The 72,089-nt window shown below is 42.2% G+C and overlaps 3 protein-coding genes and 1 non-coding gene across 5 annotated transcripts; 3 read left to right on the top strand and 1 right to left on the bottom strand.

Annotated features, from left to right (window-relative positions):
• Window positions 1-3,578: 3,578 nt before the first annotated feature.
• LOC133905142 (probable aspartyl aminopeptidase) lies at window positions 3,579-7,934 on the top strand. Its single transcript, XM_062346851.1, has 11 exons — window positions 3,579-3,775; window positions 3,894-4,032; window positions 4,155-4,233; window positions 4,437-4,639; window positions 5,610-5,682; window positions 5,853-5,939; window positions 6,055-6,210; window positions 6,782-6,958; window positions 7,110-7,184; window positions 7,262-7,402; window positions 7,511-7,934. The coding sequence occupies exons 1-11, from the start codon at window positions 3,691-3,693 to the stop codon at window positions 7,730-7,732; spliced, it is 1,437 nt and encodes a 478-aa protein (XP_062202835.1). The 5' UTR covers window positions 3,579-3,690; the 3' UTR covers window positions 7,733-7,934.
• A 702-nt stretch (window positions 7,935-8,636) lies between these two features.
• LOC133904976 (adenylate kinase 4-like) lies at window positions 8,637-17,194 on the bottom strand. Its single transcript, XM_062346651.1, has 6 exons — window positions 16,969-17,194; window positions 10,866-11,011; window positions 10,661-10,780; window positions 10,375-10,542; window positions 9,466-9,555; window positions 8,637-8,993 (listed from the first exon to the last, which is right to left on the bottom strand). The coding sequence occupies exons 1-6, from the start codon at window positions 17,069-17,071 to the stop codon at window positions 8,895-8,897; spliced, it is 726 nt and encodes a 241-aa protein (XP_062202635.1). The 5' UTR covers window positions 17,072-17,194; the 3' UTR covers window positions 8,637-8,894.
• Window positions 17,195-55,902: 38,708 nt separating this feature from the next.
• On the top strand, window positions 55,903-62,880 carry LOC133904900 (uncharacterized). Of its 2 annotated transcripts, none has more exons than XM_062346543.1 (9): window positions 55,903-56,228; window positions 57,314-58,165; window positions 58,679-59,445; window positions 59,582-59,861; window positions 59,946-60,167; window positions 61,021-61,194; window positions 61,305-61,493; window positions 61,632-61,745; window positions 62,319-62,880. In XM_062346543.1, exons 2-9 carry the CDS (start codon window positions 57,467-57,469, stop codon window positions 62,604-62,606), a joined length of 2,733 nt encoding a protein of 910 aa, XP_062202527.1. In that variant the 5' UTR covers window positions 55,903-56,228; window positions 57,314-57,466; the 3' UTR covers window positions 62,607-62,880. The 2 variants fall into 2 exon arrangements, with proteins under 2 accessions (XP_062202527.1, XP_062202526.1); XM_062346542.1 differs by having other exon boundaries at window positions 55,904-56,228; window positions 62,307-62,879.
• Window positions 62,881-64,365: 1,485 nt separating this feature from the next.
• On the top strand, window positions 64,366-64,446 carry TRNAL-CAG (transfer RNA leucine (anticodon CAG)). Its single transcript has one exon. It is a non-coding gene; the product is annotated as a tRNA-Leu (tRNA).
• The last annotated feature ends 7,643 nt before the right edge of the window (window positions 64,447-72,089 follow it).

The raw sequence follows: 72,089 nt of genomic DNA, 5'->3' as shown, positions 1-72,089 counted from the left end.
GCAACCTCAGGTGCCTCTTACAAGCTCTCTCACTCACATCACAGGCGCATGAGTCAAATGAACGTGATGACTTATGATACTTGGCTCATCCTTATCCTATTTGGATATGTGGTAGTACGGAGAAGTCCTTAAGTCAACAGTGCCAACAAATGGTGCTTAAACGATACAAGCGGTCTACAACATTCAGATCCCTATCCTGACCTACCCCTAACATCTCCCACATCTCGTCTCAATCTCACAACTCATCATCCCAACATCATTTTCATTGTAAAAATAATTAAGCTATAGCTCATGAATGATGGATGATCCACCGCTCGACTTCTACCAGTGACCTATGTATAGCTAAGTATTTCACGTTCATTTTAAGTTAGACATTAACATGGTTATACCCTGATTATAAGGATAGAGATCACCAATAACAAGATAGGGATAAATTCAATAAGATAGGTGCTACCCGATTTTCCAACATCAACTAGCTAAACATGCATATACGATACATAGCAATATCTAACAAAATTGACCAATAATTCACCAAAATATAGGAGAAGTATGCATTGATGCTTGCCTTGGTGCTCAACTTCACAAACAATATCAACCACAATTTTGCTTCAAGAAAACTCGTCACTATCCGGTTCGTCGATCACTAAAAGAGGGAAAATGCATCGCAATAAGCATGACAAAATGCCATAAAGTATGCTTTATGATCCATGATCATGAACAAGATGCAATGCGACATATCATGAAAATATTTGTAAAAGAACGTTAAAACGATTGGGCTAGAAGAGATTTAAACATCATATGGGATAAACTAAGTTCATTGGGTTCTGGGTGTTTGGTGGCCAGATCGTGAGGGTCGGGCAGAGAGGAATTTGGTACTGAGAAGCCATGGCAGTCAGACCGGACCCATGGTGGTCAGACCAGCCAAGTGGCAATCTAACTACTGATTATGGAGTCTGATTCCAAAAAATAGGCAACCAAGTCCAACCTGCTGGTCAGACTGCTGGGCCTTACCGGTAGAACCTTGGTGAGGTCAAAGGCTCCAGCGATTCCTTCAGCAAAGAGAGGTACCAAAACATTCCACAAGACTAAAGGAGTTCATATTTTGTGGTTTGTGCGACATGCACAGGGACAAAAGCTTGGGGCCCCATGGATGGACATCCATGGCTTGGTGGAACTCAGTCTTATGGCTCTGGGGAGTGGGGAGACTAGGGGAAAAGGGGGAAAGGGGTTGGGGAGCTTCACCTTGGTGTGGGAAAGTTTCTAGAGGGTTGACCTACTTTGGGGAAGCTCCGATGTGGAGATCGACTCCAGGGTGCTCCAACCGACCTAGAGGTGAAAGAAAGGCTTGGGGCTTGCTCCGGCGAGGGGGATGCATGGGGATGAGCTCGGGGATGATGTGGGGGGACTAATGGCTGACCTCCTCCTTTAATATTTGACTTCCATTGAGCTTGAGGTGAAGGAATGGTAGGGGAACTCTCATCTCTCTCTCTCTCTCTCTCTCTCTCTCTCGGGTGGGGAAAAAATGAATAAGTGAGTGAGGGAGAGAGAAGAGAGGCGGTCAATTGGGTTTTAAGTGAGGGTTCTGAATCCTGGCGATCAGACCGCGGATAGGCCCGTTTAGATCGCGAGCTAGGCCCACACGCAGAAAGTTCTCCCTCCTTTTTCTCTTTTCTACCAATTCTTTTCCCTTCCTTCCTAAATGGTTTTGGGCTATCTAAACTACTTCAAAACAGTTCCCCACTCATAGGTATAAGGTGAAAACATCGAGTTGCTTAATGACGTAACATTTTCAAAATGTTTTGAATACTCAAAACAAAAGCCAAAAACATTAAACATGATGTCATGATGCATATGCGTGCTTTATGACTAGGTTAGGGTTTTTGTGGTGTGACACTGACCTCTTCTCACGATTTCCTGGGTGATCGTCTTGACCAACAAACTTGGAAGTCGACTGATCATTGATTGTCTTTGGGGATCGATTAATCTTCGGTAACTCATTCAGTCTGGCATAGATGTTAGGGCCAAAGTTACTGTAGGACCCGAGATCTAAATCAATCATGTCGGGAGACGTGATATCTTCTAACATCTAATGATCTGCTCGTATCCCCATGGATGGCACCATCTGTTGAAGATTTGTACACTACTGCCTATTATTTGTAATGTAAAAATAGGGAAACATGCTTGGTCATCGAAGAGTATCGCAAAGAGAGACACAAATTTATACATGTTCAGGCTCCGAGTGAATAATAGCCCTATGTCCTATCCTGCCTTAATTATTCTCAAGATCACAAGTACAAGGGGAGTTGTGTGTGGATCCAAACAGACTTCTATGTGTTCCTACTACTAACGCCTAAGTCGGATGAGAGTTGATTCTACCATGGATCTTCAATGGGTGTTGGTGTTCTACCTGACTAGACTTGCTTTTGGGACTCGCAACTTTGGAGATCTGAAGGCGTGAGTTGCTTATGAGACTTGTGCTCTTATCGATTGGCGTATCTTGGACATGTCCCTCTCTCATCCTTTTATAGTTGGGGGGACTCAGGCATGACCTACCTGAACTCGTCCGGGTGTTATCTTTTTGAATTGTTAGACTCCCAGATATATAGGAATCCTTTCCCAAATAGAGAATAGCTTCCGTATTTGATACAATTACCTTCCTTATACTTCATCTCTGTATCCTACTCTATGGCGGCTACGACTAACACTGAATCCAGTAGAATACGCATGATTATCATACACCCCTTATATTATATATATATATGATATTTATAGAATATATAATAATAATTATATATCCTTGTCACAACCTTTGTTCTTACTAGAGTGGCACACCTTGGCAAAAACAGCAGGTGACTACAGAAAAGTATAAAATGGTTACACCTTACTAGATTTATCCTCTATATCATTGATAATTTGCTAACCGAGCCAACTACATCACTCAAATACAAATTGAATCTCTTTGAAACAACCTATTAATATTAACATTAGAAAATAAGCCAAAAAAACCAGTAAACAAATATTTCAACCTCCATTTGACCTCCAGATGTGTATTGCTTCAAAGTGATATCATGATCCAAATCGCAGCAATTAATCAAAGCACAATCATGATAAACTAAAGCTCTGGAATATCAGTGACCAATGATGGCTCCTCTTATATCAACCTCCCCAACCACACCTTTAAAACTAATTAGTCATAAACTAAGATCTGACTAGAAATCATGTAGTACTCCATGACAGACGGAATCAATTAACTTGGAACTAATCAGACCAAATCCATATAAGGGCACAAATGTTTCAAACAACTAAATCCACATATCCAAATCGCACATCAGGAATGATGAGATGAGACAAACTACGGAGAACAAGATCCCTTGACTTCACCATTGGTCGGTGAAAGAGCTGTGAACCGTTAAATTTAAAGTAGACGAATCAAAATATGATGTATAATAATGCTATAGAACCACCGATGCTATAATAATGCTATGGTGCTTCTACTACAGTATTACAGTCATATCACTATTTATCCACCCATGTTTTACTGTTCTTTCGTGACTTTTATCGCGCTAAAGTTAGAGGAATTGGTTAGGCACGGCTGGACGCTCCCAACACAACACCATACACCACCATCAGGCAACACCAATCATTTACACTTCCGTCTTTAGTTCACCTGCCGCATCGCCGCCGCCGCCCATGGCCTCCGCCGGCAGCGTCGCCCCCGTCGTCTCCGACCTCGTCGACTACCTCAACGCGTCGCCCACAGCCTTCCACGCCGTCGGTACGCGCCCCTCTCGCCTCTTCCTCCCCCCCCCCCCCCCTTTTTTTTCTTTTTCTCTTATCTTCCTTGGTCGACGCGAACTGGACTGAACCGCTTGCCTGTTCCTCCGTGGGAGAAGACGAGGCGAAGCGGCAGCTGAAGGCGGCGGGGTTCGCGCAGCTCTCGGAGCGGGAGGAGTGGGCGGGGCTGGAGCCCGGCCGCAAGTACTTCTTCACCCGCAACCACTCCACCATCGTCGCCTTCGCCATCGGCGCCAAGTGAGTCAGCTAGATCCACTCTCTGTCTTTTTTCTTCTTAACTTTGGTTCTTGGGGTCTTGTGGGTGCGTCTTTTAGTTGTTTGTCATGTGGATCATTGGCTAATGTGTTGATTTTTCGCAGGTACGTTGCCGGTAATGGGTTCCACATCATCGGTGCGCATACTGACAGTCCATGCCTCAAGCTCAAGCCCGTCTCCAAGGTTTAAAGTTCGAAACTCTTATTTATTGATTTCAGAGTAAATTGTCTCCTGTCTTTCATTGTTGAGTGCTTGCATAATATTATATATCTATATGCCAGTGATTTATGTAAATCGGATGTATATGTTTGTTATTTGTATTAGGTGGTAGTTGATGTGATATATTTTGATCAGTTAGTGATGGAATCTTGCTTCTTGTTTTGCAGGTAACCAAGGGAGGCTATGTGGAGGTTGGGGTCCAAACATATGGCGGTGGCTTGTGGTACACATGGTTCGACCGTGATCTTACTATTGCTGGTAGGGTGATTGTACGGGAGAAGAGGGAAGGCATGGTCTCTTATGCACATAAGCTTGTGCGGGTGCAAGAACCCATCATGAGAATCCCTACTTTGGCTATTCATCTTGACAGGTTGGTGTTAGTGTATTACTATTTGCTTTTATATATCTCATTCTGCTAAGCCTATGTTAGGTTTCCCCTATATTGAGTTTTCAGTGGTTATATTATTTACAAGGTAATATAAAGTTGTAACAAATTTCATGTACCATCCGCTTTCATAATGGTAGGTTGGGAACAGGTTTTAGAGTCAGTCAGATTGTAGGACTTGATGTCTACTTTACATTTTTTTATGTCCATTCAGTTTCTTCCTATAACTCATGTATTTCATGTTCCATCAAAAAGGTAAAGATGAACAACTTTGCAGAAATAAAATCCTTACACCACGATATGGCTAAAGGAAAGTCTAGCTATTGCAATTTGCATGTTTAAACTGAAACAGGGCATGCATTATCATCTCTTTAGACAAGCTACAGCCTCTGGTAGGCAACTAGTTCATGTCCAGACTGCGGCATCCTATGTGGTTGCAGAACCTGTTGGGCCCATTTAGGGTGTTCATCTAGTGTTGAAAGCATATTTCAGTCTGTACTTTTGTTTGAAAAGCTTGCTCTTGCTATTGTTTTGACATGGCATACATACTGGACTGACATTTTTTAAATATTACTTTGACCTTTTTTGGCCCTATGTATCTTGTAAGTGACATAGGCACATAGCTAGGCGTTAAGCTATTTACATGTAAAGACAATGCTAGCAGTAGATTAAAACATTAATTTTTCCCCTTATGTATCTATTATGTAAAAACCTGTATTATTGGTCATATTGATGCAAAGGGAAGTCTCAAATCTGTATATATGTATCTCTCTATATCTGATTAGTTCATTATTTTATCATGCCATGTGACAACCAGCGCTTCTGAAAACCATAGTATTATTATGCAGTCGCTTGCGATAACACAGCATATCTTACAGGATGTAACCTCTGTTGACGGTGTGGTCTGTTACTGGAACACTAAGTAGTTTTCATTCATCTTTTACATTATGTACAGGACTATCTCCTCAGAAGGTCTCAAGATTAACAATCAGAATCATCTTGTCCCAGTGCTGGCTACATCTGTCAAGGTGAGTTGAATAGTTTGTAAGAAGAGACTGTATCATCTAATTGACTAGTAAATATGAATGTTTGTTGGTGAAAAGACAACATTTGTTTAACCTCTGAAGGAATAGTTCATAGGAAGATACCTTTTGGAGTTGAAGTTAAGTCCTGACTCAAAGCATCATTTTTTTTGCAGAATGAAGTGCAGAAATTAGTTGGAGAAAATGGCCCAAAGGAGTCATCGGAGAATAAGAACACGAAGCACCATCCATTATTATTGCAGGTACTTTTTGGGAATTGTGGTGATTCCATTGAACTAAAGGTTCTCACATATTAAATAATTATCAACAACCCTTGGTTTCTGAACTTTTTTTTGCTAATTTTATTCTTTGTTGCAGTTGATTGCTAAAGAGGCTAATTGTGAGCCTGATGAGATATGTGACTTTGAATTGCAACTGTGTGATACTCAACCAAGTGTTGTAGCAGGTGCCATGAAAGAATTCATCTTTTCAGGAAGGCTTGACAATCTTTGCATGTCATTTTGTTCATTGAAGGTTTGTCTTACTATTTCATTTTACTTACAGCTACCACATTTACAAATTTGACCATTTGAAGCTACTAATGATCCTTTCACGTGACCTCTTAGTGTCATTGTTCCATTTGCGTAAAATTTGTCAAACTTAGAGCAAAGTAAAATTTGGAGGAGGATGATACCTTTGACATTGTTGAATATGAATGGTTGTAGCCCATGCCTCCACATCAACTCATACTACCACCTTTCATTCTTTTTTATTTTTGAAAGAAAGTTCTCACCTTTCATCCATAACTTGTTTGACTACACAATCCTCTCACGTAAAGAATAGTAACCGTGAATGTTATAAAATGGGTTTGCATGGTTTATAAGGCTTGAATACTTTTACATACTGAGCAACGCCCTCATTTTGGTTAAATATCCTCTCTGCGAGATTATTGTTCCGTATCATTTATATGATCTTGATGATTCTACTATCAAGTCTTCTTGAAGTCCATAACACAAGAACATTCTCTTTTTAATAATAAATTACTAATTGGTGTCATATTTTGCAATACAATCACCATATAATAATTTGTCCAATACTATTTCAGGCCCTGATCGACTCAACTTTTGATGAACATTCTCTTGATAATGAATCTGGTGTGCGAATGGTAGCTCTGTTTGACCATGAGGAAGTTGGATCTGATTCGGCTCAGGGAGCTGGTTCACCTGCCATGTTGGATGCTTTATCAAGAATCACAGGATCTTTGAACTTTTCAAATTCGAAGGTTCTAACTAATAATCTTCATCTTGGCAAAGTTGTTATTCTCTATTTCAGTGGGCCATGGAATCTGCTTTGTCATTTGCCTCATTATTTCATGACCCCATTTTTTCTGCTAGCAATGCATGGTGTAATGACAGATTGCTTTTATCTTTTAGTTGCTAGAAAAGGCTATCCAGAGGAGCTTCCTGGTGTCTGCAGACATGGCACATGCTTTACACCCCAATTATATGGTAAGAATTATCTAATATTTACACATATGCATCAAGATTTAATTACAACTATTAATCATATGTGATTTATTTTTCAGGACAAGCATGAGGAGAACCACCAACCAAAATTGCATGGAGGACTTGTAATTAAGCATAACGCTAATCAACGTTATGCTACAAATGCTGTGACTGCATTTATTTTCCGAGAAATTGCTGAGAGACATCAATTACCTGTTCAGGTTAGTTGCTATAGAAAGGGCTCATATACAATAATTGTTAATTACTAATGGTTGCAAACTAATCAAATTGCCTTCAACATATGATTCATTCATTGACTATTTTTGCAGGATTTTGTTGTTCGCAATGACATGGGTTGTGGTTCAACAATTGGCCCAATACTTGCTAGTGGTGTTGGAATTCGTACAGTTGATATCGGAGCGCCGCAGTTATCAATGCACAGCATCAGAGAAATGTGCGCTGTTGATGACATTAACTACTCATATGAACATTTTAAGGCATATTTTGAAGAATTCACTGAATTAGATAGCAAGGTCAAGGTGGATTGCTAAGGTGGTGAAACATAATAGGTTAGCTTTGTTGCAAGTTGTATTGTTGACCCAGCTAATAGAAAATCGATGAATAAGAGTTGAAGATGATGTTTATTGAGAAATGTTGAAGATGATGTTTATTTCGTTGCAAGTTGGTGCCGATTTATGTTTATTTTGGACATCTCGTGTTCTAAATGAAATCTATTTATCTCACACGTGTTTTGATGTGTTTGTGGGTCTCTTATTTATAATCTAGTTAATTATTCGATTACTGTCATGTGGCAAGATTCAGACCTCTAATTCATATCTTATTCCAATACCTTCTTTAAAAAAAACTAACATAGTTTTAGCGGGAAGAGGCAAACTTATCATGTAAATTTAATATCTAATGATGGAGTTGTTAAATGATGTGACACTTTTTGGAGATCCCTTTTGTAGTTAATTATATTAGAAGTTGCAGATTAGATAATCTTTTTCAAAAGAAAATTGAAATGAGAATTTCAAAATGAGGTCACCTTGAGTCGCGCTCGCAAAAATGGGTTGACTTGAGTGCAGGAATTTTAAATGAAACAAAATAATATATGTAGAATTGGTACGAGTAACAATTTGCATGTTATCCTATTCACAAATCATGGATACAACTCTAGCGTCAAGTTCACATAATCCTATTCACAAATCGTGGGTGCAGCTCTAGCGTCAAGTTCACATGATCGCAGGATAAACATACAACTGGAAACATTTATGCGGCCTCATTTATAGCGTTTATAATCACAGGATAAACATACAACTTGAAACAATTATGTGGCTTCATTTGTAGCGTTTAACATCTTTCTCAATATAATCGTGGGAATAAGGTAGAACTAGAATAAGGAAAGACCTCTAATTCATAACGATTGCCACAATCGACGTAAGAACTGGAATAAGGTGCCGAGGAAAATTTTAGCAAGGATGAATTGCTGTAATCATCTTAGTGTTGGTACAAAAAAATAAACTTTCCTCATTCGAAACAGAAATTATTCAAACAGTTCCTGAGCTTGTCAAAGCTTTGATAAAATGGTGCACTCGCACAAATGAAAAATTGAGAACGAAAACCGCAGAATGTAGGCGGCGGTATAAACTTCAAGGAAACCCAGACAAGGAATTTTGGTACATGTCATGGTTAAGCTGAAGAGCAGATACTTCATCATGAGAGGGCTTTCTGCACCTCAGTAGTCACTTCCTTGGGTGCTTTCTCCGCATGCAGATTAGCCACTAATCCCTTCTTCGAGTAGTAGTCAATCACCTGAAGGAGGCCAATTGTTCCAAAGTTATGAATAAGATTGATTGATCACCAACTTCTTTTATCGGTTCCATAGAACAAACACAATCAACTCGCAACCACATAATTCAGAACTGTGAACAAAAGTGGAGGAATTGAGTTCATCATAACTCAGAAAGACATATGTGGCAACACAATATACATGGATGGGCATCAAAATTAGCAATTGGTCCTACCAAATCATCAAAATTATTTTATGCAGCACTATAACATAGCTGACAATACAAAATATGTTAAAGGAGGAAAATATCAATCAAGAAATGGGTGATCAGCAAAATTTACTCCTAGACAATAAGTCAATAACACCAAAGTTTAGAAGGAAAAATACACTAACACAAGTTAAGAAATCTAAATTAGGTTTTCAAGATATTTTTTCGAACAAAAAATTTCTTCTGAAGAATATAGAGGGGCATAGTGCATTCAAGGAATAACATACAGGTTCAGTTTGTCTGTGGAAGGCTTCAAGCCTTGACTTCAAGACCTCAGCTGTGTCATCTCTCCTTTGAATCAATGGTTCTCCGGTGACCTTAGTGAAAAGAAAAAAAGGAAAAGAAAAGCAGCCAGACGACAATAACTCACATATTGCCAAATGCCAATTGTAAAGATATTCAGTATAAGAAGAATTAAAAATCACAGCTGCACAAATATTTTCTGGACAATTACTTCCATACTGCAAATTGAAAACGTATCTGGTATCAGAAAAAGTTAAAATCACATCAAAGTTGCACAACATTTTCTGGACAAACCGTATAAGCTCTAGGCAAACAAAGGTGTAACAAATCCATTGAATACAATCATACGTAGAAGTGCTTGCAATAATGCATCATCTGTTCTTGCTACAAAAAACATGTCAATATCTACAGAAATTTATCTATGTATGGGCATTTTCCATCAGGAGTGTGATGCGTAAACAGCAAACTTTGACAAGCAGGATGTCAGGATGCAGAAAGGAGGTACTACATGTACAGAATTGGCATCCATATAAAACAATATACACATTCAGCGGTTTAAATGAACCAAAACCATCATTCAAGCAAAATTACCAGCAGTCACAAACAGAACGTGCCCTAACAAGATTCAGCGTGCCATAATTGTACCGATCACTTATTGTAATTTATCTGACAGAATTGGGCTCTGCGACAATCTAAATCTTTAATGGAGCATGCAAGTTATACCAACTGAGAATAGCTGATTGGAAAGCAAGCTGAAGAATGGTATAGAGCAAAAAATTGAAGTATTGAACTGGTCCACACAAAAGCTAGTACAAACAACAAGAGTGCTGTACAAATAAGATCATGCAAATATAACATAAGCAGCCATACTAAGTGCTCTCTATTTTACTTACATCATCTACTGCTGGAGCCTTTGGAGGTGCAAATTTTGCATGGTATGTCCGACCACTGGCTGGGTGGATCCAACGACCAGTAATCCGTTCTTCCAATATAGCATCATCAATTGCAAAGTTCAACACCTTGTCAACATTAGCACCTTGCTTTGCCAGCATCTCGTCAAGCTGCACCAGATGTTTTACCAATCAATGAGGAGGAAAGACTAAACACCTAAATCAGAACTATAAAATCAATCATTCATCAAATATAGACAGTTTGATTCATATTGATCAAGGATCTGACCTTCTGCGCCTGAGCAACAGTTCTAGGGAAACCATCAAGAATGAAACCTTTTTGGCATGAAGGTTTCTTCATGGCTTCATCAATAATTCCCACAACTAAGTCATCGGAAACAAGCTCTCCCTAAAGAAATGGAAGTCAACATACAGTGGAATGCCTTTTCTGCTGGCTAGTAGTTTGCTATTTTGTTATGACATGCAAACACTACCTTATCCATAGCTTCTTTAGCTTTGATCCCCAGAGGAGTCTTAGCAGCCACAGCAGCCCTCAGCATATCACCTGTAGCTAAATGGCACAGGCAATATTCATCCTTAATAAGGGGCGATTGGGTTCCCTTTCCGGAGCCAGGTGGACCTACACAAATTGGTAAAAGAGATGTCAAATGGTCCAAACCAGGTGCACTCGAGAATATAAATAGTCAAAATTTCGCATTAAAATTTTTAAAGAGACTGAGAAAATGAAAGATGCATTAAGCTATGTTGTGGTTGTTGTTCTCCACAAATGTAGTGTGACCCACCTATTCCTACACGATCCTACACCCTTTTGTCCTGGACTACCAGAATAATATGTCAAATTAAACAACATATAGTAGCTATAAAGACCTAAACCAGGGTGTTAGAATACCATTAACAAGAGCAGTATCACATGCATGAAAAGGAACAAGGTCATCATGTAAAGCTAGACACCTTAAGAGCAGACATTGTCTACATTTCCTTAATGCAATCCATGATGTAAATGCAGATCAGTACCAAAAAAAAAACTTACATCTTCCCCTGATGTTGACAGCTTCACAATTTTTTTGACTATGATGAATACTCAAAGGACCCAACGAAACGTAAACCAAACCAAAAAAAAGGGCAGATCATCCATAGCTTCCTCTCTATTGGATAATATCTGTTGACTTGTTCAGGTTTAGTAGATCATGCACATGTACTGCACACACCACGATCTTGCGCATGCAGCGGATCTCCTCCTTTGCCGTAGGACAGTTGAGTTTAGCGTGTGCAACCTACACTGCTCATGTACATGTATGTATGCCTATTTAGGCTCTCTGAAACCGTAATACAAAAGCGTCGCATTCTATCAATCTTCATGGTAATCAGAGCGCAACGATTCTGAGCCTCTCCCTCTAATCTCGTTTTTTTTTTCTTCGCCATGAGCGACACTACCACCGACGTCCATTCCTCCACCATGGCCGCGCTCACTAGCGCGTCTGCCGCCGCAATCGTTTCTGCGGCTGTCTCTGCCGCCGCATCTGCTGCAGCGGCGTCCTCCTCCTTCTCTAACTCTACTCAGGGCGTCAACATCAAAGGGTTGATTCCCATCTCCCTTGATATGCAGTCCACCTGCTACCGGCGTTGGAAGACTCTCTTCCGCATCGTCCTCGGGCGCTTCGACCTCTGCTCGCACATCGACTCCGACGATCGGCGCTCCGACGATCCGGCATGGGTGCAGGCCGACCTCACCGTCGTCATGTGGCTTCACGCCACCCTCAGCGACGACCTCATGGACATGGTCATGACGGAGCAGCCGACCGCGCGCAACGTCTGGACGAAGATTGAGGGCTTCTTCAACGCCAACAAGCCCAGCCACACTGTCCACCTAGAGGCGGAGCTCCACGGCCTTGAACAAGGTGATTTATCTGTTTCATCTTACTGCCACAAGCTCAAAACCATCGCCAACGCCCTCGCCGACTGCGACGAGCCCGTCGGTGATCACGCCCTCGTCCACCAGTTGATTCGCGGCCTTGACAAGCGCTTCACCACGTTGAAGACGTTGCTTCCGGCCCTCCCCCAGTTCCCAACTTTCATGGAGGCGCGTGATCATCTGCTTCGGGAGGAGCGCTCGCAAACCAAGTCCACGCCGTCACCGTCCACCGAGTCTGCCCTCGTCGCCACTGCTACGTCGTCTGGTTCCACCGACTCGTCAGCTGCCGGCGCGCGCCACGACGCCGGCGGCCGTGGCAACTCCAACACCTCATCACGCGGCGGCCAGGGTGGCGGTCGCGGCAACGGCGGCCGTGGCGGCCGTGGCCGTGGACGCGGTGGCGGCCGCCAACCTTACACCAACGGCCGCGGCAACCAGTCTTCCCTGCCGGCCTGGATCCCATACTACCCGCAGTGGGGGGGCGCCGCCTGGAATGCTCCTGGTACTCCCTGGCGCGCGCCTTGGACCGGCGCCACAGGCCCTGGCGTTCTTGGCCCACGACCTCCCACCGGCGTCGGTCAGGCCTACCCCGTCTTCACTCCACCGACGACCATGACTGCACCTCTCAGCGCGCCTGCGTGGGACACGAGCGGACTCATTACTGCCCTTCATGCTGCTTCCCTTCAACAGCCGTCCTCCAATGGTGATTGGTTCATGGACACCGGAGCAAGCTCTCACATGACCGGCGACCAAGGTAACTTGCCCATATATTGTCCTTCATCACCGCATAATTCTTCTCATGTTATTGTTGGCAACGGATCTACTCTCCCTATTCTCGGCACAGGAAACACATCTCTCACTACACCATCCACACATTTTCTCCTACACAATGTCTTGCATACACCTCATCTCATCAATAATCTTATTTCAGTGCGCAAATTTACCAAAGATAATGCTTGCTCTGTTGAATTTGACCCTAATGGTTTTTCTGTTAAGGATCTTCTCACCAAGAAAACTCTCATGAGATCCAGTAGCCATGGCGAGCTCTACCCCCTACGATCACATTTGGCTCTTGGTCAGGTGGCTCTCACGGCGCATACTTCTTCGGTCGCACTGTGGCATCGGCGGCTTGGGCATCCAAGTCCTCAATCTCTACAACATTTAGTTTCCACCTTTCATATTCCTTGTAACAATAAGAGAGAATCATCTTCTATATGTGATGCTTGTCAGAAGGGACGCCATGTGCGGATTCCTTTCTCCACCTCCCATTCTGTTACTTTCTTTCCTTTTCAACTAATACACTGCGATCTCTGGACATCTCCTATTGCAAGCTTTACTGGTTACAAATATTATCTTGTTGTGCTTGATGATTTCTCTCATTACATATGGACTTTTCCCTTGCGCAGTAAATCAGATGCCACGCCTACACTCATCAACTTCTATGCTTACGTTCTTAATCAGTTTCATCTCTCCATCCAATGCATACAGTGTGATAATGGAAAAGAATTTGACAATACAAGCCTCCGCACCTTTCTCTCCTCCCATGGCATCACTTTTCGTTTATCCTGTCCCTATACTTCTCCACAAAATGGCAAGGCCGAGCGCTCTCTTCGCACCATCAATGATGTCCTCCGCACTCTCCTTTTTCAGGCACATCTACCACCAAAATTTTGGGTCGAATCCCTCCACACTGCCACTTATCTTCTCAACAGGCGGCCTTGCAAGCCTCTACATCTCCAAACACCATATGAACGATTGTTTCAGCAACCACCTCACTATTCCCATCTACGCACCTTTGGATGTTTATGTTATCCCAATCTCCTACCTCAAACCTCTCACAAACTTGCACTCCGGTCCACCCCTTGCATCTTTCTAGGATACCCTCCTGATCACAAAGGGTACAAGTGCTTGGATATCAAATCACGCAAAATAATCTTGTCTCGCCATGTCACATTTGATGAAACATGCTTCCCTTTCGCCTAGGCGCCATCTCCTTCTCTTGCCGAAGACGATCTAGCTCGCTCACCGTCCGCCACATCGTACCCCGGGATCCACGCAAATCTCCAACCAACCAACCTCCCACTGCCACCACGCCAAACCTGCATCAACCAATCTCCTGCGCCATCGTCGTTTTCTCCTGCGCCACCCTCGCCTACTATAGCACCCGATCCCCCACAGCGCTCTGCGCAACCAGCCACCTCTGTGCCCCGCTATATGCACCATACACAATCATCTCATCATCATATGCAAACCAGATCCAAGCATGGCATTGTTGTTCCTAAAAAGCATTTCAATCTTTCCGCCTCTACACACGCCATCTCTCCCATCCCTTCCTCTTACCACTCTGCTCTTCAAGATCCGCATTGGCACAATGCTATGATTGATGAATATAATGCCTTGATGAAAAACAATACTTGGAGTCTTGTACCTAGGCCTGCAGGTGTCAACGTCAACACCGGGAAATGGATTTTTCCACACAAATACAATGCAGATGGATCCCTTGCTCGCTATAAGGCTTGGTGGGTGGTTCGGGGATTCAATCAACAACAAGGTGTGGACTACGGAGAGACTTTTAGCCCGGTTATAAAGCCGGCTACCGTACACGTCGTGCTGAGCATTGCTACTGCGTCTTCATGGCCCATCCATCAATTGGATGTCAAAAATGCGTTCCTTCATGGTAACCTCTCTGAAACTGTGTATTGCACCCAACCTTCTGGTTTCTTAGATGCTAGTCATCCTAGTCATGTCTGCAAACTTAACAAATCCCTCTACGGCCTCAAACAAGCTCCAAGAACATGGTTCTTGCGTTTCACATCCTACCTCTCCACACTTGGTTTTCATGCATCTAAAGCTGACTCCTCTCTGTTCATCCTTCATACACCAACAGCCACAGCATACTTACTTCTTTATGTAGATGACATTATACTCACTGCCAATTCCACAGCCCTTCTCCATTCAATAATTTCTAAATTACGTGCTGAATTCTCCATGTCCGATCTTGGCCCTCTTGAACATTTCCTAGGAATTCATGTCACTCGTACTCCTTCTGGTTTGTTCCTTTCCCAAGAACAGTATGCTCAGGAAGTGTTGGAGCGTGCACACATGGCCTCATGTAACCCTTGTCTCACTCCAGTAGACACCAAACCAAAGCTATCTGCTTCTGTTGGATCACCGGTTGCTGATCCTACTGAATTTCGTAGTCTGGCCGGTGCATTACAATATCTTACCCTCACACGGCCCGACATAAGTTATGCTGTGCAACAAATTTGCTTGTTTATGCATGCTCCCAAGGAACCACACCTCCAGATGCTGAAACGGGTTTTACGTTATGTCAAAGGCACCATTCACTATGGTTTGCAGCTCCATCGCTCACCATCACAAGACATAGTTGCCTACTCAGATGCTGATTGGGCCGGTTGCCCTGACACCCGTCGATCGACTTCCGGCTACTGTGTTTACTATGGTGACAATCTCGTGGCATGGTCTTCCAAGCGACAACCTACGATCTCACGTTCTAGCGCCGAGGCTGAGTACAGAGGTGTGGCGAATGCAGTTTCAGAGTCTTGCTGGCTACGACATCTTCTTTCCGAGTTACATCGACCACCTCGCCGGGCCACAGTGGTCTATTGTGACAATGTAAGTGCCATGTACATGTCATCCAATCCAGTTCAACACCAGCGTACAAAGCATGTGGAGATCGATTTGCATTTTGTTCGCGACCGTGTTTCTTTTGGGGAAGTAAAAGTTCTGCATGTGCCGTCTCAAGTTCAGTTCGCTGATATATTCACCAAAGGATTACCATCCGCACTCTTCACTGACTTCAGATACAGCCTGAATGTTCAACCACGTCCAGGCTGAGGGGGGCTATTGGATAATATCTGTTGACTTGTTCAGGTTTAGTAGATCATGCACATGTACTGCACACACCACGATCTTGCGCATGCAGCGGATCTCCTCCTTTGTCGTAGGACAGTTGAGTTTAGCGTGTGCAAGCTGCACCGCTCATGTACATGTATGTATGCCTATTTAGGCTCTCTGAAACCGTAATACAAAAGCGTCGCATTCTATCAATCTTCACTCTCAGAGTAGCATTTCTTTTGAAGTCTATATCTTTAGTTATATGCACGAAGGTGCACCCTTTTCTTATCATCATTAACAAAAGGCTTCCACATCCAACCAAACCGACTCTCGAAATCAGGGTTTCCATATATATGTGGCAAATTCCACAACTCTTTCAATCACTAGGACAACCAAAAAGGCTTCTTTTGATAGAAAACACATATATACGCAGGTAACTACCTACCTTTCAACCAACAAAACCGAACAGCAAAAGGGCCTCAGCCACCTGAAATTCCAACTTCATCGACCAGTGCGTAATTCCTCTTTGCTATTTGACATAGGACGCCGTTTCGTCTTCTAAGAAATCCCCAACCAATTCATTTACCGCAAGCAACATGCATAAATAAGCACAATTTGTTCTCGGCAAACGCAAGGGAGAAAAAGAACCAAGCTTTTTCACAGGGAATGAGACGACTCTCCGCGGATCTACAGCAAGAACGGCAGCGTGGCGCAACCTTCCCCTCCCAGTGATACAAGGAAGCGCGTGGGCGTGGATCCAACGACCGCCGGCGAGGAGGGGGAGGGGAAGGGAGGGTTCTTGGTACCGATGAGGATGAGGCGCTTGTCGGGCTTGGAGCTGCACTTCATCCGGCGGAGCAGCTCGTGCATCAGATCCAACGACGGTACGTCCTCCAGGTTCGCCGCCATCTCCGCCGCCGCAGCAGGAGAAGCTCAACTCGCGTGCTCGCGGTGCAGCAGCGGCTCGCGGTGTGTCGCTGGCTGCCTCGCTCGGCTGGGTCGGGTCGGGGTTTTGTTGGGCTTTTCGTTGTCCTTTCTGGTGACGTGGGGCCGACCAGAAATTTCTGCCGTATACTTTTTGTATATCTTCGGTTTGCTTTTTACGGAAAAAGAAAACATGCTTCTTCTTTTTTAAGTACAAACACACAGACACTCTCTAACCATCTCAACCCGGGGTGGGTGGGGGCGCTGCAACTCATGCCCCCACCAACGGACTCGAACCCGGATGGAGATTTTTAACGAACGGGAGCTCTTACCACCGAGGTTAGGAGCCGTTCGCAAAATAAATCGTGCTTCTACCAGGTGGTGGGTACAGATTCAGGAAACAGGGAAAAAAGGGGTAAATTTGGGGAGGCAAATAAAGTATGAGTTTTTTGTTTAGTACAGTAAGCGTACACGTGAAATTCACGTTAGTATAAAAATAGATTCGAACACGTGAAATTCTCGTTAGTATAAAAATAGATTCGTTCGGTAATTTTGCAACATGAACCAAAAATTTTCACAAGAATATCCTAACTAATTATGCCTTTTGAAACTATATTTTTTTATACGCTTAAAAAATTCCGTGCAACTTAAGAGATGTCTTCAGATTTATTCACGTTATACTTCAGCAGATGTATGAAAAACTGCTTCATACTACATCCGTAGACATGATTTGATTTATGGTCACTCTATGTCAGTTTCCCAATGGATTGGTTGGAATAGAGGTAGGTAAGGCTGGTGTAGGGGGCATCATTATATGATTAGGCTGAAAAACATGGTTGTGGCATGGATCATGGTGTAGGTGGATATGGATTCAGGAAAACTGAAAAAAAAAAGCGTGCACGTGATATTCATTTGAATATAAAAATAAATTTGGTAATGTTGCAACGCGAATCAAAAAATGCCAGGAGAATGTCTGAACTAATTATCTATTTTGAAACTATATAGTTCCTGATACGTTTAAAAAATTCTCGTACGAGGTATGTCTTCAGAATTATTCGCGTTATGCTTCAATAGGTGTATGAAAAACTACTTCATCAGTGCGTAGAGACTTGGCGCCATGCTACATCTCGTAGACACGATTCCCACCATGCTACTTCAATAGGTGATTTGGAACACAGATGCAGGATTTGGGAGCCGGGTGCCGTTAGATTAGATGGCAAGGCATTAAATGGGGTGTTGGTTGATCTTAGTACATAAAACGGGGTGGGCTTAGAAAGAAATAATTCATGTTTTTAATATTAGTGTAGATATGACCTTTTAATTTTCGATGTCGCATCCTTGTTAGAGGTATCACTTTGGAAGTCCCTCTTCCTATTAAGCAGCCCGACATAGGCTCAAAAGTTTCGATGAGGTTACTGCTTCTTTGGAGTTTCACGTTGTGTTCCGATGGACGGCTGACACGCATAGGGAAGAGTGTGTTGAGGTGAAGTCAGAGCTGTTGCATCGATTCTGACAGAGCTCGGCAACGATAACATGAGGCGAGGCTCTTTCTCATGATGTCAGTGGTGGCCCTGGGCAAGAATGAGGCAGCGGTTGAGGTCGGCTGTGGGACAGAGCTGCTGTGCTGCTAGTGCCACGAACTAGACAATGATGATATGCGCTGGACTTCATAGTTTTTATAGCTGTGTTTAGTCATTTGGGGTTTGTTCACCGGTTTTCTCTCTAATTAAATCATGTAATTGTATGATTTTCGGATTTGATTTCCCTCATAAACTAGATCAATTCTCTTTTTCTAATATAAAATCGACAAAGCCCATACAGCCATTTAAAAAAAATCACATATAGATCAAAAACCACAACTTAGCGTGATGGTCCTTGTTGTTGCTTGTCAGCCTTTAATTTGGTATACTCTCCTAGGCCTTATCTCACTACCGCACTCCACTGTCTTAAAGTCCAATTAGTTTTGAGTAGGGTGAAAACAAATCAAATTTAGGCGGATAATGCTATTACCATATATGCATCCAATTTTTTTTATCGGATTCAGAGTTGGGAGCAGATATTATAGATATAAATTCGAATATGGATCATTTCAAAGTTAGAGTCAGACCATAAATGGAATAAAATAATTAGATATTACTCACGTACATGGTTGTGTAAACAACAGGTAGCATCATAGCCATCATGTCTATTGGTGTTTAGACTACGTAGGTTTCGTCTCTATTCAGAAGCCATCCATCATCTTCACTGAGATAAACTTTCGTGAGTATGTAGATTCACATACATAACTATAATCTCTATCATCAGTCACCATCACTTTTTTAAGAAGCAATGAAAGTATAAAGGAGCCCAAACAAATCTAGCATCTAAGCAAGTAGATATAAAACAAGATATACATACCACATAGTTCGGTTACAAGAAAAAGAAATCGAGAGCTATTTCTATTCCTTCAAAAAAAAAAAACAAGAGGCATGCACACTAGCACATAAAAATACTACAAATTTTATCAAATGAGCATAATATAGCAGGCAATAGTTAGTACTATAATTCAAAATATTACATTGCATAGATATATAGAATCTATACTCTATTTCATAGATAGTATTGGTTTGGGCCAAAGATAATGGACCTAATAAAATACAAATAATCCAATTTTTATAATCCATATCCGCCAGATTTTTTAATACCATACTTGTATCTCCCTATATATATATATGAAACTATTCATATCCACATTCGTATCTATACGGATTTCTATAAACACTAGTATGTATCCATATCTGAACGGATCGGCTGTTTCGCTTCACCCTAGCCCCGGTGGTCTAAATATGTAGGTACCTTGATCATCTAACAATTTTTTTAGCTATATACACTTATTATTAAAATATTAAGTCCACCACTATTTTTCGATGACCATGGTGTCAAGGGTCTGGAACGGGAGAGAAGGAATGTTCGTGATGATGGATCCGAGTTTACTTGTTCGTCTACCCCAACTAAGGTGTGGAGAGAGAGGAAAGAGAGACATAGGGCTCAAGTTCCACAAGGGTATAAAAATGATTTCTATGGGAAACTAAACTTGAGGTGGTTCGGTTGTCTTATTCTTTTTTCCTCCAATGAATTAGACTAAAGGCTTTTGGCTCTGCTTTATTGAAAGCAAACGAACTAGTCTACTGGGATTACCAGCTTACAAGTTTTCGCAATTTTACATCACGAGCCAAGATGGTCACCTGACACATTTTGCAAAGTATATAACGTGAAATAGTCCCTTCACTTCTCTACCAAGCCTAACTCTAAACCCCAAAAGTTAAGACCATCATTACAAGTATAAAGGTAGCCAAAATATACCGGCAAAAGATTCACAAAACACTTTCTATTTATTCATCCAATGCCCGCCGGCAAAATAGCGTCAGTTTGTCTTTGACTTCGAGTAAACCTTAGGCTAACTCCAACCGAGTCGGCAAATCCGATTTTTCCTGTGCTACAGTACTTTGCGACTCTACTGTAGCAATTGCAACGTACTCAACAAAACCGGTTTCCGGTTGCATAGTAATGCGGTGGCGGCAAAGGAGGAGAGAGGGGCGGCTTGTTCATCGACATGGCCGGTGGACTTGCGCACGAGCATCAGCAACGAGCAGCCTCCCTGACCTGTCCCAGATGACTGGCCCCGGCGCGAGCCCATGCGGGTCGACGATGTCGTCAGCCGCGGGCGCCCCGCCGCCGTACCAGGCGCCGATTGCCTCAAGAACCTGCGGCCCAACGCGAAACGTGATCCTTGCCGACGGGGAGTGGGTCACCGACGAAGGTGGGGATCTCGTCCATGAGGCCGTCCGGCTTGCCGGAGTGCAGCACGCGGGTGAATCCTCCCATGGCCTCGCCCCCCGGCCACGCCTGCAACGGCAGTAGCGGCCACCAGGACGGCAGCGATGACGAGGAGTTCGACTTCCTCCCCTCCGCCTCCGCCCCCACCGCGGCACCCGCCATGGGAACAGCCGCCGCCTTGAGCTGTGCCGGCCTTGCCCCATGCTGGCGGCAGGCGCCATCACCGCTGACAGGTTGCTGCCGGGCGCCACCATGAAGACGGCCGGCGAGGAGGCCGCCGGATCTGCGTTTCCCCCGTGGGAAGAACCGGCCTGCCGCCGCCATGGGAACAACCGCCGCCTTGAGCTATGCTAGCCTTGCCTCGTGCCGGCAGCAGGCGCCATCATGGCCAGACTGAGCGCCATCCTCCGCGCTGCCAGACCGAGCGCCGCGCCATCCTCTGCGTTTCCCCCGTGGGAAGGAAGGAAGGGGGCGGTTGTTGGATGAGTGGATGATGAGGGAGAGGTGTGGCCGGTATCCGAAAAAAAATATAGGAGAGAAGATAGGGTTAATGTATAGAGTATCTGTTGGAGATGATTGGAAAAAATAGTTCTGTAATAGTGATAGTGGATACTGCAATAGTGTTATAAAGTACGAAATTTTACGGTAGCTATTGGAGATAGTATTAGATAAGACTAGTGCTACAGCATTATACAGAACTGCTTACCTGGTCTAGTACATTCCACACAGTACTCCTGTAAGCAGTACTTGTACTACAGTGCTTTAATGTAAATCTCTATACTCATCTTATAAATTACTGTCCATGATACTGTTCCTCGGTGCATTTGCTTCATCCATTTCCGATTTTGGCTTGGCCACTGGCTTTGTATGTGTTGATGTGGCAGCATCCAGTTGGTTATATTAATGGTTCAATTCTTTTATATGTAAGGTTCAAACAATTATATCTCCTAATTCATATAACTGATTTACAAACCGTTTGCACTATCGTGTTCCTTACAATTAAATCAACAATTCAAGACCTAATTTGACTATATTTTGATGACAAGGCTCCACTTGTCATACTCACAATTTTGATAAATTTTGGCATGGCCACTCTCCAAACACGATTTTCCAATCCAAGATTTTGGCACTGTCTAATTTTAGCTTGGTCACTAACTAAACACCATAAATTAAACCAAAATTTTTTATATAGCCCTAACATTGACCATGACCAAATTTTAGTCAGGCTTTTTAGATCTAGAACCAAACATAGCCTTAATCTTTTTCACCAGTTATTCCACTTGAGCCAGCTTCCATGGTAGCATGAACATAGGAGTCTGTGTACCAGTACCGTCTGTGGAGAAGAAACACTTTGGTTTTTTAAAACCAAATCATTGCGGGATAGCCAGACGGTCCAACAAAGAGCACATGGCAGGATGATCGATAATCTTCTTATTTAATTTAGACCATACTCAACAGATTTCTTCACGACCTAGAATCCTTTCACAAAGGGATTTTCGTTCCTTTCAACGTTCCAACGATTTTTTTTTACGGTTTCCTTCACAAAAGAATTTCTAAGATTATTCGCTCCAGAACGAGATTCTATCTTCTTTCCTTTTATAAATTTCTTTGAAAAAAAAGCTATTAAAGATGAAAAAAATAAAGAAAATAGGAACAGAAAGATAATCATAAAGGGAAAATGGATAATCTTATGGCCACTCTGTCATTTTCCAATGAATTTGGTTGGAATAGAGGTAGGTAAGGCTGGTGCAGGTGGGCATCATTGTATGATTTGGCTGAAAAACATGGATGTGCCCTGGATCATGATGTGAATTTTGTTTTCCCAACAGTAGGTGGCCGACATAATAAATATGAGTGATCGGACTACCAACCGTGGTAGCGGCGCCGTGACTCATGTTGCCATTGTTCAGCAATATTCACAAATTCCATTTGAGTTTGCATTTAAATTTAAATAATATCAAGAAACATATTAAGACAAGCTCGCCCACGGACAGTTTGTATGTCCATAACTACCATATAATTCGATCGATTGTACTTTGATGTTGTACTTTGTTCGTAAATATGATATACTAGTCTAATTAGCACGCCTACGACGTGCCTGTTTTTTATTTTTTTTATGGAGCACGATACAAGAAGACTAAAAAAATTAGGTTCACAAATTTTGTATATTTCAATATTTATTTATGAAATTATTAATGTTAAACATATTTAATTAATTATAGAGAAAATAATAGTACTTTTATACATGCACATAGTTTTAACATGTAGGTGAAAGTAATACTAACCTAAAAAAATTTGTTTCATATTTTTTTGAGTTTTAGATATTTTTCTTTGCATTTTAGATTTTTTTTTAGCTGATTTATTAATATAACTAATATTCATTTTGACATTTTTTAGAATTTCTCAAAAAAAATTACATATGTATGTGTATACATATATACATATGTATACATGCATATACATACTCAGCCTACTGCTACAGTAGCAACAGTAGCAGAGGCCTGAGAGCTTGAGAATTCTTCCACCGTTAGTATATTGATATTGATAAGGATTCCTCCTCTTCCTAGCTGGTGAAACCCAAGCTCAACAAAAAGCTGTTACCACCAACTCCAAGGTTTAGTGGCCACCTAATCGGCTTACAAGACCGGACAAAGAAATTAAGGTTATGTTGGTTTGCTGCTTTGGCTGCTATCAGAATTCAGAATAAACAGTATTCTAAAGAAGTGATTTCTGAAGAAATCAGAAGTCTACTTCTGATAAAAATAAATTAAAGCTGAGAAGCTCATTGAAAGACATTTTTTTAGAAACTATATGCTGAGAAGATAAAAATTTATTATAGAAACTAATATCTATTTCAAAAATAACTTTTTAGACAAACTAAAAACACAACTTTTAAAAAAACCAAAAAATAAAAACTCAAATAAATAGACCCTAACTTCAAACATTTCCTACGGTCTCTACAAGAGAGGCTATGTGGCTTTCTCATCATAGTTGTTGTGACCCGAAGCAATAGTGTTTGCCTCCTCAAAGTGTCTGTTGCCTTTTAAAATTTTATTCTTGTGATTTGTGATCCGTAGCATTAGAGTAATATTGGGTACGGTGTTATTTGTTTACTTTTATTTTGGGCAATGGAAGCCTCATTTTCTGATGCTAATTTGAGCGTCCGTTGTCATCGTGTTAGGCCGTCTCTAGCGAAGACCTTACCGAACACTACAGTCATCGATATTGTCTCCGAGCGCCCGTAAATTCGCTCCAGCGGAATCGGCAAACACTGCTACAGTATTGTGAACATGAATCTCGGAGGAGGGGTGATCGGCAAATTTGCGGGTGTGATAGAGGCTCACAATACTGTTCACATAAAATGGCACGTGGTCCGGAAGAAAAGTAAAGTAATAGAAGGTAGATAATAGAATAATTATTGAAGATGAAAAAATAGAAGATATTATATTAGTACTATAAAGATAAATTTTTAAAATATCTACTTAGAAATAAGCTTAACCGATGAAACCCAAAGTTCACCAAACAGCTGTTACTAACAACCCCAAGGTTTGGTGGCCACCTAATCGGCCTACATTTCTATGCAAGTGCCTTGTGCCGGGCAAAGCCATCAACACCAAACAAATTTTCCTTCTGCCTCCACAAGAAAATTTAAATGGCACTTTGAGATATTGGTATTAGTTGGTCTCAAATTAAAAAAAAAGTCATTCCACCACTTAAAACCGAGAGTTTTGTTTGAATTATTGAAGAGTTATACTGTTTCTTGTAATATCCTTGTGCTTAAAACATGCCTTAATAATCATTTGCAAAACCAGATTAATAATGTTTGGTTGGGTGCTAAGTGTTAGATCCTAATAATGAGAATTAGCCTTTACCATGAATACCAAAACACATTACAGCAGAAACGTGAGACTGGCCGGCATTTGGGAATGCCTTTGGGTGCTATGTGGCGGCTCGAAGCAGAGGTGTGTCGTAGGTGCAGCAGTCATGGCCAAAGTAGCCGGCCGTGCAGGAGCTGTTGATGGCGATGGCGTTGGTGATAGCGGTCTTCACCCCCATTGTCGGTGCCCCTCTGATCATCTTAGGGTTTGATAGTCTAGGCACCACACCAACCTCACAGCCTCCCCCTCATCTATATAGGCATATCACGAAGTGGGATCGCAACCAAAATATCGGTTATGCTTCCGATCAAAGCACGTACGTGTGGGACGTAGTCCCTCTTAGGACTCAGTCTCCAGTTGACTCGTGATAGGAGCTGAGATCATACCAACATTTCCCCCTGATCATAAGGCTAACATTATGAGTCTACTCTCAATGAAAAAGCACACCAAGGCAAAGCATTACAGCGGCTAATGAAATATCACTGAAACCCAAATACCTATAGTATACTACTTCATCTTAAAATAGAAATTCATTAGGTTTAATGGGAGTTGGTTTGCTTTATGGTCATCTTATCCAGAATTATAGACTTTCCAATAACCCCATACTAGCAACATAATCATGAAAAATATAAGATGGTAAGCCTTTAGTGAGCGGCGCCGCAAGCATTGACTCATTTCTTATATGCTTGACACTGATGGGTTGATTCTGGATTCTATCTTTCACAACATAATATTTAATGTCGATGTGTTTGGCAGTACCAATCGACTTATTACTCGCATAGAAAACTGAGCATAATATAAGTGGTTTCATAATGTTGTCTTACATTCTTAATTCAGGGATAATATAAGTTCTTTAGTCATACAGTCTGCCCAGTAACCTCATAACATGCTACAAACTCAGTTTGCATCGTTGACGATGTCGTAAATATCTGTTTTGAGTTTTTCACGAGATATCTCCTCTAGCGAGGGTGGGGATAAAACATATAATGGATTTCCTTAGTATCCGCACACCTTGCAAACAAATTCTTAAACATGAGCATGTAGTGCATAGTACCTTGTGAATAGTGAAGGACTTTCTTAACAGTTGTCCAGTGGTCTAATCCTGAATTTGACTGATATATGCCAAGTATCCTGGTTATGAAAACTAAAAACAGGGCGTGTTCATAATGCTTCTGAAAGCTAAAGTATAAGGAACCAACTTCATATGATCAATTTTATAATGGTTACTCAAACATTACATATCAAAATGTCCCAAACTTATTGCCCTTAACAGTAGGAGCAGACGAGGCAAAGCACTTATGTATATTGTATTTCTTCAGCACTCTATTCATGTATGTCTTTGGACCTATCTCGGTGAACATCAATACAAGGAACGTAAAAGCTTCACCAAGATCCTTCTTACAACTAAGATGGTGAATTTTCCCCTTCTAAACTTTACTTAAATGCAATTGTTAATATCCTAATGATTTGAACTAAAATGAAAAGAATCATTAGTTGAGTTTTATTATGGTCAATCCCTTCTCTTTGATCATTTCTTTGAACCTTTCGATGTTTCCCTTAGAGTCACACTTTATTTTGTAGATTGATTTACAACCTACTGTTTTGGCTCTGTCGGGAAATTCTACTAAGCCCCATTTATCTTTATTGCTTAGAGACTTTAATTCATCATCATAATATGCTCTCTTATATTATCAGACCCATCATACTTAGTACTTAAAAGTCTCTGAATGAGCATACTGGTATAAACCTTGGAGGTTCCCTTGAATTTCTCCTCCATAGACGCCCAATACATCTTAGCAGTATTGGAGTCAGAGATTGCTCCCCTTATCCGAACTAATATAGAGTTCTTCATAATCATTGAAGACAAACGGTTCGATCGCTCCCACTACTCAGCAATAACATCATAAGTTTTCTTAAGTTCATCATAATTCTCCATACCAATGGCGGAAGCAGTGAGAGCACCAACCCTAAGTGCATAGTCAAGGTTTAGAACGCTAAGTACAACTGTTACTTTAGCTTTTCAAGCCAGAAAATTATTCCTTGTGAGATGCTTTATGCCGTCAATTATGGTGGCAACAAATGAAACGTTAAGAGCTGAAGGGGAAAGATTAGGCTAGATTAGAACATTATCATGAGGTGATATTTGCACAAAAATAACCCTATATTGGTCTGATTAAAATCATGCAAAACTCACAAAAGTTTAATTCCAGTCCGTATCACCATTGGGCAAAAAGCAGAAAAAGAATTTTTAATAAATACATAAATGATACATAATTACAAACAACGTTGGTCAAAAAGTAATTATGAATCTATATAAATATATAAAATTAATCATAAAATTTAGCTTATGATCGCAAACAACGTTGGCTAGTATGCAACCATAGCAAAAAAATAACATCAAAATTCTCTAAATAAAATTTCCCGTTGGTTCCAATTTATTCAGAGAAATATTCATAGATTTTTGTGCATAAGATATAATTATTTGGATCTCATTAGTTAATTAAACCAGTGCATAAAATAAAACCATTAAGTTCACTAGAAAAATTCTGGTGCATTAAACATTATTTATTTTAGCTATTATCATAAAAAAATCTAGTACATAAAGGAAAAACATTATAAATCACTGAAAAAATTACTTTAGAGAAATTGTCGAATATCTAACTATTGGGTGTATGCGTATAAGGAATATATCATATACGAACAGGGTATGTGCAACACGTATTAAGAAGCTTTAGATATCACGGAACCGAATCAGCGGTACCTGATACACTCGGAATCAAAGAAGTACATATCAGGAAGGTTTCGATTAGTTACCTAACTCGATACGATTAGTACTCAAAACAGATTTATCTACGTGGGCGTCAAGGAAGACAACTTCCTATCGACCACGACTGGATAGGAGTCAGTACCCCACCCCTATATAAGGCGAAAAGGCTGGGGGGAGAGAGAGAAGAACAACACACAAGGAAAACACAGGAAGAGAGAACTCGAGGCAAGCATCAAGACCCTAGCAGAGAAGGTACTCGGCAACCTTAGCTTTAGGTTAGATCAGATCTGATATACTATCTGTAATATATTTAGCCCCATTACTTGTACTCGAGATCATCAATATACAGCAGCAACACCCCCACAGGATGTAGGGTATTACTCCAATCGGAGGTCCGAACCTGTATACATCGATTGTCTCATCCCGTGATTAATCCCTGCACTCGAAGGTACCCAGTCAATTTACGGACACATTGTCAGGAACTAATCTTCAACAATTGGCGCGCCAGGTAGGGGCCTTCTTCTGCTTTGCAGGATTAATCATGTCTCGAGCTCACGTTTACGTCAGATTCTCTGACAACGGCTTCTACGACCACTTCGAGTCGATGGCAGACAGTTTCGAGTCCCCTCTCGTCGACTCGGAGATCATCTTCGGAACCATGGTTTTCTGTTGGGACTGCCAAGGTGGTCTGATCCATACCGGTACCCTCGAATCCAGACTAGTGGATGCGTACCGTGAGGTGGGATATTTTGAGTGGGATCCCGTGGAGCCTAATGTTCTCCACTGCATAGATACCGACAGTGACGAGGGTGGCGACGGTGATTCTAACACTAGCCAGAGCGGCTGAACAGATCGATTCGTGTATATGGCTAGAAGCAACGACCCCCCATGGCTGACCCAATGGCGATAGATCCAGAGGCCGTTGTCGATCACGGCACGAAAATTCCCAAAGATCCGACGATAGCTGTCACCCCCAACGGTACTGGCGTCAAGTTACCACCAGAAACATCCGTAGCTAGAGCCTTGCATGCACCCAACATGACCCTCCACCGGCGGACCATGGGAGAACAGATGCCTCCTGGCCTCTCCCAGCGACTTCCAGTGGGTACGCCTCTACCTGTGACGATTCACGGCTCAAGGGAGAAGCTCCCTCAGAACAGTCACCATGAAGTCTCATCGGCTCGACCGCCACCGAGCCTTCGTAACGACGTGTTCTATCCGGACGCTAACATACGAGGAGTGCATTTGATCCTTCGATCCCTTCGAGAGTTAGATCCAGCGAATCCACTAACTCCTATGGTCAATCAAGTCAAGACCCTACTCGATGCAGCTCAGATCCAAGTTACTCGAGCAAATAATCCCAGAAATTCTAGGCCCCCCAGTCGGTACGGTCCCGGCTCGAGGAGCCATGGGAAGGAAGCTCAGGCGGTCGAGCCCGAACACGATAATTTGGGCCAAACTATAGCTGCCCAGTCCATAGGCGCGGAAATCTGGAAGACCTGAGAAATCATATTCCTTGCAATCGGCATGATCTATGGACGATGATCTAAAACCACTGTGAAGAATGCTATGAAGATCTACATGACGGGATGGTCGACATGACTCCCCTGCTCGAAGAGGCAGGCATGAAAGTCCTGATGAGTTCGACGGAGGCTGCGAGGCTTTCGTACATGAACTTCGGTCAATTAGGTGGCCCGAGAAGTTCAAAGTGGGCCCGATCAAGAAATATGACCGAAAAATCAATCCCAACGAGTGGTTGCAGATCTACACCACTGTTATTCGAGCAGTCGGTGGTGACAATCGAGTAATGACCAATTACCTGTTAACCACCCTTGATGGACTCGCAAGGTCCTGGTTGCTAAACTTGCTACCCAACTCGATTAGTTCATGGGCAGAACTTAAGGCTCGGTTCATAGCCAATTTCTAAGGCACATTCGAGTGCCCAGGAACTGAGAACGATCTCCACCAGCTACACCAAGGCGACAATGAATCTCTTCGAGATTTTATCCGCCGGTTCAGTGACAAGCGTAACACGATCCCGAACATCTCCGATGAATCGGTAATCATCGCCTTCAAACGAGGTGTTCATGACATATATTTACGTGGAAAGATGACTACTCGGAAGATCCATACGATCAAAGAGCTTTTTGAGTTAGCTGACAAGTGCGCAAAATGAGCAGAAGCGCAGGTGCGCGCTAAAAGAGTGGAGAAAAGAAAACCAAACCCGATGACAAGCGCAATGGACCCGATATGACTATAGCTGTGGTCGACAGGAACAAATCACGCAACACTGGGGACAATAAAGGCCTCAGTCGAGGTGGCGGAAAGTGGTGTCCCATCCATCAGAGTAACCAGCACGACTTCGATGAGTGCTATGTGTTCAAGAAAAAGCTTGATGAAAAGATCAAGGCGAACGCTGAGCGTGGCAATAAGCAGGCTAAGTCAAACGTTGAGGGCAACGAGCCCCAGTTCCATGAGGCAGACCACAGCTTGGAGCACATCTTAGGAGGATCCGCCACAAGTCCAAAATGCAGTACAAGGCGGTCGAGCGAGAAGTCAACTTGGCCCTACCTAGGCCCACTCGGTATCTCAGGCGATCGGAACAATCGATCACCTTTGGTCAGACCGATCATCCAGTCATGATACCACGCCTTGGTTGATACCCGATCGTGGTTCAGCCGACCATACTCAATGTCAAAGTTTCCAGAACTCTGGTCGATGGTGGTAGTTTACTCAACCTCATTTTCTCCGAAACCTTGGACAAGATGGGAATTCAAATATCTGAGCTTAAAATAGGAGTCGAGCCTTTCCACGCCATAACTCCCAACTCATCGACCATGCCTCTCAGCCGGATTGAGCTGCCGGTCAAGTTTGGCATGCCCAACAATTTTCGCACAGAAAAGCTGACCTTTCATGTCGCGGACTTCGAGGTGGCGTACAATGTGATTCTAGACCGCCCAATGTTGGGCAAGTTCATGGCAGTGGTTCACTATGCTTACCAAATGCTCAAGATCCCGGGTCCTAAGGGGGCCATTATAGTTAAAGAGGATTAGCGCGCAGCGGTCAAATGCGATAAGCAAAGCCTGGATATGATCGAACACTTCGGTCGAGTGGCTATCATCCCCAAGGACGCAAATTCTAAGCGTCAAAGGCACCAAGATATCGTCAAGGCCAAAAACTCCAGGCTCGTAAGTCTTGCTAGCACCTCTGAGTCCGACGGCGCCAAAGGCAAGATCAACGATGGCGTCAACGATAAGAAGACCAGTGGTTGTGTCAAGGCAGTGCCCCTCGCCCCATCTAAACCATCTAAGATGGTTAAGAATGGGGTCAATCTTGACCACAAATAGGAACTCGAGCTCGTCACCTTCCTCCAAGCAAACCAAGACATGTTCACATGGCAACCGTCCGATATGCCCGGGGTCCCCAGGGAGGTGATCGAGCATCGACTAGATGTTAAACCTGGCACCAAACCTTTGGTGCAAAAGCAGCGAAGATTTTTGGAAGATAGGAAGCGGGCCATCCAGAAGAAGGTCAATAAACTCCTAAAGGCGGGCTTCATTCAAGAAGTGCGTCATCATACGTGGCTCGCGAAAACCATCCTCATCAAGAAGGTCAATGGCAGATGGAGAATGTGCGTCGACTTCACCGACCTCAACAAAGCTTGCCCCAAGGATCCTTTTCCCCTCCGCATCGACTAGATCGTCGACTCTATGGCAGGCTGCGAATTGCTATGTTTTCTATATGCCTATTCGGGATATCACCAAATTAGCATAGGATTAGAGGATGAGGAAAAAAACAGCTTTTACTACTCCCTTCGGTGTATTTTGTTATGTAAAGATGTCTTTCGATTGAAAAAATGCTGGTGCTACGTATCAAATGTGTATCGAAAACTGTCTACAAACCCAAATCGGGCGCAATGTAGAAGCATACGTCGATGATGTCATAGTAAAGTTGGAAACTAGAAACGCATTGGTTGACGATCTCTTGGAAACACTCAACAACCTCAGAAAGTATTGCATGATGCTCAACCCCGAAAGTGCACGTTCGGTGTGCCGTCCAACAAGCTTCTCAGCTTCCTGGTATCAAGTCGAGGGATTGAGGCCAACTCATGCAAAATTGAGGCTCTCGACCAGATGCGGTCATCTCGAACACTAAAGGAGGTTCAGAAACTGATGGGTTGCATCGCTGCTCTTAGTTGGTTCATCTCTAGGATGGGCGAGCGAGGAATGCCTTTCTTTAGGTTGTTGAAGAAACAAGACCAATTCGAGTGGACAGAGGAAGTGGAACACATATTCCAGGACTTAAAAAGGTACTTATCTTTCCCATTGATTCTTACACCGCCTAACGAGAAAGAGGAGCTCTTTTTGTATATTGCAGCTACCCCAGAAGTTGTAAGCACGGTACTGGCGGTCGAATGGGAATTCCCTGAGAAAAAGGCCAAGGTCCAAAAACCTGTTTATTACATGAGCGAGGTTCTACACGACGCTAAGCTACGATACCCGCAAGTACAAAAGCTGATATATGCAGTCTTGATGTCTTGCAAATTACAGCACTGCTTTCAAGCGCATAGGATCGCGGTCGTAACGACGTATCCGCTGAAGGATGTAATACACAATCAGGAAGCTACTGGATGAATTGCGCAATGGGCGGTAGAACTAAATGAGTTTGACATAAACTACGCACCACGCACAAGTGTGAAATCCGGAGTGTTAGCAGATTTCATCGTCGAATGGACAAGCATTGAGGATAAAAGGCCAAACATGGTCGAAGATCACTGTACGCTCTTTTTCGATGGATCACTCATGCTCCAGGGCTCGGGGCCATGCATTGTGCTCAAATCTTCAATGGGTGACGAACTCAGGTACGTTGTCTAGTTAGACTTTAAAGCCTATAATAATATTGCAGAATATGAAGAACTGGTAAACAGGCTCCGCATTGCTACATCGCTTGGGATTAAACGACTTCTTGTGAAAGGGGACTCACAGCTAGTCGTAAACCAAGTTCAAAAGGAGTACCAGTGCTTGGACGACAACATGGCAGCTTACTTACTCGAGGTACAAAAGCTCAGGCAAAAGTTCGAATGGCTAGAAGTGACGCATATCAGAAGGAGTGATAACTTTGGTGCGGATGAACTTGCTAGACTCGCTTCTTCTCGAGCACTGGTACCCATAGGGGTCTTTGTTGAGAAACTCCTTAAACCATCTGTCCCGACAGTTCGGTGAACGGATGCTGCCCAACCTGACCAATAGTGTGGTCAGGTCAGCGAGGCAGAATCCGCAGACACGGATGCTGCACTACTCGAACGCAACCCGACTTGGATGACTCCGTACCAAGCCTACCTTGAGGGTTGAGACATCCCTGATGATGATGCATCTGCAAAGAAAATTGCTTGTAAATTCAAGCTCTACATTTTGGTAGACGGCAAGCTCTACCGAAAGGGGAGTAATGAAATCTTGATGAAGTGCATCACTCAGGAAGAGGGCAACAGAATATTTCTCAATATCCATGGAGGCATGTGGTAATCATGCGTCTTCTTGCACCTTGGTCGTAAAAAATTTCCACCAGGGATTCTATTGGCCGACTACCCTCCAGGATGCTTCCTAGCTGGTCAAAAAGTGTGAAAGCTGCCAATTTTTCGGAAGGCAGACCACTCGACCAGCCCAAGCTCTGCAAATAATCCCTCTTTCTTGGCCTTTCTCCATCTGGGGCTTGGATATCCTGTGACCATTCCCAAGGGCCCAAGGTGGTTACAAATTCCTAGTCATGGCTATCGACACGTTCACAAAGTGGATAGAGGACGAACCCATAGGAAAATTAACCGCAGAAGTGGCCAAGAAGTTCATGAGGAGCATAATTACTCGATTCGGCATTCCACATTGGATAATTACTGATAACGGTAGCCAGTTCAGAAGTGGAACTTTTATTGCATTCTGCGAAGAATTCTGCATTAAGACTTGTTTGGCCTCAGTAGCTCACCCGCAAAGTAATAGTCAAGTTGAGCGTGCTAATGGTATAGTCTTGCAGGGTATCAAAACTCGGGTCTTCGACAGACTAAAGGCTTACTCGAAACGCTGGGTAAAAGAGTTTTCCTTGGTACTATGGGCCATTCATATGTCAACTAATTGGGCCACCGGTGAAACTCCTTTCTTCTTGGTTTATGGAGCGGAAGCGGTGCTCCCGACTGAGTTGCAGTTTGGATCACCTCGAGTGGAAAGTTGCTCTAAAGAAGGGCAAGAGCACTTACGAGCGGATGACATAAATTTACTCGAGGATTACTGAGATCGAGCGTCTATTCGAGCGGCTAAGTATCAGCAGGCGTTGCGTAGACATCAAAGCCAGAAAATTCAACCCAGGCAACTCGATGCTGGGGACCTCGTCCTATGGAAGGTGCAGAAGTAGGCCCAGCGCTACAAGTTATCGCCTAAGTGGGAAGAACCTTACAAAGTAGTCGAGGTGACTCGACCTGTGTCGGTACGACCAGCTACTCCAAACAGCGAGATACTTGAGCACTCGTGGAACATCACCAACTCCGAAAGTTTTATTCATAGAAAAGATAGGTTACAGGTAAGTCGATTACATTTGATTCGGTTGGCTACTCAATTACATAGTTTTTCTCGTTCACGCTAATCTGTGTGTCTAGTGCAAAATTGACAAAAAAAAAGATCAGCTTAGATCTTTCAAAAAAACCTTATTCGCCCTTGAACAAGTCGAGGAACCTTTTATACTCCTCCATTGAGTGACAACTGATCATTCCAGGGACCGACCACTGACTAGCATAAGGACCTGGGAATGTGGCAGAGGCGAAGACCCTGCTAGAGCTGTTGGTCAACGCTAGTGATGCCGAGTGGTCTTCTGCGTGATGCGAAGGTGATCTGGCAGTTGTCGACGGAGAAGACGACCGCACCTCCCTAGCTGGTGATGACCTGAAGGATCCACCACCGAAGACCTCGATGGTGGCTTGGTCGATGATCCGGTCAAGATCACCACCATCCTCAATCCTCCCTCGTGCGGAGCGCTGCGCCGTTTGGCTTGAAGCATAGGTCTTGATGTAATGGTGAATGCGCTGAATGAGGGGACGGTAATTATCTGCGTTGGGTGCTTCTTTCCTCTCTTTCTTAGGCCTACCACTCGAGTCCACGTCATCAAAGAAAATGATAATGATTTCAGGAGGGACCATGGCGAGAGGCCTAATGGAAAGGACTTTTGGGATTAGTTCACGAGGTGGAGATGGAGTGGAGGCCATTGCTTCAAAGCTCTACAAATCCTAGAAGGCAATGGGCAAAGGAAACAAAGGGGGGCGATATGAAAGACAGACGGCTTCAAGTCCCCTCTATTTATAGTGGGGGGAACGGGTCTTATTGTACAAACGTAGTTGTCAGGATCCAAAATGATGGCGTCGCCTCAGACACGTAGCACGTTCGGCGAAGTCAAGACGTCATTATGGCTTGTCTCATCTCTGCAAAGAGGAATGGGTGATCATTATGATGTGTCAAATCAAGATTGCGGTGAAAATGAGCACAAACCGGAGTGGGTTTTTAATGCCCACCTACTCGGCGATTTGAGCTCACTCGATATTCACATCACAGTTAAAACAATAATGCTCGGGGGCTTGCACTCTGAGTATTCAATCGAGGATACTGTGTTGATGCATATGCTCTACTCTCTGTCTTGATTGCCACATCAAACAAAGAGTCGGGGGCTACATTGCATACCTTCGATGCTGCAACTTTACTCTTTGTTCGACTACATTATCAACCAACGGTACAGGTATGTCCTTTTTTACTCTCCGTTCGAGTAATTTCTTCCTCGACCATAGAGTCGGGGCTACATCATAATACCATGTTTTTTGCAAAATTTTATCTGGGTCTGCATCGATCACATTGAATAGAACCAACGAAGATATGTGTTGGGTCGATGACGGACAATTATACCTCAAGAGGCATAACGACAAAAAGATTGTTAGACATCTCACGCCTAACGGCCAAAAGGGTTCTGAAGTCCTAGTCTACCTCACGTGTGCTCTCTATCTAGTTCATGTTTATATGTTGATTGAATGCGCAAGTTGATAAAAGTTCGTAGAAAATCCGATATGCTCTAAGCTCTGTATTAGTCTTTTTCCTTACTATTATGGTCTTCTCGAGTACTTGAGGGCTGTGCATCTAATGACTTGTCTAGCTATGATTTCAGGTATCACATATATAACATTGATCGATCTCAAGAATAACAGTAGCACGCTCTGATCGGTTTTGCATCTATTCGTGCTGAACTCTATTTCATAGACAATAAAATAGTAGTGGTAGCATACTAGATAGGCAAAATATCAGCAGCACCTCCAGTACAATTATCAAACAAGAAGAAGCCTATTACATATTTAAGGGAAAAGATTAGCAGATATCCACCTACAAGAATGCCACTTAAAATTTCCTTCAAGGGATTTGACCATCCTGGAAACAACGTCGAGGTGCGAAATCTCGAGCACCGAGTATTCATCCCGGACGTAAGCTAGACTTGTCCGACGAAAGCCCAGAGTTCGACCAGGGTTGGTAATCCCTGGTACTGGAGGGACAACCTTAGAAGTCAAGCCCAACAGAATCGTTTTGTCCTTCATCCAAGGGATAACTTTCCAATTGAAAGGCTCCCAAATGTCATCATTAAAAGCATGAATGGAAACTTGTGTCTGAGCATTGTGTTTATCAGGATCATCAATTTGGTCGCCCTAAGATTTCAAGAAAAACACGCGAGTCTTGTCCAAGATAAGTCATGTGCCCCCCAGACCAGGCTGCCAGAGTTCAAACTCCGGCATCGACTTTTCTAATGCCGCAATGACTCCAGATGGATCCCCTGAAGCAACCCCATCTAGGAAATCAGTAATGCACCACCAAAATTTACTACTGGAGATTTGGAACTAGCGCAGTGGATCATCAACAAGAAACACATGCACACTATTTGTCATCTGAAGATGAAAACATGGCATCCTTGGGCAAATGATGACAAATAGTTTCCCTTCCTTTCGCACCACACATCCCTCCAGGCTTACCCAAAATGCATCATAAGAGAGTGGCAGAAGGTCGGAGAACCATCCTGTCACTGGGTTGATTACTCTGCCCTTGATCTGGCGCCCTGAGCCCGCTTGAGGCCCCGACTATCTCCTAGCTGTCACTGACTAAACCTCGGAAACGAAGATCGAAAATTACTTCGCTCCCCCAAACGATGCACCCTGATCAAGCCATCATTGTGCAAAAATGGTCCTTTCAAGATCCATGGCACAAACTCTGCCACCCTGTGCACTTGACGCCAACAAATGCAGACACAGCGGAAGAAAGCAAAATCCTCCAGGTGCAGCAGCTTATTGGAGATGATATCTAGTACTCCCAATGGCAGAGCAGCCCAATCGGGATTCTCGGCCATGAGACTCAAGGAGGGTGACGAGAATCCTTGAACAAAAGTAGATGATGCCGAAAAACTTTGGAGAGGAGATCTAAAGGCAAGGTTTTGGCAAAGGCGAAAAAGATGAAGGTCTTCGAGTAGAACGCGAACAATGGTGGACGAGATCTAAGTATAGGGTTGCAATGGATGTCTGGAGAGTAGGACGATAGAGCTTTCTTCTCAGATAAATAGGCCCTTCCTCAAGGTATGACATGGAATATGTTTCCGCTTCGAAAAAGGAAGATTTACCATCTCTTCGACAACAACGCCCATTTTTACCATGCTTCAACTGGCGTGAAAAGCGGTATGATGATGACGTGCGAATCTTTGCACTATCTTCTGCCCGCATTAAATGCACCTACACCCATCGTTTCAAATTTAGAAAGGTTTTTTTTTAACTCTACTTGGAGTTGGGTGTCGATCAGTTCAGTTCTTTAGTATTTTCCTTCAAGTCTCGAGTGCGGTTAGCCGCAGGGCGCTTGACCCGACTGAGCTTCCACTTAATACTTGAGGAAGGACCTGCCTATGCTCAATTCTTTCGACCATGAGACTGATCCACTTTACTCGTCCAAGCTTAAACTTGGTGGTACTTGAGTGGGCACTTATGGAAACCTTTCCTCCTGAGTAGAGTTAGGAGGCTACTGTTGAATGTCTAACTATATGATATATGCGCATAAGGAATATATCATATACGAACAGGGTATGTACAATATGTATTAAGAAGCTTTCGATATTACAGAACCGAATTAGCGGTACCTGATACACCCGAAATCAAGGAACTACATATCAGGAAGGTTTCGATTAGTTACCTAACTCGATACAAGTAGTACTCAAAACAGATTTATCTACTTGGACGTCAAGGAAGACAACTCACTATAGACCATGGCTGGATAGGAGTCGGTATCCCACCCCTACATAAGGCGAATAGGCTGGGGGGAGAGAGAAGAACAACACACAAGGAAAACACAGGAAGAGAGAACTCGAGGCAAGCATCAAGACCCTAGCAGAGAAGGTACTCGATGACCTTAGCTTTAGGTTAGATCAGATCCGATATACTCTCTGTAATAGATTTAGCCCCATTGCTTGTAGTCGAGATTATCAATATACGGCAGCAACACCCCCACAGGATGTAGGGTATTAGTCTAATCGGAGGCCCGAACCTGTATACATCGATTGTCTCGTCTCGTGATTAATCCCTGCACTCGAAGGTACCCAGTCAATTTACGAGCACATTGTCAGGAACTAAGCTTCGACAGAATCAACCTTAAATTTTGGTAAATTATTTATTTTGGGCCAGAATCATCAACAAATCTAGTAGAAAACACATAAATTGATTAATCATCAAGAAAATGCACTGAAAAATAAAAGCCCAATTCCTTTTATCTGGTTCGGCCCAAGAAATGACCTAACCGGCGTTTCAGCCCAGTCGAACCGGGCGGCCCAACTGACCTTTTTTGGCCGCTCAGCCCACGTGTCCGCGCATGCGCTGTGGCCCGACGCTGGCTCACCACGCTTGCGCACTCTCAGATGGCCCACTTCTCCTATGCTGGCCCGTGTTGCCTTGCCAGCCCGATTAAGTCGCATGAGAGATCTCGGCCACCCGATCCAATTCGACGGTTGTCTGGTGGTTTCGCCCAGGATAAAACGCCACCGATTGAAAACCCTAACCATAATTCCCATTTCTCCCTTCTCCCTCCAAAAAATATGCGACCGCAGGGCCGAGAGAGAGAGCTGAGGTGGCCGTCGTAAGAGCTCTAGCGACACAATGCCGCCAGCGAGTGGGAGTGAGAGAGAGATAGGGCGAGAGGGAGACGTAATCAGTGTTGCCATGGGTCGGCTCATCGGCGCGCACATGCGAATGCGATTGCATGCCGCTTTATCGAGCCAGTCTATCGTGGTGCTGCAAAGACAATGTTCGTGCAGCGAAGAAGAGGCATACTCCGGTGGGAGTTTGTGATGCACGCTCGGAGAAGGCAAAGATGCGACTGAGTGCCGGATGATCCGTGTGCTTGACCGAGGAGGAGGAGGCGGATCCGCAGGAGAAGACGCGGGAAACGGCTCCGGCGGCTTCAACATCAACATCAATACGTAAGTTTTGGCTCCCCCCCCCCCCCCCTTAGATTAGGGTTATTGATTTGCGGATGTGGGATTTGGGCTCGAAATCTGGGAATTTCCCGTTAGGGTTTCGGTTAGGACAAGAAATTGGAGATTTAGGGTTTCGAATTGGGAATTGAGGACTTTCTTTAGGATTTGCATTAGAGTTTTCTCGGATTTCCCCAATTCGCCTACTTCTTAATGCTAGCCGAGGTAATTCTTGCCCTAAAGCCCTTAATCCGAGCCCATTAGCACACAAGAACACATAAACACAAACAAGCTACATATAATTCGAGCCGAATACACATAAAACATGAACATGTGTGCGTGAAAAACATTAAACCGAAGCATAAATACCCAAAACATGAACATGTGGGATGCTTTAATCACATCAATTCAGTCTAAAAAACAACTAATCTTAATCAAATTTGCATGAATTAGGGCAAAAAATACAGTAGTTCGACACTAAGTCACCCTAATCCTATGTTGACAGTACTAATCCAAGCCTGATTTGGACTTAATTGAACTAATAGACCATGGAACATGAACATAAACATGAAAACAATCTAATCCGTGAGCAAAAAGCATTAATCCAAAACCAAATTAGCCTTAATTGATCTAATTATCATCAACAGAGGCATAACATGACTAACAGTGGACAACTTCAGCTCACGGATAAACCCTATGCCTAATTCGAAATCAATTGGGATTAGTGGGTTCATATAAGGGCTAATTAGGCTCTGATGCTAAATGGTAGATCCTAATCATGAGAATTAGTGCTAATCATGAACACCAAAACACATTAGAGCGGAAGCGTGAGACTGATCGGCGTTCGGGGATGCCTTTGGGTGCTCTATGGCGACTCGGAGCAGAGGCGCATTGTAGGTCCAGCAGTCACGGACGAAGTAGCCGGTCGTGCAGGAGTTGCTGATGGCAATGGGCTGCGGCGGTCTTCACCCTGTTGTATGTGCCCCTCTGATCGTTTTAGGATTTGGGAGTCTAGGCACCACACCAACCTCACGGCCTCCCCCTCATCTATATAGGCACAACACGAAGTGGGACCGCAACCAAAACGTTAGTTGTGCTTCCGATCAAAGCACGTATGCGAGGGACGTAGTCCCCCTTAGGATTCGCTCTTCAGTTGACCCGTGATAGGAGCCGAGATCACACCAACACTAAGGTGTGTTGCTATCTTTTGCTCACAGTTTGAGCTATCATTGATAATCCGAACAATTCGATTCAGCACAAAATCCAAATGTCATTTAATATTATGCGATTAGCCTCAAAATATTTCTTCTGTCAAATAAAAAAAATTCTTCAACATGTCTGATTCTGAAATATGTGGTATAGTTGAGGTTATATAGGATTCAACCTTCCGCGGCCTATGGTGGTCATCATGTCTCTGGTTTTAAAGCCTATGCTTTTTACTCTAGGCACTGGCATGCTGGTAGCACCCTGGAATAGTAACACTTAACCCAAGAATGGATGTTCTTGGGAAAAAAACTCAAGAATTAAAAGAAGTGCAAACTTAAAATCTTAAGCAATCTAATTTTCAATTGGAAATCAGAGTATTTGTATTGGAAATTGGAAACATCCAACTCGAAAATGGAAGCTTTGAAACTTGAACCATGCTAATGCCAGTTGCCTATCCAATATACCGGCGGTGGTGTAGAGGCAGCCATGGGACAACTGGATCTTGCAGGAACGGCACAAGCGCAATCCATGACCTAAGAAAAATGTGGGAAGAAAATCTAGAAGATGACACCGGAACAATATGTGACTTAAGAGTATGAGAGGTGGGTTCATTGATGGCAGAGTAAGCACTACAATAGAAACTCTAATCCGTGATCGTCTATCATTACCGGTCTATAAACTCCAACCGCCAATTAATCATTAAGGCTATATGAACCGATAGCGATATCATCATCCTAATCACTGTAAACATAAACCACAATCTCCAAAATAACAAGTCTTGCAGTCAAAAGTTTGAGCCCAGGTCGCTCATCATCATCTCCTTCCTGCTTCGCACATAAAGTTACTTTATCCCAAAGCCACTGTCACCTGATCCACCATGCTTCTCTCTAGCACTGGCGGAGCTCACCAATGCTGCATATAGGATATAATTTTATAGAGAGTGTCAGTCGGTCTGCGTACTAATTCTTTTTTCTAACTCCCCACAAAGACCAACACAAAATTCCCAAACAACACAAGTTTATTTCTCTCACCGGAGTTTTTAAGCCATTTTATTACAAATAACCTCCGAAGATACCGTACACTGAATCACTCTACACCTCAACAACAGTATCACTCTCCATCTTATTTGTCCTTCCTCTGTTTTTTATGACACTGAATGAATTTGCAGTAGAAATTGCTCGATATCTAGCCTAACATCTTGAGAACCATCCGAAGTACCTGCAAAACTACGAGGAATTGATCGCACGTGCACCTGATGTGATCCTCGCTCTCGGACTGCGGAACTCAAGCTACCGCCTGCAACCCGGAAGCCCAAGTCACGAATTGGGATTGACCTAGGTCGTGGCGTAGGTGGGAGCCGACTTGATCCGTAGCCATGCAGCGGCGTAGCTGATCCCCAACCGCGGTGACGCCGGCTCCGATCTCGCATGGCCTCCGATCTCAATCCTTAATGCTCAAACGGAGAACAGGAATTTTGAAAGAAAGAGGCAGCGGCCATCAAGGCCGGCCCTAAGATTACAGTAGCTCGAGACGAAATTAAAAAAGACCTATTAAATATAAATATTTCTATATTTATATAATTATAAAGATAATATTTTAGTAGAGTTCACGAATATTTACGATACGCTTGAATAAACTAAAATACGTCCATTATAGTAAGCTACAACAAAATTATCGTAAATACTCGTGGAAACAAAATTATGAGGAATCGGAGTATACGTACGTATGCTTACGTTAATACATACTAACTATATAGAGATACTCATATGCTTATGTACAACTTGCTACGTACAGCTCTAGTTACTTATTGGTACATGTAGCAAATAGCTTGCAATCATAGTAGCTTTGAAGCTATCTGCTCGTAGGTGTCAGCACCATAGTACAAATATTGGACCTATTGATCGTGGGAGCAAGCGGGAATATTTTCATATTTCAAACATGCAATCTTAACAAGGGTCGGATACATTTGAGGTGGAGTAGAAACTATAAAAGAGAAAAATCAGTGATTGAAACTCATATAGTAATAACTGACGCATGTCCTCAATGGGAGCTACGGGCATGCGGGATACTTTGAAGTCGTGGTCCTACAAAATGCAGGAAACTAGACTGTCTAGATGAAAGAAAATATGAAACAGACAAACAACTAAATAGACTAGGTAGATAAGTCACTTGATTTTTTATAGACTAGAGGAATCAGATCATTTACGTCCGATCGTACGAATTGCTAGAGCTAGCTGCTACTTTAAATCAAATTCTATGAGTTATTATACAAACTATTAGATACATATATTATATATAGGTATATGAAGAGAGATCTTTCGGTTTTGAGGCCTAGTGGCTGCCCCGCTCGACCCCCTCGGGATGGGGGCGATGGGTGGAGTGGCGATTCGAGAGTCTTCGACCTCGCTGGCTTCTCAAAGTCTCCTTTTCTTTTTCTTTTTGAATTTAGAGTTTGTTCTCTGCAGTCTGTATGCAGTACAGATTCAATTCCGATGGAAATACATCAGGGCTCATTTGAGAGGCCCAATAATCTAGGCCTGGATTCAAGTGGATAGGCGGGGTTGGGCCTCCCAAACAAAACCCCAATGTATTTTCTGCAGCAACTGATGTAAAGCTTGTGGTTTTTTTGGAAAGGCTATCTTGCTGAACTTTCGGAATGAAGCAGTCCACTTAGCAGCCAGACGAGCGTTCGCAATTATGCATTGTACATATTTAATCATAGGACGGATGATTGTTTTGGTTGTTGAAATATAAATGAATTATCTACTTTTCTCTATTAGCTTAGTTTGTTAGGTGAGTTAGTGCATGTGGTTAAATATAGTATCAGGTTAGAGATCTTAAGTTCACGTTCTAACGGACGTAGTTAAATAAAAAATTATAGTTGATTCCTATTTTTACATCTAAGACTAAAAATTTAGTCGATACATACAGCTCAATACTCGTAAATACTTGTAAAGTGAGTTGTTCCGCTCGCTCTTGAATTGCTGCGTATGGTGGTACAAATATATGGTTGCTCGAGCATCAAACCTGTAGTGTCTAGTATCTATTTCTATCACATCGAGCACGAATCAATTCACGTGAAAAAGGATAACACATGTATCACCTGTTTTGATCTAGCTTTTTTTTAATGATGAAACCAATTTCCGGTCTCAGCACCGAATGGTACACACAGCCTGTTTTGATCTGGCTGGAGATGATGATTGCATGGAGTCACAGTAATAGGAGACTGACGGTGAGCACAAGAATGCAAGATGGAAGGAAGTTGGGGAAAGATGTAATGTATCTGGTGCCATCTGAGTCCGGAGCAAGTATATGGACGCCTTAGTTACCTTGTTCAGCCGTTCGTATCCATCGCGCAACCAACAAAGGGAACCAGTCAATTTTCGCTCGAAGCACGGAGGAATCACAACAGCTTAGCAGCGAAAACCAAAATCCAGTCTGTGAATATATACAGTTCACAAAATTTACAGTTCACAAAATTGGATGGTGTAATGAAAATAATCCTATTAGGTTATGATTGTGATTTTGGTGATTAATAACAATATAGTTATTAGGACTAACATGTTTATTAAGTATATATTTTAGTAGGTCTTATGGATGCAACAAAAGAGAAGTCGCTGAAATCAGAACAAAGAGAGGAATAAATTAGACTTATTCCATTAATTTTGATGTGATCAAATGGAATGAATTTTTGTATAATCTTATAGAGCTATTCACAAGTTTTTCATAGACCCAAAGATCATTAAAATCGGAGTTCAAAACGAAAAGTTATACCCAAAATACATAATGATGTTCTGCTAAAATTTCTGACCGGATAGTCTGGTGCTTACATAAAAATTAGTCCGGTGCTACATAGGATAATCAGGTGAGTAAAATAAAAAATAGTCCGGTATTCATAGAAAATTTGAAGCGGAATTTTTTGCCTCACCGAATAATCCGGTGTTCACAAAATGAACACACCGGACTATTATTTCTAAAAAGCTCCAAAATGAAGATATGCACATAGGATAATCCGGTGCATTTATCCAGTGTTCAATAAGTTATCACAGGATAATCTGATGTTCACAGATGAGTCTGAGTATGTTCCAACGGCTAGTTTCTTTAGCTATACTCACCGGATGATCCGGTGTTCACAAAATGAACAAACCAAACTATTATTTCCAAAGAGCATCAAAATGAACATATACACATAGGATAATCCGGTGCATTTATCCGGTATTCAGTGAGTCATCATAGGATAATCCAATGTTCACAGAGATTTGAGTGGGGTTGTAACGGCTAGTTTGTGAGAGTGTACTCACCGAACGATTTGGTGTTAGTACTACTATTCTCATCAGATCATCTGGTGTTATCAGCTTTTTAAGTCGTTGGGTTAACGGTTAATGTGCGAGTTTGAGCCTATAAATACCTATCCACTCAGTCATTTGAGTATGCTGGAATCTAAAGAAGTTCATATACACCTGAGAAGATATCCAAGCCACCAAAGTGCTTAAAGCGATCTTCTAAGGCGATTAAGCACAAGATTGTGAGTGATTAGTGCTTATAGTTCTAGAGAGTGAGTTGCTAAGTGATTGCTGCCTACAGAGTGGATCAAAGAGTGATCCAACAGTGTACCTCTTGGTACACCGGTACCTTAGAGTCTTGGTAACTCGACGGCAAGCTTGTTGACCGTCCGACTTAGTGTAGAGCGGCGGCAAGACGATTGTGCGGGGACGCTGAGACCCTTACCTTTGTGGCTTAAGCTTTAAAGTGATCACAGCGGTGAGGAACCGGAAGAGAGGCTAGTGGTGAGATATTGCCTTGGTGACTTGGTGTCTTATCTGGGTGGAGATGTTGTGTTTGTGACTTGGTGAGTCAAAGGTCGTGACCGGGTACCGACTGAGAGCATATACTTTGTGGAGCTCCAACGTGGATTAGGAATGGCATTCATGCCATCAATACCACGAGAAAAAAATACTTATGTTGAGTTTGCTCTCTCTACCTTATTTACGTTTCCGTATTTACTTATTTGCAATTTACCTTCTTCGATAGTTTGCAAACGCTTTGATTGGTAGAGTAGATAAACTAGATAAATTTAGAGTATATTTAGATAGAAATTAATATAGATTTATCTTGTGTTATTTTTAAAGCCAAAGTTATTTTAAATATCATAATTCATCCCGTCTTAAAATATCACCTATGGCTACAGATAATCAATCTGATCAGATTTGCACCTAACGACAGCATACCCTTGGGTAATTAATCAACGGAATCTGGAGGCATGCAGGCCTCAAATCAATCAGCAATCACCTCTGTCCATCCAAAGAACGAGTGAAGTATCTGCTTATACTGAGTCTGAAGCAACGGTGTGCTCTGCAGCGCGCATGCTGTGAAAATTGCTCTAATAGTTTGGCGACATTTATTGGTTGAATAACCTTAGAATAGGAGTGCAAATTAGTAAATCTAAGAGTATCACTAACTCTTTTTAGTTTAACTAATAACATTATTTTTTTCAAATTGAGTAAATTTTTACAGAACTAAAATAGTTAATTGAATAAAAAAGTTTAGTGAGTACTTTAAATTCACCAATTTATACACTTACCACCGATGCATCTGCGACAGAGACCCGTGTTCAGATTTCAGAATGCGCATCTGATGCGTTCAAGGAACAACTCTGATGCATTTCTTTTCGCCTTGCCGTGTCCACGCAGTCATTCCTTACTTGTGGCAATAGATATACTGCAGCATACAGCCCAACCGGGCATCCATCGCCCACGCCCACGCCCACGCCGTTGTTTCGTCTCCGCTGCTCCTCAATCCTGACGGGCGTCGTCACGCGAGCAAATGGCCTCTGCGTGCAGGCTGTGTGCGCGTGCGTGTGCACGCACGACTTGTGTCTTTTGCCCCAACAGCTAGGTCCCACCCTGCGTGCGATGTCGCACGTTCCATTCGATTACCTGACCTCGAAACAAAGCAACTTTTCAAGGCATTGCCGTGTCGGACGGGTGAGGCTAGCGGTCATCTGTTTAAGCTTGCGTTTGAGATTCCTAACTTCCTATATCGTCCCGAAGCTTATGCCTGATGATTTTTTTAAAATAATATTATTTTATTAAAAATTACAAAAATATTATCCAAAATTAGTAAATTGCAGAAATATGTATTCTTAAGTGACAGTGGGCTAGGGACCTGTTGATATACAGAGTGCCGATAGGTGGTGGGCTCAGACCTGAGCCGACGCAACGTTAGTTCTAAGTGCGTCACGGAGGCCTATCGGCACTTTGTCACGAAGGCCTGTCAGCACTCCAAGTACCGGTAGGTGACACCTCATGCCTGTCGGCACACATAGTGTCTACATGCCTTTAATAATTAGCTGGCCGTCGATTTGCCTCCCGTGGCTTTCGTCTTCGACACACCCACGCGAGAGAGGCTTGGCGATGCGTGGTGAGGCGGTGGTGCATGGTGGCTCCACTCGGCTCGGGGAGCCGGCGACGGGCAGCGACACGACCGGCGAGGAGAGGTAATTTTTTAGGATTAGAGATATTAGAGAGAAAAAAGGTAGATAGAAAATGTTGGTAAGAAAAATAGGTAGATAGAAATATTAGAGAGAATTTAGGATTAGAGATAGAAAATATACATTAGAGATATTTTTTTTTTAGAAATACAGGTAGAAAAATTAGGAATGTTAGAGAGAATTTAGGATTAGAGACCTAGAGATTTAGATTAGAAAATGTAGATAGAAAGTAGTTGTAGAAAATTTAGGATTAGAGAAATTTAGGTAAAAACATAGGAATAGGGACATAGGGACTTAGAGTAGATGTAGAAATATAGAAAAATGAGAGATATAGGAATAGAAACATAGAAATTAGAGTAGAAATTGAGAAGAAATGTAGAATATGTAAAGTAGAATAGTTGCATTTGAATATGTACAAATATGAAATTAGAGTATAATGTTTAGAGTAGGAATAAGATTGATATGACATATTAGAATATTTAGGAAAATATAGTATAATGTAGGTAGAAAATTAGTTCAAAATAGAAATTTGGAAAATTTCAAAAAATTATGTTGAAAATTACTTGGTAACAATAAATTTAGAATAGGATTATCACGGTACATTTGGATTGGATATTTAGAATGTTTAGAGTATAGCACTTGAATTCGATTTAGTAGAAATCTAGGATTACAATATTTAGGGGATTTTAGACGTTGGTGCAAATGATAGGTTCAAAATTTAGAGAATATATAGAATCTGTGGTATATTTAGAACTGGATTTGTCAATTCAAATATTTAAGTAGTTGATAGAAGAATTTTTAGGGGTTTATAGTGATATTAGAATTATTTGTAAGGTAATTAGAGTTATTTTAGCTGATGGAATATTGATATTGTATATTGAATCAGGGATGTCAACTGTAGTGGGGTTTAGGGTTTTTTACGGGTTTGGATATGTGATGCATTGTGACAGTGGGGTGGATTTGAGTAATTTTCAGTATATGGACACATGATTGAATAGTCCGGGAGATATGAGATGGACCAAAGTGTTTGGATGGCTATATAATCGGCTGCAAGTTAGTCCGACATATAAGCGGTTGACAGTGAAGGTTCTTATTCCTAGGTGTCGTGAAACCGGGTGACAATGGGAGCTTTGGGAGGTTAAATGTTCAAACCAATGGCAACAATTTATGACACTGGGTTGAAACGAGGTTTTTCCCATTGCATCCTTGTACAAGCGAGCGATTTTGGTTCGACGGAAGCTATTGGTGAAAATGTTATCAATGAGAAGGAGGAGGAGACTGTGGTTCCATAGGTTCCCATGAGGACTAGTGCATCGGCTGAGGTAGAAATGGCAAGAGAAGAGTGGAACAATGGCGGAGATCATGAGGTCACGATGGTTGCTAATTAGGGGGAGCGGGACAAGGCACTTGTTGACCAAATGAAGGCAGGTGATGACGAGTTTCACACATTTATTAACTCAACAGCTGGAATAAAATGGGGCATGGAAAGTGGTATTCCGAAGGAATGGAGGAATTTTGTATTGGAGAATTTGACGATCAACGATAGACACGAGTCCGCATGAGAGTATGATTCTATTGTAGTAAGCAAATGGTAGATGTTTCATGAAAAGGTCCATCTAAGTGAAGGGATGATGTTTCTCAGAGAAGAAGGAGTTCAAGGTGGTTATTTCCAATCCTCGGACTTACAACATGAAGTGTTTAGCTGAAGGTTGCACTTGTCGAGTGCATGGCTTCTTGCTGAGGTGTGACATTGTATGGGTAGCGTCCAGTGTTGAGCTAGCCTCTTCCCGCACACAATAACATGACTGCTGACTTTGTGGCTAAGGAGACATATCCAGAGATTGTGAATAAGACTAGTATGTCTCTGTTTGGAATTACAGATGCTATTGACAACATATTTGGGTATGAAATATCATATGACAAATTGGAGAGTGAAATAGAAGGTGTTAGAGAAGAGGTATGACACATATAAGGACTCATACTATAACCTAGCTTCACTACTAGAAGTTATTTAGGGGAGGAATCTAGGCACCTGCATTGCTACTTGTGACTTTGTCAATCAAAATGGAGATCGAGTGCTTCAGCAAGTGTTCTGATCATTCAGTTGTATGATCGAGGTTTTCAAACATTGTCGGCCAGTGATGTACGTGGATGGGATATTCCTCATACGTAGGTACAAGGGGCAGATACTCATAACTATCGGGGTAGATGGTGAGAATCAGCTTGTGCCTTTGGCTTTTGGAACACGAGTCTATAGAGAGTTGGATGTGGTTCTTGTAGTGGGTTAAGAGAAGTGTTGTTAGCAACAGGCCTAACGTGTGCATCCTTCACGACTGCCATGGAGACTTGTACGCTATAAACACATTGCAGAATGGTGTTGGTGGGATATTGCCATGGTCGGATTTGCATAGTCGTTGGTGCATGCGGCATCTAGGAGCAAACTTCTACAAACAATTCAGGAACAAGAGGTTGATGGTTCTTTTTAAAAAGTTGTGCAAACAGAACCAATGGCCTCGCCAGGATCCTTTGCTGCTGTGTCTGGCTCGTTGGTCTCCATACCAGACGACTGGTTGGTGGTTCTGCCCGATGTGCAGGGCCCATCGCAGATAGTGAGGGCACCTCTACCGACGCAACAGCCGTAGGATGACCCTGGCACCCCTACAGATGAAGCACGACCTCGCCACCCTCTGCGTGACCCCTTGACGTACTCCACTGACAACGTGTGTCACAAAGCAGCTGGGCATTGTAGGGCATTAGGCGTGCCCAACAAGCGCACATATGGCCATGGCGACATCTCTTGACTCTGGTAGTAGACACTACTTGCATATGTTTATGTTATTTCTCTTATGCAGATGTCATGTCATGTACGATATTTATGTCACCACTATGTTATCACCCATGTTTTTATTTCCTATCTTCTCATTCCTTACAAAAGCATAGCAGCGTGTGATCGTATTCGCCTTCAAACTGTATCAGTGTGTGGTCCCATCCACCAATAAAGCGTACCAGAGTGTGTTCCTATCCGCATTGAAAGCATAGTAGTGTGCAGTTGTATCTGCCTTCAAAACATACCAGCGCGCGATGGTATCCACTATGACGTCGTTTCGCTTAAAACCAGTTATGACGTATCGGCACTTGGAGTGCCAACAACAACACCACTATTAATACGTCTGCATCCCACCCATAGCATAGCTGCGACGTTGAGAGCATGGAGGACCCAATAATAGGGGGCAGAGTGCTTCATGGATTCGTGGAGGAACCACCCCTGAGAGTGCCTCAATGGCATGAACATCCATTATGCAGGTGTGACAACCAAGCTCGGATGTCTACTCCTTCGATGTTGACACTTTTGGAAGACGGTTCTTCATGTGTCTTGACTTGATGATGATTTTATGGTGTGTTCAGCTTCTTCAATTCTTTCTCACAACACAAGCCTTTCATACAAACGATTGCCATAATGTCTTCGATTTTTCATCCATAGCCTTGCCGCTTCAAGGAATGGATCAACGTGGTGCGGTCGCCTTACAATAGGGGATTCATCAAAGAGGCTGAAACCAAGTGTGGGTACAAGATAAGGATAGAGGAAGCATGGCAATGCCAAGAGGCACATCAAGAGTGGCAACATGTACGTCAACTGTAGGAACAGGAATGCAAACAACAAGTCGAGGATGTTCAAAGGCGGGAAGAGCATCGTCGTCTCCGAGAGGACATTCTGAGGAAGCAGGAAGTAGATCTCCAAAGGTGTGAGGAACCACTACAAAGGTGTGAAGGTCTCCTGTGCTAGTAGGAAGAAGCAGAGTGCGAAGCAACATGTGAAAGAAGGGGGAAAAACCCTACTCTACGCAGTAGGATCTATTGTAAACCGTTCACTTGCTACTTTTCAAATAAAAACCCTTTGCATTACGAACTCTACTACTAATATTCATCCACCTAGAATACAACATTACATAACAGGGTACAGTTTATTCAATTACAAACATCACGGTACAAGAAAATATAACACAAGGCTAAGGCAACACATCGGGATTCAATACTTCTAGTCATACTAACTTAGAATGAACTGCAATAACTCTCCTGATTCCCAGCATCCGCCATCACCATAGTGTGCCGGTGGTGGTGGAGGAGGAGGAATCGAGGCATATGGTAGGATCGTCGAGGTGGATGACCAGATCGTCATCTTCTGGAGGGGTTGGAATAGCATCAACCTCACACTGCAAGTTGAAGATACGGTCTTGCAGGTGATGGATGTACTCTTGGATGTTCTATTCAATGGGAGGATCGACCCATCTCGTATAGTGACAGCTCTTGCATCGCCTGGCTCCTGCAAATACATAGAAATTAATGACTAAATGTCCTAAAATATGATACTGAAATTGTTACCACTCTCATCCCCCTAAGAGGACATCGGAAGAATCGACAACCTCCGTTAATGCTCCCATCATATATCTTCATAACGCAGTCGTATACATTGGAGCACTTCAACCACTCCTCTTTCGGGTGGTCATAAGTCCTCAGATGATGGGGGTGGCTGAAACTCACTCTTCCCTTGCAAAGGGAAGTTCTCGAGTGGCTTATCATACACACTAGGACCAAAGGAACCTGGCCAGATCACCGGTGCCCTCCCCACGCCAATAGACCCTCTGCTTCTCCATCTCCCACCTCTAGCAACCATTGTTTCGTTGTGCCTACGGTTCGAAGTATGAAAACCCTTTTATAGATGCACTATCGCGAATTAATTATGCTAACACTACCGTTAAGCCTTATGTACAATGCTTATCGTAACGTTTAACCCTATATCCAACGATTTAAGATATAGCCTTTTTTGACATAATTTTTTCAGACATAGGCTTTTTATTTATAGGCTTTTCAGGCGTACCTTTTCAGAAGTAGTCTGCTGGTGCTTAGAGCAATTTAACATTTCAATATTATAAGTGCATTTCACTGCTATTTACCATCCTATTAAATACTTTATTCTTCCAAAAGCAAAAAAAAATGCATAGAAAAAACAAAATAATAAAAAAGACACCTTCCAGGCCTATCGGCTCATGCCCTCTGGTGACAAATATATCGGCAGGTACACGAGGCCTGTTGGCACACGAAGTGCTGACAGACCCTTTTGACACGTGGAGTGTAGATATATATCTATTCTTGTAATTACTGAATTTGGATAATATTTTTATAATTTTCTAATAAAATAATATTATTAAAAAATTCTATGCCTGATTACTTCAACACTCATCGGAACACCACTATGCCAACACTACCATCATTTATCTTTCATTGGAATTTTGCACTTCCCTCCAATGCTACACCTACAAAAGAGTTCTATAAAAATTCTACTTACATGCTGATATGAACAACAACAACTATGCATGCTCCACCCGTGAAACCTTCAATCGGTTAGTGCAAAATTAGCATGCATGGTTGTTGTTATCCACGTCAACATGTAAGTAGAATTTTTGTAAAACTTTTCATAGGTTTAGCATTACTCCAAAATTATCACCATATCTTCATCTCTTCCTTCCACTATAATATCCCCCCCTAAACGCGGGCGTAAAATTAATGCGAAAAACTTCATGGACCTTTATTGTATACTGATAAGAGATTCATGGAAATCAATGTCTAATCTGACCACGGAAAGAAACTAAATAAAGAATAGCTACCTCTAGTGTTCTAATTTGAAAGAAATTAGACATCAAGGCGTTATGGGCATACTGCATTGCTTTAGAGTCCGGACGAGATCCATGGAGGCAGGGTTGCTCAACGTGGCCCGTAAATTGGGTCCTCAATTGTTTTGCCCCTGCATCATATGATGCACACAGTTAAGTACTTATTATACGGTTTAAGCGGAGACTATGGGTGCAAGATTAAGAAACCTCCGCTTTTAGGCTTCATTTGACTTAGGCTTGTATTTTCCTTCCTTATTTGGTTTCTTGGGTGCAGCAATTTGTAACGAAACTTTTTTCTTGCCGAACTTAATATTTTTTCTTAGTGAACTTAATGTGATGGTTTGGTTCTCCTCCTTTTCTTCGTTTTTTGTACTGAATTTGGTTGTCCTAACTTGCTTGACGTGTTTTAGCATTTAATGAGTATTTATAACACTCGTATTGAGTCCTCTTGAGTTATTGTTGCTTATGAGTTTTGTTTCACCTCTAGTACTGCATTTTGGTGTTATTGTGGATAAAGTTCATGCCTTTTTCTTCACCAAAAGTCCCAGTCCCTCCATGTTATAGTTTCTTGGCGCATCCAACATTTGAATAATGAGTGTTCATAGCTAATAACAATATTTCTTCAATATTTTCTCGTATCGTACATATAAGTTTAGTCCAAGATTTTGCTTACTGACCGGAGCTTGCTTACCGAGCTCCGACGGTAATCAAAAATTCGCGGTTATCGCGGTAATCGGATGAAAATTCAAAAAAAATCGGACAAAATTTGAAAAATTTGAAATTTAGGGGAAAAATCGTGATTTTACCTACTCGGTAACCGATTGAATTGGACCGGTTACTGAGCAGTTTTTGCGATTTATCGAGCGATTTTCTCGAATTTTCCGCATTGTTGGTAACCGTTCGGTTTTCTCAATTTTTAGTGACGTTCAACAAAAAATCTAAAAATTATCTCAATCTTGTAAAATCAATAACTAATTTATCTGAGCTTCAAATTAAGTGAAACAAATTTTGTTGGTTTCCTTGTAATATGATATACATGATAAAGTATTTATACTCATAAAAAAGTTTAAAATGTTTTGTGAGAAAATGTATTTGTTAAACCAAGTTAAATACATAGTTTACTCTTTGCTAATCCAAAAATCATGGAATTAATTTTGTTAGTCTTCTTACATGATCCTATATCTTTTAAAAATACATAAACTCATTAATTAGTTACTGTAACATGCAGGATTGTGTAAATGTGTTGCGACTAAATTAATTCATAACTGACCCATCACACCTTAAAAATTAGTGAAACCACTTTTATTAGTTTATTTATACTATGATTTACGTAGAAAAAATAATAGTAGATATGAAAAAGTTAATTATAACGATGTGACAAGGAGAAAGACTACCGGGGGTTAAACGATTTATATATCATCAAATGACACCATTTTAATGAAGGATATTAATTACTGTATATTAATAAAGGATATGAATTATTATATATTAGTGAATATGTATTTATTATTGATTTACATTAAATATGTGACTCATTGTATGCATGTCAGTGCACTTGATATAGAAGTAATGACCTGTAAGCGTGCCTAGGAGGAGGAGGATGAGAGGCTGGCCTATCAGCTGTGCGTTGTGGAAGAGCAAGAAGCAGCGTCCTGTAAGCGTGCCCAAGAGGAGGAGGATGAGAGGGTGGTCCATCAGTACGCTGTGGAGGAGGACGAAGGCTCAAACCATAGTGGCATTCAAGCGGCGGACTTCGATATCTTTGACATGCCGGTGAGCCTGGAGCTTAGGCGACGCTGCGGTCGATCAGGTGTGGTCAGGTCCTCCGTTCCACCACCATCGGTCCCCCGATGTCTCCGGACGTACACATGCTATCAGCTGTCCATGCAGAGACGCGATCCTCATCGTGGGAGAGGTAGAAGGATACTGGACTGGCTCAACTCGACCGACTTTTCGGAGGTGACCTGTGAAAACTATTATATATATGTGTGTGTTTATCGATACTTATGACTTGTAATATATGTTCACTCGAATATGACATAAATTACTGTGTACTAATGAAGATATCTTTATTATTAATTTATATTAAATATATATCTAATTGTATGCATGTATTGAGAGGAAGAAAGATGAAGAGATCGAGGAGATAGAGAGGACAGAGAGAGGGGCATAGGGAGGGAGAAGAGGCAAAACATTGCCAGCTGTAACCACTAGCCGAGGGTTTCAGCCGGTAGTGATTTCCAAGGTACCACTATTGACTGGTGGTTTCAGCCGGCAGTGATAACTCTTTTACCGTCGGTCCTCCGAGCCGGCAGTAATAGTCCCTGAGTATCACTGCCTGTTACCCACTGTCGACTCTAAAACCGGCAGTGAAAAGAGTTTTGGAGTCGGTAGTGATGTGCTGTTCTGTAGTGGTAGCATATGAAATCTCACGGTAATCTAAGACTTTAGAAAATAAATAAAATATGTTCCGTGAGACATTAAAAATAATGTTGATAAGTTCACGCAAAGCGACTGTTCATGTCAAGGAACTTCACGCAAAGCACATGATCACCAGGCATATGCCTGATCCGGGAATGAAGAGTGACCAGGCCTATGACCAACAAATAGTATTATCTCACCTCACTCTTTATTTCCGGTCAAGTGGTCATCGCATCGGTTAACCTTGTTTTCAGATTCCTATATCGTCACCAAGCATATGCCTGATGACCTCGAGAAGTTGGAAACGCAAATAAAAATTCAACACCATCCAGTACTGAGAAAATATATTTAAAAAACCAGCGCGGACTTTCAATTGCTTGAAGCTTTTTTCTCTCTTAATCACTTAAAATTACAACTATATAGCTTAAAATTACAAAACTATATAAGTAGTTGGATGTTAATGATAAAGAAAAAAAAGTGACACAGCACATGAGCCATTCTGGCTTGATCCCAACAATCACATAAAAAGTTGAGATAACTCCTATGCCACCGAATATTACCTATTTCTCTTATCTATCATGTGTTCCATCTTCTTCCTCCCCATGCCTATTCTTCCCCCAAATTCCTATCTCTCCCTGCTAAAAGAAATAATCCCAATGTCTTCCGCTCTAATACCTAGCCTAAAGGTTGGCGCAAAATTAGCACAATATACATCATAGAAATCAATGATTGACATGATGATGGAGAGAAACTAGACAAGGAATAGCTACCTCTAATGGTCCAACCTGAAAGTAATTAGACATCAAGGCATTACGTGTGTACTGCATTGCTTTAGAGCCCGGACAGGACCGATGTAGGTAGGGCTGCTCGATGTGGCTCCGAAGTTGGGTCATTTTTGTGCATTATATGATATATGTAACCAAGTACTATTACAAAATTACAGTATAAAGCTGAATAGCACAATGTTGCAACCTCGATAAATAAAATTTAAATGATGTCTACTGATGCGTCCTAAAAAGCACTACAAGAGCAACTTTGTCGTAAAAATAGTGCCACGTACTGCTGAAAACGAAAATTGGAGACCTTTCTCATAAGTAATACTGAGCACTGCTGCCACACCACACTACACTGCTGCTCCAAAGAAAAATCAACTGCCAAATCTTACTCCCATCCCATAAGCTCTCAGCCCAGATTAAAAATCTGCTCAGATTCTTTCCCCTGTAATAGTTTACTTCCTTTTGCTTCGGGTCACGATCTCCTTCGCTCTTCTCCCCGAGGAGGAAGGCCGGCTTCTTGTATCCAGCGTCTTGTTCTCCCCACCCACCGACAACCGCGACTGCGCGTCCACGAAGGCACCAACGCACTCGCCAACCCAATCATTCCCAAAGTGAGCATCCTCTCCAATGCTTTCTTTCTCTTTCTTTCCATCAATCTTTCCCAGTTCGTTGCATTCGTCTAGATTGTCTCTGGCCCTGCTAGATTCAGGTAGCTGCAGTTTCGCTTGACGCGTTTACTTTGGTTCGGCCGAGGTCACTTCCTCTTCCCCTCTGGATTGTTGAATTGATTTATGGCTTCTTTTCTTCTCTCCGCATTGGGCCTCTATTTGATTGGTGCTTGCCTCATTTGGTTTCCTGGATGCAGGGTTCTGTGCTTGCCTCTATTGAACTTATGCGATGAACTGGTTTGGGTTCTGTACCAAATCCTCTCCCTCCCCATCCCTCCCCTTCTTTTGATTTTTGCTACTGCATTTGGTGCTTGCCTTTTTCTTCCCCCGAATCGAAGCCCCCATTTCCTCTCCATCGTTTTGGTTTCTTTGATGGCACACTCTTTTGGGGCTGTTCTTCCAGACCGGCTAGACTTGAATTAAACCAAGTCACCTCTCTCTTTTTTTTCCTCTAATATTGAGGGCGGTGCTGGCCATGTTTTGGATGCTGCATTGGTACAGTCTGGTCAAAGTCATCTCTTTTCTCAGATCTCTTCATGCCCTTTCATTATTTTAATTCATATATCGATTAATTTTGGAAGATGGTGTGCCAGTTTTAGTAGGAATTCTTTTTTAATATTGACATCAGCTTGCTTTTCCTGCTGAAAAATGCATTGCTAAGGATGGTTTATACATTGTGCAGCCCCTTCTGATCAGCTTGTGCTGTTTCACAAAGTTTTAGAAAAAAATGTGCTTTATCACTTACGGCTCAATCTTTATCTTTTGTGGCGCCAATTTGATATCATGTATTGTATTTATTTATGGATCTGTTGACCTAATTCTTCACTCTTTCCCCATCATTGCAATAAATTTGCTTTTTTGTGATAGCTTTTAATGTCGATAGGTGCTTGTCTCCTTTCAGTTGGACTTCTATTTACTTCCATTAGATAGAATCTTGTAGGACTCAGTGCACATGATCTTAATCCAGTGTTATGCTAGCTGCTTTTCTCCTTTAGTTAGTAACGTAATCAGTGCCATACTGAATGCAGGACTTTGCTTCCAATGTACTTCATATCATCGTCTGATTTGTTGGATAATTCAGAGTGAATCACAGAGAGAGAAAGAGGGAGGTTTGATCTCCATCTGGTACATAAACTGTGAAGAGCTAGCCATAAGTTCAGTCTGTATCCAGTGTTGCAGCAATGGTGCTAGGCCTCCGAACCAAGACGAAGAAGGATTCTGCCTTCCATGTAGATTTCAATATCCTCATCCAAGAAATCAGCCCATGGCCCCCTTCTGAATCCCTGAAGTCTTTGCGCTCTGTGGTTCTCTTTTGGGAAAATGGCGAGTGCAATTCAGGGAAGACAAGCACTGTTGCACCTTCAATTGGGTCTGGTTCTGCAGCGGGGAAGATTGAATTCAATGAGTTCATAAGCATACAGGCTGTTTTCCAGAAAGATGGGTCATCCAAGAGTGGTAAGTGGCAGAAGAACCTGTTTGAGTTGAATTTGTATGAACCAAGGAGGGATAAGCTGAAGGGCCAGCATTTGGGAACTGCAATACTGGACCTAGCGGAGCATGCGATGTTTCATGAGGACACCAGTGTTCCTGTGCCTCTCAACTCCAAGAGGAGCTTCAAAAACAATGCCCAACCCATGATTTACCTCCGAATCCAGCCTTTGGATGGGGATAACTCGAGTGTTTCCTCAAGAGACGCATTATCAAAAGAGGCATCAGTTGATAAAGATTCAAAGGAATTGATTTCAGCAACAATGAGTGAGGATTACACTGAGGATACTGAGTTTGCTTCCTTTACTGATGATGATGAGGAAGCTCCATACCCATACCGCTCGGGTGGGAATTCTCTTACAGGTAGTGATAGATCTCAGGAATCTCTCAAGGTAAAAGGACTTCTTAGATGTGTAATGCATCCTTGTGTCTGTTCATCTTACTTTTGATCTTGAAAAGCTTGCTTTACGTATCTGTAGTGAATAAACCTTTTTTTTCAAAAAAAATATCTAATGTACTAGTACATTAGGCAGAGCATCGGGAGTTGTTACTACAATCATATTTCGATCTTATTACCAGAATGGCACTAATGTATACTGTATTCACTCTTTAAGTTTCCACATTGTTCCTCTCAAGGCAAACTATAGCAGTTGGTATGGTTAATAGGACAGTTCATACTTCATTTCTTCATTTTCCTTTTGTTACCCATGTTTTCTTACTTACATTGTTGAGTAGACAACATGTTATCTGTTGATAAAACAAGAATTTCATGCCTACTAGCTTCAATAAAAATAGTAATGGTGTAATTCATTTCTCGTGTTTGTTTTATCCCATCTCAACACATATATATGTTCTTGATGTTGTCTTCTCATTTCCATCATCTGAATGTACTTTGACCTTGCTAGGGAAAGGATATTAGGATGGTTGGTAATGAAGGCACCAGCTCATCATTGGATTCCCATCGTGAAGTGACATCATACAGTACGAAAATGAGGAGTGAAGAAGTTGAAAAGTATCCAATTCAAGTCCAAAAGACAAATGGCCATCCAGGGAGTCTGTCTCTATTATCAGATTTGCCAAGAGAACAAACTCCATCTATTCCACCACACAATGCGTTCAGAAGCGGTCGTAAAATGTCATTTGCATATGGTATGACCGAATCCAACCAAAGACACTTTGGGGAGAGAACTTATAGCACTTTAACTACTGATAGAGCAAAGAATATGAGGTTCAGTATGAGAGTTCCTGATGTTAATGGAAGCGTCATAAATAAGAAAGTTGATCCCCAAAAGGAGGAAGTGAAGGATGTTGATTCCCAGGATATTGCGATTGCTCATGAGAATAAGGTCAGTGCTGATAATAGATTGCAAGTCCAGGAGCCAATACGCATTTCAAATAATCGAAATGACAGCAAAGTTCGAGAACTAGAACTTAAGGTTGAATTGCTTGAAGCTGAGCTACGAGAAGCCGCCGCCGCTGAGATAGGCCTTTATTCGGTAATTGCAGAACATGGTAGCTCAGCAAACAAGGTCCATACACCAGCACGAAGGCTCTCCAGGCATTTTGTTCATGCACTAAAAAACTGTTCGAGAGACAAGATGGGAAGTGCAGCAAGGAGTGCTACCTCTGGGCTAGTTTTGGTTGCAAAAGCTTGCGGATATGACATTGCAAGGTGCATGAGATTTCCTCTTATATTTAGACCTTAGTATTGTAAGGAATTCTGTCTTTTACCATAATCTAGGTTGTAATTTTACCTAACAGCAGTTGAAGGCTGACATAGTTTTTTTTTTTTTTTTTTCTCTAAACAGGTTGAGTTTCTGGTTGTCAAACTGTGTGGTACTGCGAGCAATTGTTACTGAAACTTCTAAGCAATCAGGCTCTACAAATGGCATCAGTTCTGCTGATTATAGTTCCAAAGCAACATACAGGAAAAATTCTGCATCAATGTGGGAGTCACTTAATAGGAAGAAAGGAAAATTACTTGCCCCTGAGTTTGATAACTGGGAAGATGTCGATACATTTATAGCTGCACTAAAGAAGATTGAATCATGGATATTTTCACGAATTGTTGAAACCCTTTGGTGGCAGGTGTGTTTCCTTTACCCTTTGTTGTATGTACCTTTCTTTGTAGGAATCTGTTAACCTTAGTGCCATACAAATTTTAATATGCAGACATTCACACCACATATGCAATCTGCCCATACAACCAGTGACTTGAAAACTAGTTCGAATGCAAAGAAAAGCTACGGAAGGATTACTGTTGTGGGCAACCAGCAACAAGCAACCATATCGATGGACATATGGAAGAAGGCTTTCAAGGAAGCGTCAGAAAGGCTTTGCCCAGTAAGGGAAGCTGGACATGAGTGTGGATGTCTGCCTATGTTGGCCAAATTGGTGAGCTTAATATGGTTGATAAATATCTTGAGAATCCTCCTATTTTCAGAAAGTAGATATAGAAATATTTCGTTACATGTTTGATATTTGTTGCATGAAAAGATACCTTTGTTTTTTTTTCTTGGTTAGATATTTCTTGAAATAGGTTTTCAGTTAGATTTCACACTGGAAGGTCTATTGAAGGTTTTTATTTTTTGACAAAGAGGTCTATTGAAGCTATTACTGACTTTTTCCATGATAATTTTTTTAGTTGGAGCAAATGGTAGCTCGGCACCATGCCATTAAATACACTTCTTTTTTTAAGTTCAATTTGACTTACTATAAGCATTATGAAACGTTGGATAAGACATATTTTGACCGTTAAAATTTCTTCTTGCTCCTTATTTCTGCAGTTTTTTTATTTGCTCAATGCAACTGCATCTTGATTCAAGCTTGAGTTTTTTTTGGCCCTATTTATTCTAATATTTTAATCCTAACCCCTGTCACTGTCAGACTATATTTTCAGGAACTAACCATTTTGGTCACACCACTATGGGTGGCACGACAAGGCAACATTGTCACGGTAGAGAAAAAACATGACGTGGCACATTTCCTGTCACGCCACCCAAGGTGGTGACAAGAAGGAACTTTTTGAATGTGTGGTGTCACCGTAGTCATTTTTCACGCCACGACTGACGTGACCAAAGGGGTTAGTTCCTAGAAATATAGTCTGGCAGGGGTTAATATTAAAATATTAGAATAAAAAGGGTTAAATTAAAAAAATCTCAAGCTTGAGGCACTGAGAACAATATGTATGGACTATGTATAAAATTCTTGACTTGCACTAATTCCCATCAGTATCTCCCTTAAATAGGTGATGGAGCAATGCGTCGCTAGATTGGATGTAGCAATGTTCAATGCTATTTTGCGCGAATCAGATGATGAAATTCCTACAGACCCCATGTCTGACCCAATAACTGATCCTAAGGTTCTTCCGATCCCATCTGGGAAATTCAGCTTCGGTGCTGGGGTCCAACTGAAAAATGCTGTAAGTTAAATTACAACTATGCTTTTTGTGAGGTCACACAACTTACACCAATGGATCTTTTTCCTCTTAATTTCACTTGTTATCAAGATTGACCTGTATCTTTCTTCTAGATTGGCAGCTGGTCTAGATGTCTTTCTGACATGTTTGGTATGGATATGGATGACTATCCAGAAGTTGAGAATGTGGATGGTGAAACTGGCTTTGCTGAATCCCGCAAGCCATTCTATCTCCTGAATGCATTGAGTGATCTCCTAATGCTCCCCAAGGATGTGCTCATGGATACCAGTGCTAGGAAAGAGGCATGTACTCCTATCTTGTTCAAAACAGTGCCCATTATTTTAATGGCACATTACTGATATGAACTATTTTTTTTTCTTGTCAATTTGAAGTCTTTTTATAAAAAAAAATTCTAATACTATCAACTCATATTTTCACAGCTTTGTCCTACCTTTAGTTCATCAATCATCAAGAACATCCTTGATCTCTTTGTACCGGATGAATTTTGCCCAGATCCAATTCAAGATTCTTTACTTCAAGCACTAGAATTGGAGGTTAGTTTATTTAACTTTTGATGCATTGAACATACTTCAAAGGTTAAGAGCGTAATTTGCTTGATTCCACATAATGTCACAAATCATTAGACATCAAGTCGATTCTGTGGTTAAGGCATATGAAACCATTAAAAGGTTACAAACTAGGCGGTTACTAAGAGGGAATCTATGTTGCACAGATCTGGTAACTTCAAAAATTGTACATTGTATAATTACTTATTGCATTTGCGTAACACGCCTGCAATTTTGATATGTCAGGACGACTGAAACACAAAAGCAGTTGTTCAGTGATGTTCAATATGAAAATTCGAGGTGGATGCAGTTCTGACATTTGACATTTTTAAACTTGTACTCATCACAATCTATTTTGTCTAGAACGGTGTAGTTTTGAGGTATAGGTTCATTAGGACTAGATTGCTAGTTCCACAAGAAGGAAACAACAGTTTGTAATAACAAACATTGGAAACTGTGCGTAGCAATCTGCAATTTGAGCAAATTTAGGCTTTGTTGTGCAGTTTACAGAAACTATCGGAAACAGTCACCAGTATTTCCTGTTATTAGGACCACCTGCAGGGCAACAACAAGGGCATACGATCGATCCCATGCAGTGCATCGCGCATCTTGTACAATTCACCTGCATCTGGAGCAATACTAAGCGTCATCGGCGATCCAAGGAAGAGTGGATCAGCCATCCTCCGCAAGTCCAACACGAGCGACGACGAGCTCGATGAACTAAGCTCTCCACTGACCTTCATCTCCAACACGTCGTCGAACCCGCTTGCGAAGCTGAAGCGGATCAACAACTCGAACATCGCAAGGTACAGGCTCCTCCACGAGGTGTGGAAGCTGGATGACCAGTAGCAACCCGTCCTCGCCTCACCATGTTTTTCTCCTGTAAATATGTGTAAGCTTTCCATTTCCCATATGATTCCAGCTCATGTGCAAGATTTCAGTTTTCGTATGTTGTCACAAGCAAGACCAGAGGGGGAAGAAACTACAATGCTTGAGTTTTTAATAAATTCGGTTTGCCTGATTGCAAAACTGTTGTATATTCTCTCAGATGTGAACTATTTGTCGTTCAGAAAGAAAAAAAATGAGAATTTTGTGTGATCTCAACCGTTCAATGGATCCATCAAATGGTGCAGATGTACTTATAAGGTGAACAAACTGAGCCTGGGTAACCTGGAGCCCAGTTTCCAACTGCAAGCATTGGATGGGCTTGGGATCAAACCCTCCAGCCCGGATCTCCACCGCAGTGGGACAGTGAGCACCGATAGTCCCATACCGCTACCCTACAGTGACGGTGACTGGTTTATATTCCGGATCGGTGAAGCCAGGAGCCACCGGCCGGGGGTGAAGTGTGGCCTACGGGAGGGGCGCCCACGTAACAAACGCACCTCGTGCGGCTGTAACCCTAAACCTCACTGCGCTCCCCTCCATGTGGGGGTCGACTTGCAGGTGCTCATTATTCTATGTGGAAGGCTTGTTCTTCCGGTGCTTTGGCCTTGATAATACAAGCACCGATGCCTTGCGTGGGTGCCCCTCCCAGGAATAGGGTTGGTGGGTTTCCTGAGCAATCAGGGCCCTATATATCCCCCTAGTAGCCCTCTTTTTGATTTTTTTGCCCTCTATTTTTTTGTATGGCAAAGTGAAATCATGGTACAAGATATACATACTTTGAGAAACTAGATTGTAGTTTGTAGCAAAATGCAATTACGAGAAATGACATTGTAAATGTGAAAAACCTTGTAGATCTGGCTGGCCGGTGTTTTTCCAGTAGCAAACTAGGGCTGTATATTGTGAATGTGTAGTGTTTTGTGAACTAACTAGGTTTCACAATATACAGCGTGTCGATCACAAGCTATGGTAAAGGCACATGAGCATTTAATAAACAAAAAAATGAATTTGTGTTCCGAATTATTATTTATGTAATCTTTTGGCATGGTAGATCAAAGTTTGTCAATGTTACGCAAGAGCACCCGAGTGCTAGGACGCACCAAAATGAGTTAGCGATATAACCACATTTCCCAATTCTTGATGGCACAATGGTCATGGTAAACGCACTATAATTACCATGACCACATTTACTCCATAAATCGCCCAAATTTATCTAATCAGTAGAGAGACTTGTTATTTTGAAAGAAATGAGGTGACATCCTCACAGTGAAAAAAATATTTAGCTCAAAATCTCATCTCATGTGTTAAATAAGCGCCTAGAAATATCTCTGAGATATGAGCATGGTTTTGTCCTTTATAATCGACATGAACAAGGTCCTACGATCCTAACACCCATCTTTGGCAGGTCGCTATACTGATCACGAGGTAGCAAATTCGAACCCTGTAGTTTGGCTGGATCGTCAGAGGCCAAACTACATGAAGCAAAGCAAGTCCCAATTGGTCATTTGCGCCGACCGGTCTTTGTGATGCTAAATGTGGCGTGCATTATCTAATCTTTGGCATAGCTCTCTGCAGTAGCAAACTTGCATAGTTTCCGATGATACATGCGGATAGCAAACGAGGCTGTTCTCTCCATATTTGTGATGCACATCTGATGAACTACGCCAGCTCTAGTGTACCAACTGAATGGTTAAGTAGCCTTGTTTTATCCCTAAAGCAAAACGTCAAGATGGCCGAGTTGGTCTAAGGCGCCAGTTTCAGGTACTGGTCCGAAAGGGCATGGGTTCGAATCCCATTCTTGACAACACTTTTTGCGAATATGAATTTCTGCGATTTTCTTTTACATATTAGATCAATTTTTTTGTGATGGTAGATCATTGTAATTTGTATTTGTATGCAAAAACTTGCTTAGAACGCGCTCACTACCTGCAATTAGAAACTATAGCTTGAAACTATCACAGTTCTTGTTTACAATTGATGGTGTAAGCAATCCTTAGAAGGAGGGTCGACGTTACCGGTCAAAGGTTTTCAATTTTATTTTATAATTGAAATACAGAGGAGGCCCCTCTAGACCAGCTACGAAATGTTCCCCAAATTGATAAATGTGATTAACCTACCACCTTAAATAATATTGATAAATTCGGGCTAAACCAGTAGTTTACAAATCTTACATGTAAAGTTCCTCAATGCTTACAGTATAGCTGAACAACAAACCTTCATAGGGTGACATCAGTAAGGTTACCAATTTTCAAGATGGATCCATGCATGCACAGTATTGGCGATGGCTATCAATTCAAGATGTACCAATTTTATTGAATAAGTGGCGTATAATTGTAAGACAACCTATACGTTGACGGCCTAAGTCGAACTTACGAGATTTGTTCTTGTACCCGGAAGTACACATAGACGTAGGTCCTCCTTGCGACGATAAAAGGCTTGCCTTGTCCTCTGACAAGATTAAGAGTGGTGTTCCAGATAACCGGCCGTGCTATTCTTCCTTAAAAATGCTCCACACTTAGGGCACGTTCAATGTAAGCACATATTATTGGTGGTTTTGTGCTACACGTAAGAAAAACAATGCTCAAGACACCATTTAAACACATTACTTCCCAGTGCATGGTGGTTTGAAGTGGCCTTGTCCCTAGACTCTTTCAAAAGCAGATCTACAAACATGCCCCCTTGCCTTGCTTTGCTTTTCATTGAAGAGTAAATTAATGATGAGTTGTGAACTGATCTCAGTGGGAAAACGCGGGAGTTACTGCTGTGCTCAGTCTTTCAGTTGCTTCTTTTCTTCCGAGCCATGAACGCTGCCGCTAGTTCGGTTTCATCGGTAGAATTGGTTTGCAGTTGGTCAATCCCGAAACAACCAATTCAGCAAAATCCACTATTTCTGCCTACCGTACCAAACACCGATTAAACCGAGTTGACCGCTACGGCTCGGTTTTTCAGGGCGGTTGTTTGGGTTCGGCATAATTATGAACAGCCCTAGACGCAAGATTCTAGCAGCTGTGCTGGCCGTTTTTCAGGCCGCCAAATCGCCCGGCCAGGAGCCCAACGAAAGTGCAAAGCATCCTTGTACAAAACTTCCGCAGTTTTGAGAGATTCCTACGCATGACGATGGTCCTGGCTGACCCCTCGAGCATCCATCTGTCTTTAACTTTCATCCATCCAGGAGGTTAAGGTTGCTATAGAATAGTGGGACACCGGAGCTTTGCATGGTTTCCCCTTAAGCCTCAACGCCCGAAGTCTAAGCAGATCAGTCTGCGAAAGTGTGCTTCGAGCTGATGGCAGTTGAGCTTTCCAAGTTCTCAAGGTGCGAATGCTATTTGCCACCTGGTGACCCTGGCCGAGCAGTTGAGAAAGTTCCTCTTCAGTCTTCTCACGAGCAGACAAAACTTGGGTTAACTGTTAAAAAATATGCACAATATACCAGTCTAACAGGAGGCATATTTTGTAAACAATAAACCTAGCAGCCGACAGAAACATAAAGAACATCATGAACATAAACTCACATAGTTGGTTCAGTGGCGAAAGGAATTCAATGAAGTGACGATTCATGGCCATGTAGATCAAAGAGGAAGCAACGCAGATCATAGACTAACAGCATAGGAGCGATCACGCAGTTACGCTGCTCAGATACTACTCACCCTTTGCTCCAGTGCATCCTGAGGAGAAAGGCTGGCGCAATCCCGTAGCACAACACAATAACTTAGGTCACCAACAAGAGGAAGATAGAAGGATGTAGGTGTTTTTCACATGGGTGATTGCACCTGGACGTCTCCAAGACATTATATGAAAGCAGCCTCCCTCCCGGAGCCGTTTCCCCTCTAATTACGCCAACTAATTGGCAGCTATTCCATAACTAACCAATTAACCACAAGATTATGGCATTAACCGTGTCAAATTGAGAGGGAGAGAAATATATGGGTGGCAAAAAGACTACACTGACTTAGAACTACGCCACGCCATGGTCGCGCATTGCAAGTCACGTGATTTTACACACAAAAATATTTGAATACACGCACGCATGCATGTGTGTTTGTATAGCCAAAGCCCACTCTTTCTTCCATTGTTTCTCTATTTCAATAAAGGGAGAGAGCTCCTATATTTATGTTAGTGTACATCCCTTTGCGTTAGCAAGGTGGGACTAAACACCCATGTATCTCTTGCTTTGCATTCTCATGAATATGCCTCATATGAGCCACATTCCAACAATCCCTCACCAATGCCAAAGCGAGAAAAAGAAGGAAAATGATCACTATGCTGTTGTGCTATTAATATACCAGTCTTTTAGCATAAGTCTCATACAAGTTGAACTTACACCTAGGATAACAAGATTCGTCTTTCCACTGCTGATGAATGGGCCATGTCTTGAATTCACAGCATTGTGCGGTTAGACTTCACCTGAAATCTCAACTGATATTAGGCTGCCAAAACAACCTCGCCAAAACAGAACATTAATGGTATGCTCCCGTATCTTCTCATGATCTTTCTAAGAGAATGCCCTTATAGCCGATTGATAAAGTCGATTATGTAAATACTTATTTAAAGTAGGGATACCAGTATGTCAACTGTGTGTATCAAAGAAAAGGACATAAGATTTTATATAGGTTCAAGCATCCCTTAGCATACTATCCCTATGTCCTATTTCGTCTTGATTGACCTCAGAAAAAAACAATTACAATGGTGATGTGTCTAAATCTAATCCTAAGGAACTCGGCGAGTTCTCTCATGTTCTAAATCCTAAAACTCTTGTCGGATGAATCTCGGCATAGTATGACTCTGCTGTAGATCTTAATGGGTTGTTTTTGATCCTATCCGACTAGGCTTGTTCGGTATGGCTTATCCGGCTCCTTACTTGGAATTTGATTATCTTTGTCTGGGATCCGATCTGCCTCGATATAGCCTTTAGGTATCCCCTCCCCCTTCTTATAGATATAGTTGGGGCAGAGGATATGTAACATACTCATAAACTCCGAGTGTAACCTTTTCGGATTGTATGACCTCCGAATATCTAGAAGTATCCTTCCTAATCTGGGGTTGATTTCCATGTAGAATATGATGAACTACCTAGAATATCAGCACATGCCTTATTTACCTCATGGTGGTTGTGAAACCTACAATATCAGGTTAAGGACACATGTGCGGTAGGTACCCAATCTAGAGATATACCATATTTATATTAATATATATATATATATATATATATATAATTATTTATTATTTATTCCTCATCAGCTAACCCCCCAACTCTGCTCAGAAGAAGGCAATTGAATTGTATGTAATCAAGAATCTGACCATTCTAGAAGTCAACTAGTCAAGAATAGTCCTTGATTAGAAATGTTCTTCCTAATCGGGAATTATCTCCGACTGAATAGAACACTTCTTAGTCAAGGAGTTTCTCCTACCGAATAGAGTTCTTCTTGTAGAGGCCTACCTAGTCGAGAAATTACTTCCGAGCGCTGAAGCCCAAAGGTCATATTCCCTTTTTCTACATCCTTAGGGAATATTGTATTAAATGCACATGACTTTTGAGAAGAGTTCAAACGATCATGACACTTGAAAAGGTGTTTCAAAATTCAAACCGCCATAGACGTCGTTAACTTGGAATGATAACATCGATGTCCATCATGGAACAGTTGCCAAACCTCATTTCATTATAAATAGGAAAGGATTCATACATTATCTCCATCCCACTCTCGCATTCTCAAACTCTTTGCCTCCGAGCGATAAACTTTTCCCCTTCCTTCAACCTCCAACCCCCAAATTTTCCAATGGTGACATCCAACAACTTGTGGGTGACCTCGGAGATATCAGATGCCTACATCTGGAAGTTGGAGAAGGACGAATTTATCACCCCCAGGAGTTTGACCCCCTAGAGGTCGAAGAAAGGGGAAGATGTTCCGAACCTGAACACCAGAGAAATTGTGGTATTCGAGGCCTTCTTCTATTATGGCTTATGCATCCTTGCCTCGGATTTCTTCAAGGAGATCCTCACCTTCTATGACATCGATCTCATCAACCTTGACCCCAACTCTATCACGATGTTGTGTGTCTTCACGCACCTCTGTGAAGCCTTTGTGGGGTGAAGCCACTCGTCCTTCTTCTCTGCTATTTCTACCAATTGAAATATCTTTGAATTAGAGGAGTAACTAGCTTTGCTAGTTTCCTCTTGCGTGAAGGCCTCATCAGTGAATATATTGACATCACGATGAAGTCATCGTGGTCAGGGTGTCACATGTAGTTGTTTTACTGTGACTGTCTTTCCCAAAGTGCCCTTGCATACAAAGGTGTCCAGGTGAATCCAAGCCCTTGCTTTCAAGAGGCTCTGGAGGTTAACTGGCAACTTAGGGTGCTCGTTGGCCATATCAAGGGCCTCAAAGCCTGTGGCTCAATAGCTTGGGATGTGGCACTGGATTTCACCCAGTGTCGCATTATCCTATTGAAGGCTCGAGTTCATTCAGTGTGGATGTACTTAGGATGTTTGGACTCGACTAGGGACAATGTCACCGGTAATTTTATCGCACTTTTGTCTTTTCCTGATTTTATACTCGCAAGATCTAAGTGTTTTTTTTTGTCGAGCTTACGTTGATGGTTGTGAAGAAAAGGGCTAAGTTCCTCTTCGGTAAGTCCTCAACAAGAAATTGGGAGGATATCCTAGCTACCTTATGTGATTTGTCGCGCGATGTCATGCTCCAAAAGTGCTAATTATGAAATTAAGAATGTATAATCATCATCGTATGTGTTTATACATATTTGTCTATTAAATTTAGTTAAAAGTGTTTCAAGAGTGCTTAGGGATGGTCTAGAGCTCTTTAGGAAATCCCAAATACCTTGGAGAGAATGAGAAAAGGAAAGAGGGGAGACTTAGGAAAATTTTGGCAAAAAAAACCCCCTCGCGGTCTGATCGGTGTCACCCGCGGTCTGACCGTCAGGTGCGCTGCCACGTGGGTTGCCACGTGGATTTCCTGCGGTTTGACCGCACCAGCTTGCAGTCTGATCGCCAGCACACAGAGGCTCGGGTTAAGTAGATCGATCACTTTCTTTGGCTCTCCCCCTCTCACTTTGCCTAGAGAGAGAAAAAGAGTTCTACTCGGCACGTTGAAGGCTAGAGATCGAAGGTGAGAATCTCCCCAAGATTTTCGATGATTTCCCTAAGTCTTTCCCCTCTTTTCCTCACCGGAAAAGCGTTTCTTCCTCTACAAGCTTCACCACCACTCTAGGATCCGATCCAAAAATTGGAGCCTCCCCGAAGCATTCCAATCCAATAGAAAGCTTCCATAAGCTGAGGTGAGCTTTCCCCTACCATTGCCTCCTCATTTTCGAGCTCCAATCGATCCTCATGTCACTAGGCCCAAATCCAATCCTAGCCTAGATCCCCACCGTGGAGCTTTCCAAGTTTTGCTCAGTGAATGTTGTCCAAAGCACTTTAGGAGCACTCCATTAGTCACATAGAGTATTTTGGTACCCTTTATCATCGACGGTTTCACTGGAGTCCTCACTAGTGACCCCACAAAGGCGCTGCTGGCAAAGTCTAGCGGTCTGATCGCCTCTGGGGTCGGTCTGACCGCCAGTTGGGACCGAAGAATCCGAGTTGAAAAATTATACATGAGTCTGACCGTTGGTGGGCAGTTTGACTGCCTCCATGCTTACGGTCAGACTGCTAGAGGCCAAAACTCTCTATTGGCCGTTGGTCAATCCGACACCTCTACATCGGTCTGACCACCAGCTTGTTAAAGCTAGGTATACTTAGGTTACCTTGTCCGAGGTTTCAAACTCCGAAACCCTAATCACTTAGCATTCTTTTGCAAATATTTTCGAAGCACGACGTTCTATAATACTTCAAGCATGCATCATTTGCACGTTCTTCTATCGCTCATTTGTTTATGCAATGCATTTTGATTTGTTTAGAGGATGTTGCGTTGATGGTCCAAGCGAGTAAAGGCAACACCAACCTTCCGGAGTTTTGCGAGTGTTGTGCGGGAAGAATCAGGAAAACCCCAGAGCAACAAGGCAAGCATCTAAGCATATTGCACCCTTGATTTGAATTTTGGAGTCTAAAATTGATAAATTATGATTTATGTAAGTTTGCATGTTCAATGAGTTGATGTCGAGCTTATATGGGTAGAACCTATGTGATGCATTATCCTACCTTGATTATTTGATGATCCATGTCCTTGTAGTCTAAGTATAATCATGATAATGTCTAACTTAAAATGTGATACGAGCTATTTAGCATTGCATGGGTCTACGATAGAAGTTGAGCGATGAAATATGTCATCGTTCGTAAGCATAAGCTTAAATTACTTGCACAATGATTACAAAGATGATGTTGATGGTTGGATGATTGGTGAGGATGAGATGAGATGTGGGCGGTGTTAGGGGTACCTTCTACCCTGAAGGATGTTCCTACGGTAGGTCGGGAGAGGAGCCTAGTTCTGTAGACCACTTGCATCGTTTAAGCACCGTCCGTCGGTGCAGTTGGCTTTAGCACTTTTTGTACTTACTACATGTTGCGTTATGGGAACAACAAGCCGAAGACCTTTGCAGCTGTGGCCTTTTGGCATGTGAGTCGATGATGTTGTGGGCATAATAGGCTTGTAGGGGTATCCGGTTTGCTCTGAAAGTAGTTAGTTCTGGATGACCCCCGCATCTAACAACGCATGATCAAACAGTTGGGGCTTATTGAGAAAGGCTAACACGAGTACCCCTTGCGTGGACCTGTGTGGACACGTGAGCCGTATGGTCCTCGAGTCGTGTAGGTAAAGGAGTGCCCCCTGTAGAGTGTAAAAATAATTTGAATTTTCGCGCTCTCGGTCATGAGCATGCTTCTGTCTATTTGCATCGGTCGTAGAGTTACGAATGTAGAATGATGGTATGGATTGTATGTTGGGAAATGTTGATGACTGGCTATTGATGTATTACTATGGCTCTATTTACATTTATGTGCAGGTTGGTAGTTACAGGTTTGGAAGGGTATGTCGAGTTTAGATGCTCACACAAAGGTGTCTAGGTTACGGGTGCATATGTTTTAATCAACCTTGTGGCCTTTTTCCTTGCTAATGGCCCAATGTATAATCCTTTAAGTCAGGTTATTTATATATACCCTATATGGATTAAGTCTTGCGAGTACCTTCGTATTCATCTGCTCTACAGGTTTTGTAGGTGAGGAAGAGGTGGTGTTTGGCTACTTCACGCCCGCCGATGCTAGCGACGAGAATGAGTAGGCAACTGCTCGAAGGTCACGCTTAAAGGCATATGGCTTCACCCATCTTTTGCTATCTTTAGTTTTTGTTTCTGCTGCGTAGTTTCTCTTTTGGCTAGGAGTTGATCAGTTTTAGTATTCTCCTAGATCTCTTTTGTTGTAAATTATTAAACTTAGAAATACATAAGAACTTGTAATATAATTTATTTACTAGCTCTTTATTAAGCTTGGTTGTGATTGCT

The sequence above is a fragment of the Phragmites australis genome, chromosome 22 (assembly GCF_958298935.1).
Source record: "Phragmites australis chromosome 22, lpPhrAust1.1, whole genome shotgun sequence".
Classification (NCBI taxonomy): domain Eukaryota; kingdom Viridiplantae; phylum Streptophyta; class Magnoliopsida; order Poales; family Poaceae; genus Phragmites; species Phragmites australis.
The sequence above is the reverse complement of the archived record's forward strand: the minus strand, read 5'-3'. Positions and strand labels throughout refer to the sequence as shown.

Bases quoted from the DNA above. Each gene is read 5' to 3' on its own strand.
- LOC133905142 (XM_062346851.1), top strand. From the start codon at position 3,691: ATGGCCTCCGCCGGCAGCGTCGCCCCCGTCGTCTCCGACCTCGTCGAC. The intron at 4,033-4,154 runs GTGAGTCAGCTA...GATTTTTCGCAG, and splicing joins GCCTTCGCCATCGGCGCCAA to GTACGTTGCCGGTAATGGGT. The intron at 6,959-7,109 runs GTTCTAACTAAT...TTTATCTTTTAG, and splicing joins TGAACTTTTCAAATTCGAAG to TTGCTAGAAAAGGCTATCCA.
- LOC133904976 (XM_062346651.1), bottom strand. From the start codon at position 17,071: ATGGCGGCGAACCTGGAGGACGTACCGTCGTTGGATCTGATGCACGAG. The intron at 11,012-16,968 runs GTACCAAGAACC...CAATTTGTGTAG, and splicing joins CAAGCGCCTCATCCTCATCG to GTCCACCTGGCTCCGGAAAG. The intron at 8,994-9,465 runs GTATGTTATTCC...GGCCTCCTTCAG, and splicing joins TCCACAGACAAACTGAACCT to GTGATTGACTACTACTCGAA.
- LOC133904900 (XM_062346542.1), top strand. From the start codon at position 57,467: ATGGTGCTAGGCCTCCGAACCAAGACGAAGAAGGATTCTGCCTTCCAT. The intron at 58,166-58,678 runs GTAAAAGGACTT...TGACCTTGCTAG, and splicing joins GATCTCAGGAATCTCTCAAG to GGAAAGGATATTAGGATGGT. The intron at 59,446-59,581 runs GTGCATGAGATT...TTCTCTAAACAG, and splicing joins TGCGGATATGACATTGCAAG to GTTGAGTTTCTGGTTGTCAA.